The following is a 72,089-nucleotide window of genomic DNA, read 5'->3' as shown; positions in this document are numbered from 1 at the left end:
GCTTTGTGTTTTAACTGAGGTTTAGTGATGATTGGATTCGTGTAATTATGAGGGACCCAAAAAGAAAAAAAATTGGATTTTGAATTAGTGGATAAATGCATCTTCTCCATTGCATTTACAACATAGTAAATGTGTCAAATGACTTATTAGTCCTTTATGTGTGTGACTAAGCATTGACATGAATGGAGAAATATCAACATAAAATACTCCATTATTCTACTTGAGCAATTTGCATGCAAATAAACTCAAATGAAGGGAGAATTCAAGAATAGAAGATCAAGATAAGGAAGATGTGAGGGACTAGACTGAATGCACTTGGAAGAGCTTCTTTGTGCCCAACCCTGCTCAAAACCACAAACAGCTATTATTCCGAAGGTGACTTGAATGGACAACATTATTCATTATACTTGCCTTAACTCAGTATCACTCTGATTTCCTCTGAAAGCTGCTTGATTAATTTGCTGAGAACCACATGCTGACATGATCTGCAAACTAAGAAGCATGGACACGGAAACGGTGACACGATACGACACGACACGGACACGGTGACATAGTAATTTCTAAAAATTAAGGACACGGGTACGGCAGAACACGGTTATAAAAAATATTATTTATTATATAAAATATTTATTATAAATATAAATCTATATAGTTTTCATGTAATGTATGTTATATATTTACTTATAGATTAATTTGGTGATCTTGTGTATTGGGAAGTAATTAGGAAATATACATGAGTAATTTAGAAAAACCATTTACAAAGTATATGAGTGTCTGGAGGTGTTCACGGTGTGTCCGACATGGATACGACACAGGTACGTCAAGCTCCCTGGAGTGTCCTTGCTTCATAGTCTGCAAACCTCAATGGTGTTTACCTAAGATTATACTTTAAAAAAGGGGGCCTTGTGTTTTTTTGTGTATTTTGCACTAAACTCTAATATCCCATATTCAACTTTTGGATTACCTTGCTATTAAGTCATCATTGAAACTAATGGAGAATTCTCATGTTATTACGCTGGTGTTTAGTCCTTGCTATATGACACCTTATATTTTTTGAACAAGTTTATGTTGTTGCTGTATGAGCACATGGTGTATAGCTTTGTTTAAGCTTTCTTTTGAGTGACTCAACTCTTATTTCATCATGATAATGTATATGTTTTTGTGTGTGTGTGTGTGTTTAAAACAGGGATATCATCAAGTAACATGGCCACAGTTGGTGTGGGAGTTATTCAGGTAATAATCTTGCGTAACTGTTTGGCAGGAAAGCCTTCTTTTGTTGCGTTTCCATCTCTATAGTGACCAAAAATGAGAAAGTGTTTAAATTCCTATGTATAAATCTTGGCAAATGTTTCATAGATATGATAAGAACATCCCCTTTGCTTAAGGTACATTATCCCTCTTCTCGTTCTGTTGTTGCATAACATTATGTAAAACTTATCATTGACAGGAGCCACCTTACCATCCCTTTATGAAGTCATGTGTCTGAGCCTCTTCACTGATGAACACAAATATTGTCATAGTTACATTGTAAACAAGGTTGTCACCATCTTACAAACCTTTGTGCATGCTATGTTTCATCAGCATTAGCTGAGTGACCTTGACAACTGTTTACCTTTCTGGATCGCTTATGGATCATCTGTTTAAAGTGAAGATGTTGCATCAGCTGCCTAATCTTTCAAGACCATTGTCTTTCTGTTCTTGTATCATTGCTTTTGCTTAATAGCGTTGGCATACCACTTAATCCTCCTTTTTTGCATATCATGATTTTACATGTAATGATACCACAATTGCAAGTTGAATGTATATGACACTGTTGTACAGATCATAGCCACTGGCGTAACAACTTGGTTGCTTGATCGAGCTGGACGTCGACTTCTCCTTATAGTGGGTTTTTAGCATAATTGCCTCCCTATAGTGTATGTGTCCAGTTTGTTACATCAGATGATATATGGTTTCATTATTTCAGATTTCATCGGCTGGAATGACAGGGAGCCTTCTTCTTGTCTCAGTCTCATTTTTTCTGAAGGTTAGTCTTAAAGGATGCAAATTCTATATCATTTCTTTTCCTCAGAAATTCCCATGTTAGATTTCCTTGAAGGCTACCTGAATGGTTTCATGTTGCTTTTACTCATTACACCTTTACAAATAGAGATAGTACCCTTTATCATCCATGCTTCTCAAAAGTACCCAGCACCCCTCTTTTAATTTAGATTTACATGCTGTCCTAATATCTTTTTTAGTGCATAAATTCATTGAATGCTTGAACAAACTGTGCTCTTAATGCATGAAAATTTTACATAAGATATCTTTTCAATTTTTAAAAAGGTAAATATGCATAGTTGGCCCTTGAACTATACCTCTGTATTCACTTTGGTAAGTGAACCCAAAACAAGTTCATTTTGCTTCTTGAACTAAGAAGGGAAGTGTGGGAATAGTCTGTAAATATGAAAAAAAATGAGCAGTTTTGTTATTTGAGAATCTTTTTTGACTTTTGTTCCAAATCATATTTTTTTTCCAGTATTGTACAAATCTTTCTGCTTTATACAGCATCAGTGTTTGTGATATATATATATTTTTTTCTAAAAGTCTAAATGCATAGTAATTAAAAATACATTAGCACATGAAGATACTGTTGAGGTTATAATCAAAGATGTTGGGCATAAATTGTAATATCCTACACATAGAAGGCATTGACCATGAGTACTAAATTGAATTTATACATTAAAATGTGCTACAGGTTGGCAATTAAATCAAAAATTTAGGGGCTGCAGAAGGTAATATCACTATTTTATTTTTCAGGGGATAATAGAAAAAAGTCCTTCGAAATAATGATAGATCTTTAAAATGTTGTGTATGTGTGAGTGTGTGTGTATTTTTAGCTTTACTTTATATTATATATATATGCTCCTCACTTCTTAGGCTTTCTTCTTTTTGTTGTATGTAGGGTATTATTTCTGAAGATTCCAAATTCTATGGTACTCTAAGCATTGTTCCAGCTGTTGGTCTTGTGGTATGGTTTTGATGAACCCATAGGTTTAGAGATGCTTAAATGTATAATTCATTCATTTGTGGCTTTATTTTAATAATAATAATAATAATAATATTATTATTATTATTATTATCATTATTATTTTCTTTTATGCTCTTCTAGGCTTTTGTCATTGCCTTCTCTCTCGGATTAGGAGCGATTCCATGGCTTATAATGTCTGAGGTAATAAAAGATGCGCCCTGTCATTGTTATGTTTGAATTTAAAAATTGCTTATTCATCTAGTTCATTGGCATACTAATCTGCTTCTTCCACAGAGATTCATTTTTATCAACTCATTTACTTCAAACTCTCAAGTGATAGCTCTAGAAGTGATAATATGAAAATACATTATGACAGGAGCTTTTATGGAAGTTAAGCATATGAATTAGATCCTGATATGTGTTATTTTCTTGTGGTATTTGGATCTATTCAAGTATCTCCGGTATCACCATGGTTCTTGCGGCTATTACTAATTGTGACTAACTTTTGAGATGGGAAAACGAGTTTAGGTTAGGTGAGTGGTGGTGTTCTTATATTCTTTGGACTAAGCTATATGTTGTGACTAGCCATCTCTTTGAATGGCAGATCATGTAACAATAGCATAATTTATTGTTTCTCATTTTTGTAGAGATGCTTTAGGCTTGGTGATATTTAGCTCTAACCTTGTAAGAGTAAAGGTTGGGCTTGTGTTGAACCTGGACACAATTTGGCATAGAGCAACTTTAGGCCAGCTTTCAGGCTAATTATGTGAATAGATCTTTTGTCATGTTGGCCACTGATCATATTGTCATAATTTTATCTGTGTAACCTCCTATATGTTCTTTCCCACAATCTGGTTGGGTCCACCTTCTGAGTTTTAGAACATCAAGTTTGCATTAAATTGAACATAAGCTTGTTGCATGAGTTAAAGCTTTTCAAACTTGAATCAATATACTTGCCTCTATAGTTTCTCAAGATAAATAGGTAGTTCTCCAACTCCATTGATAAATTAGGACATAGCCATACCATTACTTAAGAATTCTGATGAAAACCCTTATTTTTTCTGTTAAAAATTTCCAAAATGCAAAAGCATCCAAACAATTATCTGATATAATTCAGGTACCATCATCTCAAGGTTTTTTTAATATGTCACTAATTAGATGCAAGGTTGGGAGAAAATAACGTCTTGCATTGCTTGAGACCTTGAGATGAGGACTGCTTATTTTTGCATTATATTTCTGCTTGAACTTGTAACTGCTATCATACTCAATGCTGCTTTTATTGCAATGCTCACTCCATCAACAAATATTTTGAGTTTTTCTTTCTTTCTTTCTTTCTTTCTTTCTTTTTTTAAAAAATTAAAATTGCACTCTGCTGTACTGAACTAGAACTTTGAAGCCATGCATACTGATTTCTTGTTTTATCTTTCAGATACTTCCTCCAAACATTAAGGGCCTTGCTGGTAGTGTGGCAACTCTAGCCAATTGGTTTACATCATGGGGAATCACAATGACTGCAAACCTGCTTTTGAGCTGGAGCAGTGGAGGTACCCCTCTATTATGCTCTCATTCTTCACCCTGCCATACATTCTCTATATCATCTGAAAATACAAAACATCTTGTACAGGAACTTTCGCCATTTATACAGTTGTGAGTGCTTTCACTCTAGTATTTGTGATCATATGGGTGCCTGAGACCAAGGGAAGAACCCTAGAGGAAATCCAATGGTCCTTCAGATGAGTTGTCTTTGAAATCAATCTTTTTCAACTTAAACGCACGACCACGATGATCAGGCTGACTGATATGAGATCATATCATCAATTGGGAGTGTGATTTAAGCAGATAACTTATGAAGCTTCATGGTTTCTTGTTGTGTCATTTCACCTGTTATTATAATTGTATGTATTCTTTTTGTATTCATAAATGCTATTTGACCATTCTCTATTGCTATAAGTAATTATCAAAACTATTGTAAAATTTGTTTGAACAGGATCCTGAGGAGTCTTGGTAATAATTTTTTTTATTCAATTTCAATTACAAGCAAGGAAGCAACAATAGTGAATTCGATCATTTAGATCACTTATTAATTGTATTGTCTATGACAAATTGTTCAAGGAATTCCTTGAGATGGCGATTGTAGGCGCAAGGTCTTTCAAGGTGAACAAGGTGGCCTGCTTTCTTGATAACTTGAAGTGTTGCCTTATCACCCAATTGCCTGCATCAAAAGGTCAGTGTTTCAATTAAATTAAAATCTTGAGGTTCAGATATTTTGAGAATATAATTTGCTTACTCTTTCAAGTTATTAGCCATTTCTATGTTGCATATGTTGTCATTCTCACCCCACAGCAAGAGTATCCTCTGTTAGCAAAAGAATGAGTAATTGAGCTTATTTTTGTTTTGATGATGCATGACATCTAATGTCTGATTCCACTGCCAATTATTTGTATCAGTAAATTATGCAAGCAGACACCATGATTAGATTGGATATCTAGTCTTATGAACCTGCTCACAATGAACCATAATATGATTGGACACTTGAAATTCAATGAAAAGTTTTAGTTTGGTAATCATAAATTTATTACAAGGATAGTACTAACCTAGTCGTTGGCACAGTTAAAAACACTAATCTGGTGGTTGGCTGGGTTTATTCTAAATTGTGCTTGAATAACTGATACTACCATGTAAGTTAATTTAAAAAATAAGGACTAAATATTTAAGTTTGGCATCTTAATTATCAGCTTAAATTTTGCTTAAATTTTTGGATGAATCCCTGGATAATTGGATGAATCTGAAATAAATAAATAATATATGTTTGGTTTTCTCTTTGGTTTGTTTATATATATATATATATATATATATTTTAAGTTCCAATATTTTTTATTGAATGAATTTTTTTAATATTAAAAAAATTATTTTATTGTTTCGTTTTTTTATCTAAACCAAGAGAGTACAAGTGATCATACATTTTCTAGCACACTTGAATGCAGACACACAATTTCAGTAAAATAATTAATTAGGTTTTAATAGCATACCATTGGCAATACTGCAGGAACTGCTGCATCCTTGTTCCTCATCACCAATCCCTCCAACAACTCTGCTCTCTCCTTCCTATTTCCAAACATAATCTGAAAAGGAAATAATAATCATAGCAAATTATATTACTATATATATATATATATATGAATGTATAATTTTTATTAGGAGTGGTAATAGGACGGAGACGGGAAGTGGCCTCTCCATCTCTGAACCCACACACGGGTAAAAACATTCTCTCATCTATGTCCCCGTGGACAAACGATCCCCTCGGGATCCCCCATGCTAATATACCTATGTATTTTAATTTTTTTTAAAATTATTTAATACCAAACACAAAAAGAAAAACAAAAAAAAATATTCAATATAAAACTTCACAAAATAATATATTAAAAATTTTAAAAAAAATAATCTTCAAATATTTATCAATATAGAGCAAACTGTAAATAAAAATAAATTAATCAAGGACGCCCAGTCCCCCATTTTTTTAAATGGAAATAGGTTGCTTCTCACTCTCACGAAAGGTAAAATAATCAAGAAATCTCCAATCTTCATCTTGGTTTGGTGACAGCAGGGATCCCATCACCACCCTTAATTTTTATCATATATAATATTTATTAATTAATATACCTGAAGATAATGACGATAAAGACAGCGAGGAAGCCAAAGCTTTTTATAAGTAGCAACAGTGAAAAGATCTTTAACCCCTTCAACGGACTCAGGCAACAAGAACTCAGCCAACGAAGCGAAGCCAAGCCGTCCGAGCATGGCTTCATTAATTGAATCAGTGAAGGCAATTGTTGCCCCAGACACAACAAGATGGCTAACCAGCTCCGGCCACATCTCAGCCAACTTAAACGCCACCATCCCACCATAACTGAACCCAACTACGGCGCAGCCCGCCACGCCGAGCCGAGCCAGAGCCGAAGCCAAACACCGAGCCTGGAATTCCGGCGACCACTCACTGCTGGAGCTTTTGGAGCCGCGGAAGTACAACAAGTCCGGCACGAAAATGTCGTACTTTTTCGTCAGTGCTGCGACTTGGAATTGCCACGTAACTATTGTTGTAAAATGTAGGGATCGAATGAAAGCGATCTGACAATGAAAAATAAATAAAAGGAATCTTTGAAAAAAATAAAAACACAAAGATGTTACGTGAAAACCCCTTAACAATTAGGGGTAAAAACCACTGGGCGAAAGATAGAAGAATTTACTTATGTGGGAAAAATTGTAGGAGTTATAAACTCTACTAATAACGTGGAAAAAGCCGTAACTCTCTTATACTTGGGAGATTGGACTAACTCTCAAAAATATTTTTTTCCACACTTTTCTTCTCTCTAATTTTTTTCTCACTCTCACTTCTTCACTTGATTCTTCACTCGAGGTTGTTTCTAAGAATGAGAATAGGCTCACATATATATAGGCCAACTAAAACCACCATTTTCCTTAAACACATGGGCACTAATCCATGGATTAAATTCATGGTTTAGGTTAATGGTTTAAGCCAGCCATTGTTTGGGTGATCCATGGATTAAGAGGAGTTGGATTTGGGCTAATGGATTATAATCCATTGGTTTGTTCCATTGGTTTTGGGCCAATGGGTTTATGCCAACAACTATTCCATCGGCTGCGAAGCCATGCACGAGAACAACTGCAGGCTTATTTTTCTTCTTCTTTTTGTTCTTGGTTTTCTTGTTGTTGTTGACGTTTTGATAAGCTTTGGGTGCCCAAATGCTCATAATGGTGCGGTGGTCGGCGTCTATTTCGATGGTGGTTCGCCGGAGTTCGGCAAGTTTTACTAAGCCTTGGACTATTGATTTCTCAGCTTCAACCAAGTTCACCATTTTGTTGTTTGGAATGATGAGAAGGAGGAGAGGCTAGGTGTGCTCAAACTCAGCGGCAATGCCTTTTAAAGCCATTTCTATTTATTTATTTATTTATAATAATAATAATTAGTGGAAATTGCTAAAAACACTCCCAAAGTTTGCAATATGCACATATTCTCCCTCTAAATTTGAATATTCATAAAAACCCATTTCTTTTAAATACAATGATTTTTTAAACCCCCAAGCATCTAACAGTGATTGATAGAGTTAATTTTTGATTTTTTTGACTGAAATTGTCCCTTGCAGTAGGGAAGTTGTGGCAAGTGTGATGAGGGTTTTGACTATAATGCCCTTTGGAGTGCAATGAGTTTCTATTTAAAAACATGAGAGCTACTGTTTAAAATATGAGGTTTCTATTTAAAATATGAGGTTCCGTTTAAAAAATAAGTTTTCTGTTTAAAAAATGAGTACATGCATTACTCTTCATGCTAACCTAAATTCTTTTGTTTGTAGTTATAATGTAATCATGCTAACCTAAATTTTTTTCCCACAAACTTATTAAATTTTTAATGTAAATATCGTTATCTCCATATAATAAAGAACGGCCATCTTTATGCTTGTTTGTTTTTGTTTAACTATCGATGTTTCTATTTAATATATTGCGTTTATGTTTAAAAAAGTGCTTAAATATCGTTGTTTCTATTTAAATATGTACGAGTGACCAAGATTAATTGGTTTTTATACCCAGGATTAATTTGTCACGTAAATATTGGTTTTTCTGTTTAAATATCAATGTTTCTGTTTAAAAAATGAGTTTGTTGTTTAAAAAAAAAAATGAGGTTTCTGTTAAAGAAATGAGTTTTCTGTTTAAGAAATGAAGTTTCTGTTTAAAGAAATGAACTCTATTTAAAAAATGAGTTCTTTGTTTAAGAAATGAGTACATGCATTACTCTTCATGCTAACCTAAATTCTTTTGTTTGCAGTTATAATGTAATCATGCTAACCTAATTTTTCCCCTCAAACTTATTAAATTTTTAATGTAAATATCGTTATCTCCATATAATAAAGAACGGTCATCTTTATGCTTGTTTGTCTTTGTTTAACTATCGATATTTCTGTTTAATATATTGCGTTTACGTTTAAAAAAGTGCTTAAATATTGTTGTTTCTATTTAAATATATACGAGTGACCAAGATTAATTAGTTTTTATACCCAGGATTAATTTTTCATGTAAATATTAGTTTTTCTGTTTAAATATCAATGTTTCCGTTTAAAAAAATGAGTTTTCTGTTTAAAAAAAATGAGGTTTCTGTTTAATAAATGAGATTTCTGTTAGGTTTCTGTTTAAAAAATGAGTTTTCTGTTTAAGAAATGAGGTTTCTATTTAAAAAATGAGCTCTCTGTTTAAAAAATGAACTCTCTGTTTAAGAAATGAGTTCTCTGTTTAAGAAATGAATAAATGTATTACTCTTCATGCTAACCTAAATTCTTTTGTTTGTAGTTATAATGTAATCATGCTAACCTAAATCTTTTCCACAAACTTATTAATTTTTTAATGTAAATATCGTTATCTTCGTATAATAAAGAACGACCGTCTTTATGCTAAGTTGTCTTTGTTTAACTATTGATGTTTCTGTTTAATATATTGCGTTTACGTTTAAAAAAGTGCTTAAATATCGTTGTTTCTATTTAAATTTGTACGAGTGACCAAGATTAATTGGTTTTTATATCCAGGATTAATTTGTCACGTAAATATTGGTTTTTTAGTTTAAATAACAATGTTTCAGTTTAAAAAATGAGTTTTCTGTTTAACAAAATGAGGTTTCTGTTTAAGAAATGAGGTTTCTGTTTAAAAAAATGAGCTCTCTGTTTAAGAAATGAACTCTCTGTTTAAGAAATGAGTACATGCAAAAAGACATGCAAAAAGAATGAAAAAATGTATACAAAAAGGTTTAAGGGTAATGATGGAATTTCATAATGCAGGGGCAAAAAAGAAGTGAAACAATAAAGGAAGGACTGTCTGATGTATTCACAACTCACAGGGGCTGTTGGGGAAGTTTTGAAATTCTTAAAGGGTAAACAGTAATTTTCCCTATCTAATAATAATAATAATAATAATAATTATAATTATAATTATTATTATTCTTATAAATGTAGACAAACACAATCCTTAAACATTGATGTGAGAGAATTGAATCCTTAGCCTCCTTTGTATCACTCTTGTTAAAACTTATCAATTATGAAAATTACATCATTGAATTTAAAATTTTAAAACTTTTAATAATAATTTTAAAGTCTTAAAATTTTGAAAAGTCTTCCAATAACAGTAAAATAAATTAATATTTTATTTTTTTTTAATTTAATATGTAGTTAATTTTTTATAATTCAACTAACTTTTGATTTGTTCACATTTAAAAAGATAATAATTTAATGATTAATAAATTATTATATCTCCCAACCAACTTATTAAAATACTTTGTTTTATCCTTCTATCATTTTCAATAGTCCATTTTTCCCAAGACTGATCTGAAGTTGATTTTTTTTTTGTTTTTTAATTTTTTAATTTAGCTATATCATTCTTTTTTTTTTTTTCGTTGTTGGCTTTTTGCTTGTAAATTTAAAACATATGTATTTATTATAAATGATGACTGAATCTTAATAGTCTTTAAAAGAGTAACAAACATCTTTAATAATTTTTTTATTAAATAAATTAAAATTAATTTTTATAAAATAAACTGGAGGCTTAATTTTAAAATTTAACTTTATCCTTTTTAGTTACCTTTGAGCCACGCCTAAACGACACAGAATTGAATATGAGCATGGTGGAGGGCAACGGTGGGTGTCCAACATATTAAAAGAATTTATTTTTATGATTAATAGATTCAATATATCTCTTAACCAACTTATTAAAACCGTTCTTTTCTTCTCTCTCTATTTCCAATAGTTTATATTAATGTTTGGATATACAACGGTGAGAATGGGAATGAAATGTGTAAAGAATGAATAATAGTACTGTAGCCCCACTTCTATTTAATCCTAGCCGTTGATCAAAGATTTAAAAATCGGACCGAATCGGCCAGTTCAACCAGGAACTGGTCATCAGTCCGGTTCAGCCATATAAATTGAACCGGCTCTTGATCGAACCGGTTATGAACCGGATTTAGACTGGGAACTGACGAACCGGTTCGACCGGACCGGGTTTAAAAAAATTAAAAATTTCAATGTGGCACAAACTATCTCTCACGGACCTCGATCTCAAGGTTCTCACTTCTGACTTCTCATCCCCTTTTTCAGTTTTGACCATTTCTAACTTTCTTGGTGGAGAATATAGTAGCTTGAGGGCCTCAAAACAGAGAAGAAGAAGAAGAATGACGGTGAGAACGGAGAATCCACGGGCTCTACAATATCTCTCTTTCCCTTTATGTTTTCTGGTCTTGATGTTTGTTTTTTGTTATTTTATTTTCGGGTGAATTTTAATTTAGATTTCTGACTTGAGATCCATGATTTATTTGGTTCTCAGGATGAAAGTTGCTATCTTTTTTCTTCAAAGTATATGATCTAATATATGCTTGGAGGTAATCAAGTTTTTGTCTTTATGGATCTGATTGTTGTTGATTTGATCTATTAACGCCAAAGCTTGTAAATTGTTTTGATGTTCTTGTTTCAACTCAAAAGCAAGTTGTTGTCCATGTTGTTCTGTTTTGAGATCATGATGATGATGTTCTGCTTTGATTTTTTTTATAGTTATATTTATTAAATTTCTATTTTCCCCCATTTTTTGATTTTTCTAGATTTTTTTTTATAAATTTATGATTTTTTTTTAAATTTATATATTTAAAAAAATTTAAAAAGTAGAAAACTGTTGAATCGGTTGGACCGGTTGAACGTGAACCGGTTGGCCAACCGGTTTGCCGACAGGTCCAGTTTTTAAATCCTTGCCGTTGATGTTATTTAATCTTAGCCATTGATTTTTATGTTTTAAGTTTTTTGAAACCTGCCTACTTCTGATTTAGTCTGGCCGTTTAAGAAAAATTGAGATCTACTCTCTGTCACAACATGGTTCCGGCAACAGAAATGAGGAACTCACCTCTATGGGTGCTGATTTGAGTGTTTGAGGTAAGATCTGGATTTATTTTTGTTTCTTCTCTTTCTTATGCTTGTTGGGTTTGGTGAGAATGTTGAATTGTTTTCTTTGAGGATAAGATTCAGAAATTTCATATTAGCATAGTAGAGATCCCTCTTTAATTTTGGGAGACCTAGAATCAGAATTTGGAAAAGATCAAAATAGAAAAATTGTAGATTGAGGTCTTATTTAGCTTACTGACAAATTTTAGAATTTTTTCACAAGTATTTTATTAAATATAAGCTTTAAACACGGGTGATGCGGTCAAGATTTCTATAAAGCCTTGATTTGTTTTTGATTTATTTCATGATTGTAAGTTTTTATTTGAATTTAGATTTACATAAGAAAGTTGTAGAAGATGACTTTATCTTTGTTTCTGCCAAATTTCAGAATTTTTAACCCTGTAATTTGTGAGATATGATCAGATTTATGTAAATGCGCTCAATGGCATTTCTAAAGGAAGCATGAAGTTTGATCAGAGAATTTGAGAATCTTATAAGAGACCTGAAAATTTTCAGATTTTATACTCCTGTAGTTTATGAGATATGATTTTATTAGTAAATTATCTTGGATGGGATGCCTGTGCAGAACATCAAGATTGATGAGTATTTTTTACAATCATAAGATTGAATTGGATAAGGTGAAAAATAGAAAAGTTATTTATTAGTAAGTTATCTGATTTTCAGTAAAATATCTCTAATTTTGGAGTTATAGATTGAGATATATGCCTTGCTTGGGGGACATATATGCTTGGTTTTTGACATCTGTGTTTATTTGAAATAAATTTGATTTTTGATTTTTGATTTTGATAAATTATGATTATCACTATATTTTTAGTCAAGTTCATAAATGTTGTTGATATCTCTTTTCAGATTAGGAGTAGAGTTGAATGGTGAATTGCTTAGCGAGGATCGTTGGGCAATCGCCAATTAATTAGCTTGTAATAGGTCTCGTTTATCGTGGGCATTTGAATAAATTTGTATTGTTTTTGCAAACCACTTAGCCTGTTTCTTTGTTCTGTTTTGGATCAGGTTTTGAGGCCTTGTATGTCTACTTGGTTTCGGCTTTGTAGGTGTACGGCCGTTTGTCGGCGTCCCGAGTCCATTTAGTCGGGTTCGGGGTGTGATAGGAGGAATAAATAGTATTACCATTGAAATGCCACTTTTACCTCATTGAATATTTAATGAAATAAAATTTATAATACTTAATAATTAAAATAAAAATTATTTTATATATAATTGTAATAATACAAGTAAAAAGGACATTTTTGCCCCTAAAATAGATTTAATTAAATTAAAATTATTAAAATTACACTTTTGAGTCTATGCATATTTAGGTAAATAAAAATATTGATTAAAATTATTAATTATAATAATTAAAGTGTGGTAACACTTTCTCTTGTTGAGATTTACTTATATAAAAATCAATTATTTAAATAAATAATTAAAATAATTAAATCTAATAATAATTAAAATGAGATATTTAATTTTAATATTTAATTATAATTATTATTTTAATAATAATATTCAAAATATTTTTTAAATAAAAAGTTATTTATTATAAATTATATGTAATTGGATTTATACGTATCAAAGGTATAAAAGTAATTTTGTTACGCTCCTCTCTTATTTTGTTTTTAATTCTCAATGAAATATTCTTCCAATCAAATACAATTTTTATTTCCATTTCTATCCCAACAGTCACATTCCCATTCCCTATTCTATTCCCATTCCGTGAACCAAACGCCTAACACTAATTTGATGTTCGTTTTTTAAGTATAAATAAAGTGTTTTTAATTTATTTATATTATTATTTTAAAATACATCTATTTATTATAAATGACGACTAGGTCTCAGTGGTCTTAGAAAAAATAACAAACATCTCTAAGAAACATCTATTAAAATTGATTTAAATTAAAACTAATTTTTATTAAAAAAATGTTATGGAACTTTCAATCAATATAAGAAAAATCAAGATCCAAAGACTCCTCAAACTCAGATCTAGATGAGAATTTCATAAAATGCAACAGAATTAAGAAAGAAAGAGTTCATCTCAACAAGATCATTAAACCACCAGATCCATCCTCTAGACTCTTACAAGCCAAATCAAGCAACAAATTCAATTAGAGTTCACACCAATGTACTAAGAAAACATAGAAAGATAACTAAGAAGTTAACTTCCCTCCCGATCTTATTGCCGGTGACTACTCATTAGAGTTCTGCCTTAGCTCACCACTATTCAGAAGGCCACTTCTTTTTAGAATTTCGCAACCCCTTCTTTCGTTTCTCCCCTCTTTATATGCCTTTACACATAGGCATAACTAACCTACTCTCAACTTGTGACTCCTTCCCCCCATTGGTCCATGTTGTCATCTGTAACTAACCCCTCAAGATGAGATCTCCTCCATTTAATTCTCTTGCTTCTATAAACAATTGATGCCTCTCCAACCACGTCACACGCTTCATTTGCATTATAACACTCAGCTGATGTGGACAACATCCTCCCGCTCACGTGTTGCTCCTTTGAATCTTTAATGCTTGGTGCCATCTTGCAACCAGCCATAACATCACCCCTTCCATTAAACACGACCTTATCCCCAAGGCCCAAGGAAATTGAGATCTAATAAGTTCCAGGTCCTCCCAAGAATTGTCTTTTGTCCGTGTATTTTCCCATTGAACCAATGCCTATGAAACTATCTTCCCATTATGAATAATTTGTCTAAATTGAAGCACTACAACAGGTTGTAGAGGTGGATCCTGCTCTGTTGATACTGATGGAAGTGGTAAGGTGCTCCCATGTGATAGAGGATCTTCTTCATATTTCTTTAATAAGGATACATGGAATACTGAGTGAATGCAAGTCTCCTCAGCTAGTTGTAATTAGTAAGCAACATTCCCAATTCTCTGTATAACTTGAAAAGGCCCAAAAAAACACATACTCAACTTTTGATTCTTGCCCAATGCAAAGGAGTGTTGTCGATAAGGTTGCAGCTTTAACAAATTCCCAACCACCCTCAGTAAATGAAATCTTTGAACGCTATTTATCAGCAAGATTCTTCATATGCGCATGTCCTTTGGTGGGTACTATTGGTGCTCTTTAGTTCATCTTACCTCTTTATCCCAGGTAGATCAGCTCTTTTCCATATTAAAGACCAGTTTAAGTTTTTTTTAAGACTATGGATCAAGGAAAGTCATATAATCAAGCTAAAACTTATCGTCTAAATGTTGGGGGCCTTGTTAAGGGTTTACCCCTGAATGATGATGATTACTTTGTTTTTGAGGATTGAACTCTAGCTCTGATACCACTATGGGGTTGTTGTGCCTTTGAACTTATTTCGAACTTCGGATGAGAGATTTACAATCTAGAGAACAAAGTGAAGTAAAGGTTAGGGTTGGAACGGTGTGGATGAAAGAGTTATAAAACTGGGTGATTTATTAATGGTAAAGGTATGGATCTCACTTGGTATTCGTGAGTCCTTACAAACACACTAATGCCTCTTATATAGATAAGGAGGGGGCCTGGATAACTTTGAAGGTTGCTTCAAAGAAGCAATAAAGTGGCTGACACGGACTTGATTGACACGATAGGGAGAACATGTAATCTCCACTATCTACAATACTGCTACATTGGGAAAAGAGATTTACAATCTAGAGAACAAAATGAAGTAAAGGTTAGGGCTGGAAGCATATAGACGGAAGAGTTATAAAACTAGATGATTTATTAATGGAAAAAATTTGGATCTTCCTTGGTATTCGTGAGTCCTTACAAACACACAAAGGCCCCTTATATAAACAAAGAGGGGGCCTGGATAAGGCTTAAGGTTGCTCCGGGAAGAAGCAACTAAGTGGCCGACACGAACTTGATTGACGTGATAGAGAGGACATATATTCTCCACTATCTTGCAGTATCCATAAGGGGACTCACATGTTTACAAGCCTATTTTACATATTCTTTTAAAGTTTTTTAATGTCTTGTTAGGGTCTTGTCAGAGCCCTATAGACCCTTGGTTTTAGGGAAAACCATGGATAGGTTTGTACTGTAGTAAAATCATGGGAATGAAACCATTGTTTAGGGTTTGTAAAACCTTGGGCTTGAGTGGTTTAGAGGCCATGGTTTTGTATCTCTAGAAGTCTATATAAGGCTCTTTTGTGTTTATATTCCAGTAACGATTGAGAGGTTTGATCGGCTGATCACTAGCAATGGTTAGCTTATAAATAAAGATTTAGATTTTGTATCTTTATTCTTTATGTTGTGTGCTTCTTCCTCTGTCCCACCTCCTTTTAACACTCTTCACCGATGGTGATTAATACATCTTTTCTCTCAACACTCCCATTCTCCTGCTCTTCCGCCTTCCTTCACTTAAGACTATTCACCGATGGTGATTAGCGCATCTTTTCTCTTAATACTCCCTCCTTCGGATGTTGAGTTCAGTGTCTTGTCAGGATCTTGTGATAGCTTGGTAGACCCTTGATTTTGTGGAAAACCATGGGTTGGTTTGTATTGTTGTAAAACCAAGGGAATGAAACCATGGTTTAGGGGTTTGCAAAACCTTAGGCTTGAGTGGTTTTGAGCCCATGATTTTGTATCTCTTGGAGTATATATAAGGTTCCTTAGTGTTTGTATTTCGGTATCGGTTGAGAGGTTCGATTGGTTGGTCATTGGCACTGGTTAGCTTATAAATAAAGATTTATATTTTGTATCTTTCTTCTTTATGTTTCTTTCTCTCTCTTCCATCTTCCTTTACTTAACACTCTTCACCGATGGTAATTAGTGCATCTTTTCTCTTAACATTCCCATCTCTGGGGATTGAAAGCATGTAGACGGAAGAGTTATAAAACTAGATGATGCATTAATGGCAAAGTTTTGGATTTCACTTGGTATTTGTGAGTCCTTACAAACACACTAAGGCCTCTTATATGGACAAGGAGGGGGCCTGGATAAGGCTTAAGGTTGCTTCGGTAAGAAGCAACCAAGTGGTTGATACGGACTTGATTAACATGATAGGGAGGGCATATATTCTCCTTTATCTACAGTACTGCTACAATGGTCTATAGGGGGACTCACATGTTTACAAGACTATTTTACACATAAAAAAACAAACATAGCTTCTTTACATACTAAAAAAAGATCTCTTTAGTCTTTTAGGAGATTAGCAATGTTTAATTTTTCAGACTGAGTGAACGGTGAGTGCTCTGAGTCATAAGAATAGCGCTACTATAATAATGAGCTACTCCTAATCCTTCCATCGTATTGTCTAGATTTTGTTTGGCAACATCTAAACCTTCTAGAGATCCTTCCGGGCTTAGTAGCAGTAATTCCTCAGAGGGTATGCTTACCCTAAATAGTATTCAAATCTGTATTCTCTTATCCATGCATAGATCCTCTTCATGTGATATTTAGTAGCTGACATTTATGAAATTAAGTTTGGAAATGGACAATTCATGGGGAACATATACTTTTCTATGTATACCTTCATTACTTTTGTTTCTAGCACCATTTGCCATCGCTGATTATCAACAATATTAGGACCTAACCTTTTCCAATCAGTAGAGATTGTACATGCTCTCCATAGTTTCATCTGTTGTTTGACATCTCCTAGGATAATCACATCTTTTAATCTAATATGATTATCTTTTCTTGGTCAGGCTTATGATGGTGAAGAAGAGTTATTTTGATATAATGTCCTGCTTCATCAGGATTTCATCGTAACAGGAAGGAATAGAATTTAATTCTAAATTAACATTCCCATCCAAATGTGGCCCAAGAGCTTTAAAGAATTTGTGGAGAAGATGGATTAATTGCCAATAATCATTTAAAAAATTTACTTGTTCAGGACTGGTTAAAATAATTCTGGCCATATATCCATGTCTAATAAGAAGATTTATAGCTTTCATCTGGACACCTTTGATTTCTTGATATCTCCATTGAGACATGTCTAATGAGCATTTTAACTCTGTGAATCCTTTTTCACAATGGCACTCTGCATCTTTATGTGATAGTTCTCTGTATACATGTCCTACTATTGCAAATCCTATAGGAAATGTTTCTTCTATTACAAATTGTCGCAGTATATCTTGTTCAGAGATGAATTGCTGGCATTGGGATGACATCACTTTTTTGTATATAATTTGTTTGACTTCTACAATAGGTTTTGGAAATAATTTCAATTTTTTTTTATCTTTTGTCTCCTTTCTTTTATAAATACTTGCTTCATTTCTTCTGCTTCTTCAGTAATTTCTTTAAGCTGAGCTTTTATCTTCATTACTTCTTCCATTTTTAGAGCAATTTTAGTTTCCAGGGTTTTGATTCTTTTTTCTTGATCAACCATGTAGTCTAGGGTTTGGGATTTTAAGGAAAAGTTAATACTGGGTTTTTCCAACAATGGTAGAAGTGGGGAATGCTAGAATTTTCCATTGGTCTGGTGGAATAATTTAGCTAAAGTGTGTAGTAAAGGGATGAGATTTTTTAGTTCATGTCGATTAGCCCAAAGGTTGTCTATTATGACATGTAATTGTAGATTTAAATTTGCTTGGGTTCTAAATCTTATGGTTGAGTTTAGTAGAAATATGGGGAGATTTAGTTGTGGCTTAAAAGGATGTTGGTTGTTGTAAAAATTTTTCTAGGCATTTCTACATAAGAGAATAAATTTTTAGTTATAATTATGAAATCATCTAGTTTGCATACTTTTGGTTATAGAGATAGCCAGGTTTTCACTAGGGATGGCAACGGGTCAGGTCGGGTACGGGTTTTGCCATACCCGCACCTGCACCTGCTACCCCACCCCCATATTCGAACTAGAACCCAAACCCGACGGGTTTTCAAAACCCCAACCCACACTCGCACCCGACTGGTAATCGGGTACCCGTGAGGACACCCGCCCTGCTGTGACCCTATTTAAAAATATTTAAAATAAAATTAAAATACCAAGTAAAAATTAAAAATGTCAATCCAAAATCATAATTTTTTTTATTGAATTGACACCATAGAGTAGAAATTGAAAATAGACAAATTCAACACCATAGAGTAGGAATTTAAAAACCCCTAACAAAAAAATTGAATATATATAATTGGGTATATTTGTTAATTGAACTTCTGGTCGGGTTTAGGTCAAGTATCAAGATTCCTATACCCTCACCCGCACTTGCACCCGCTTTACATTAGTCGAGTTTTACCCAAATCCGACCCGAAACCCAATCAAACTGGGTTTTCCATGTCAAACTTGGGTCGGGTCGGGTCGGGTTGGGTTTGGGGATTATTGCCATCCCTAGTTTTCATCATAACAAGAGACACATATGGTCATACTAGTTTTGTAGCCACAACTCTTATTATTTGGATGAACAAACCTTTATCTTTTATTACTACTAGAGATTTGTTTACATAGTTTTCACAATTAAAGAAAATGCAAATGAACATGCTAGTTTTGCAGTCACAGTTTTCTATAATGCATATGGACAAACTATGGGGTAAGGTTCATGTTACATGACTCACAGAGTGATAAGAATACTGAAGATTCTGCTAGCTGTGTAATTTCCACTCTTATCATCGCAGATGGACAAGTCATGGGTTCTTGTTGCTTTAAATAAATATCTACTTCTAATTGTCTCAAAGTGGCTTGTATTTGTTCTATATCATTTTCTATTTTCGTTATTTTTTGGGAAATTGTTAATTTCTTTTCCTTATTTTCACTAGCTTCTCCATTCATCTTTGTTTTTTCTTTTTGTAATAAGATCTATTGTTCTTTGTATGGAATCAACTATTCTATTTGTAGAATATGAGAGAGAATATTTTAATATTATGTTATCTTTGAATTCTTTTAAATCTTTAATCATTTTTCCTAATTCTACTGGATTTTCTTCATCTGTTTCTCTTTTTCTTTTTCTAGTAATTGGGAATGTTGGTATTTATCTAAAAATATTAGTTCTTTTTGCATGTGGACTGGATCTAAATTTTAATACTACATCCCCATCCTTCTATTTTATCATCTAGTATATTTCTGGGGATGGTAATTTAAGGAATTTTATTCTTCTTCCTGTATCCTTAAAGTCTTACCTTTATCTCTTATATCTTTTACATAGTTTAGTTCTTCATGTAGCTTATTAACTTCATCTTCTAAAGTTTTTATTCTTTTTAATAGTTGTTCTATTATTTCTTTATCTTTATTTGGTATGCTATTTGGTCTTTCTATCTTTTCTTCTTCAAAATAAAAATTATAAAGATCTAAAATACATTTCCTACATAAAGATAATTCATTATTCTTACAAGTTACTCTATGCCGTGTTATATGAAATCTGTAATGTTTATCACATTTTGATTTAAAATTTATTTTAAAGGGTTCAAACTCATGTGTACATTTTTCAAAATCTTCTACTTGATGATACTGTTCGAATAAATATTTAGGATTTATGTCTAGATTATATGTTTGCTTGGTCATCTTATATCATTAAAGTCTATTAAGTCGTTAGAGAAAAAGTTTGGTTCTTCATTACAATCAAATATGCTACACACATCACTATCATTACTATCAAGGCTTACAATATCTATTTTATCATTAATTTCTAGATTTTGGTACATATTTAATCTTTATTTTTTAACTTGTAGATTCTTACATTCTCTAGCATAGTATTATTCAACACCACATAAATAACATTTGCATTTTCTTGGGGGTTTATGTGTTTTAAATTTTTTTTTAACATGGTTTGGTTCAGGTCTTTCTTTTTAAAAATACTAACTTCTTTTAAGTTCTTCATGTTTTTGTGTTCTTTACTAAGAGCAGGTACATAGATTTTATTGCAATGACTATAATTTGATATTTGCCTATTAGCTTCAGCTTCTAAACATTTATCTTTTAAATAATCAAAAGTGAACATTATTGCTTGCCTATTCCAGTTAAATTTTCATGTCCTTTATCTATCCAATGTTTAAAAATAATATCTCCTAATGGTTTAGGATGTTTATTAAACCATCTCTTAGTTAATTAATTATTAGTAAATGCCCTATCTGTTTTGGCTGTTAAGGTGATATAAGCTTGACTAAATTGTACTATTTCACCAAAATCATTTATTTGGAATCTTTCTAAATCTCTATCCGCCATATTTTGTAATAACATATCTCCTCAAGATGGATTAATTCCTAATATAATTTGTCAAATTTGTCCTGTTACATTATAAGGATTATTAGCCATTTGTACAATGTACTGATATTCTTCAACATAATTAATATTCCAGCTATTTAATAAATCTCTAGAAGTGGTTCCTAAAAGGTTTTCTATAAAATTTGTTGTTCGTATTGAGTTTAATGTGTGAGATATTCTTTCTAATGCATTTATAGTATCTGATTCCCATCTATCTATTAATTTAGGCCATTTCTGTGGTTGAACTGTAGTTAATATTAACATCCTTCCCTCACTGTTTTGTTTTGACATTGTTTTAATGACTTCTAAAGGGTCTGATTTTCCTTTAGGGGTTCTATAATTTTGTTCATAATAGCTGTTAAAAGTAAAGCTATGTTGGCATGGAAATTGTAAAGGCTGTGTCATTCTATTGGTTCTTTCAATAGTTGTAGGTGTCACTACTGTTCTGGTATTAAAACTTTCTACTCTTTGATTATCTTGATTATTATTACTACCTCTTGATTCTACATTCATCATTATTGTTTCTAAATCAATTTCTTCTAATTTTTTAATAATTTTTTTGATATTCTTTATCTTCTACATTATTGATTTCTTCCATTATATATGTTTCTTCAAACAATTTTGTGGGATAATTGTTATGACCATACCTACATTCTATTAAGAAATTTGCATTATCTATATCTTCAGATAATTCTTCAAAATTTGTTTTCCAGTTATACCCTAGATATTTTTTTTTCTATTATTTCTTCTATTTTAGCCATGACAACTTTCTAGTGAATTATATTCATTTTCAAGACGCATTTTATATTCCCATAACCTTCTTTGATTTTTCAGATACTCATCTTGATGAAAATCCTTATTTTGATTTGTGTTAGTTTCCAAATAGATTTACCCTCTTCATCTTTTTCTTTAGTTTTAGTGCTAACTTCTTTGATTAATTTTGCTTGATAATGAATTTGATCTCTTAGTATTATACATCTTTTGGGTGCTCTTAAACATTTACAAACATAATTTTTATTATCCTTATGTTTGTAAATGTTTTTGTTATTAAAAGATTTGCTACATTTGGAATTATATTATATCCTTTAGCTAGAATTTATTACTAGCTTTATGTATCTATAAAATGTTTCTAATGATACTAAGAAATTTGGTGTCATATAAATAATTTTTTGATGATTATAATTCATATCAACTTCTAGGTATTCAATTGTGGCTTTAGTCATATTTTCTATTCGTCTTATATCTAGTAAGCTTATTGACACACACCTTGTGTGTGTGTACCGCAAGTGCATGGGTTATCGAAGTAATAAAGTACCCTGGTGAGTTGGTAGTTGTATCCACAAGGAATAGTGCTCGGAAACACAAGTATTGCTATTTAACTTTTGTGAAAACGATTGATGAGTGGTGTGAACAATATCAATGCAATTAAAAAATAAAGAAAAGAAAGGAGAGCACAATAGGAATAAGGAGAGGTAATCGATAGAAAGATGGGGCACCCGGACATTGCTCACCCTAGGACTATTGTTTCAAGTGAAAGACTAATCATTATGCCTCCTAATTGATGTTTAATGAGTCCTGGAAATCCAAAGATATACGGTCCCAAACCTAAGGTCAACAATGACTAACCCTATACTATGCCCAGCGGAAAGGGATACTCTCGACGTCTCACACTGTGTGGGGTTGCATGAAGCTCTAGGGACTCCAAGTGGTAAACCCTATTCCCTAATATAGATCTAACCCTTTGGTCTAGGCGAAAGATCTCTAGTCACGTTTAAGCCCCATCACTAAGGATTACTTCAACACTTCACTTTGTTGCTCCACATCTAAGCCCCAGTGGAGTTTGTCTCTTAACACTTCACTCTATCATGACTGCAAAGAACTCTTAAAACGTGGAGGTAGGATAAACCACATCGGAAGGGAAAGGGGACATTCCGCTACCTCTCGACTCACCCTCTCGACCCTCTCCAAACTTGCTTTGTCTAATCCTAATGGAGTGTCACTCATCCACAAGGATCACCAAGATGGATTCTCAACCCTAGTGTTACTCTAAGGGAAAATCAATACTACAAGCATTCAATGATGGAACCCAATTAAAACATCAATTAAAGAAGCATAATAAAGGTCAATAAAATAAAATCATCCTAGGTTTTACAAGTCCAAGCACCCACTAGGGGTTTAGCTCTTCATGGAGCAATACACAATCAACAATGAAATCAATAGTGAAAATATACAATCCATAGATGATAAAACCCCCTTGTAGTCCATATCGATGGTCTTGCGGAGCCGCCTCATCTTCTCCAAGGGTTCCCTTGTTATGCCTAGGGCACACCTCGTCGAATCGATGCCCATGAAAGCTCCCCCAATAACTATCTTCCAAAGGAACACGATGTCAAAAGCCGTAGAAACTCTCCAAAGACCTAACTAAAGCCTCTCCAAACCCTAGCCGCGAGCACCTTCAAAGGTGGGTAAAAGATGGGGAAAAGATCTTTCAAAACGTCTCAAATCACGGTATTTATAGGGGCTAGAATCACACATCCATACAGGCGTGTGGAATTTCCACACGGCCGTGTGGATTTCCATAATTCGATTTCCTGCGAGCTATGAACAGTAACTGCTACATAGATTTTCTACAGTAAACTGCTACAGTACTTCGCCAAAAAAATGCTCATGAATCCACTCTTTTAATCGAGGTCACATGGATGGGCACACATCCATATGGTAGACCGCATCGCACCTTCAAAAAAATCACATTGATGAAGATCTTGCTAATATTGCACGAGTCGGAACAAGTTAGTGTGACTGCCTTTGTGCCCTTCCAATTTGTATATTATCTTGGGCACAATGGAGGTTGGCACACACCCACATGTCTTTGAGCATAACTTGCGTCTTCACGTTTGTTCAATCCAAGAACTTCATCAAAAATTACATCCACTATCTACTTTTGCTTCCTTTCTTCCACAATTGTCTCCACAACCCTAAATGCACAAAAGAACACATATACACACGAACAAGCGATAATATCTGAGAAAAGTAATGCTCAATGTAAGAAAATAATGCTTTGTATTACTTATACGCAAGCACTTATCACCTACTAAAACTTTTGTTCCTAATTCTTTTCTATGCAATCATATTACTCCTATTATTAATAAACCTATGTGAGCTAATGTATAGTCAGAGGCTATCATTTTATGATAAGATTCTTCTGTAAATATCTAATACTATTTGTTTATCATCACTTGTACGTGCAAAATATTTCTATCTCATCATAATGTTCATAAAATTTTGTTTTTAATTCAAATATTTCATATTCATATAATTCTTCTATGGGAATTAATTTTACATTTATATTTCTAGCCTTATCTTGTTGTTCTTCAATTGTATATACTATTTCTTTTCTTTTATTATGCTTACTAAGTTGATTAATATATCTAATATGATTTTAAAAAGAAAATCTTCTAATATTATCTATCTTTTTTTCCTATAGTCTTAGGTTCAATATATTCTATATTTTCTCTAGACATATCAAGTCCATATTTTGTTGTCAAATTGTTGCAATAATTTTATTTTCCAATTTTCTAAAAGCTCTCTATCTTCTTTTGATCCATTTTCTATGGTTCTTATTTTTTCTGTTAAATATTCTTCTACTTCATTAAGCCATAAAAACTTATAATATTTTATCTTATCTTTTAAATTTTGTGGATTTAAATATCTTTCTATAGGGAAATATCTTATTCTTACCAATTCTATTTTATAATATTCAGTGGCTTCAAGTAAGTGCTTCATTTCTAGGAAACTTTAATTTATATTTTGGTGGTTTTGCTAATTCTTCTTTGGTCCATATTTTGAATGGAGTTACTGGTTTTCTAATTTTTTGACCATATCCTATTTGTATATCTTTTACTTTGGTACATAAATTATTATTATTATTATTATTTGAAAAGGTGGATGAACCACAATTCATTAAAAAAAACACAAGGAACAAGTACAGAAGGGAAAAACAACCCGAGCAGGGGCTCAACAAAATTACCACAAGAAGTTGAGGAAAGGGGCTAAAACATCATAAGCACAAAACAGGGGAGAAAAGATGATAAAACCCTAGAGGAAAGGACAATCCAATAGGGGTACATCAAAAAATAACAGACTAGATCTATAGAGCTCGCCAGGCGGGGAGGGGCGCTCCACAGGGGCATCTGGCTCCGGATCCCTGGATGAAAGAAACCCCAAACTTCGCTTGACCTTCGCCAAGAGTTCCTCAATTTTCACCCTCTTAGCATCTGGAGCTGTAGAAAACCACAAAAGAACCATACGCTCAATCTTTAAAATCAAAGCAGTAGTTGGAAGACAATTAGCATTGAAAATGCGAGCATTTCTTTCAAGCCAAATGTTCCAAGTGATAGCCCTCACAAGCAAATCCCAAAAGTAAAGCAAGGATTTTGGAAAAGACCAACGCTAATCACCCCATAGATAAATAAGAGACCTCGGTGTACGATGGGCCCCTAACAATTGACCAAAGAAGGTCCAAATATGGGTAGCCAAAGGGCAGTGCATCAGGAGATGCTCAGCAGTCTCGACATCCGTATGGCACATCACACAAGTAGACGTAGGTAATACATTACATCTACACAAGGCTAGGTTGTCTAAAGTCAAGATTTTGTTATCCCATGCTAGCTAGTTGAAGAGGTTGATCTTTTTTGGGCAATCGTCTTTAAGGATGGCATTGGTCTTAAGCCAACGGGTATCCCCATCGATCAAAAAGTTATAGAAGGTTTAACAGAGAACCTTCCATTTGGAGATATTTTCCAGCGCCTCTCATCAATCTGAGTAGAGGATTGAGAGTGAAATGAGTTTAGTAAGTTGCTCGCCGTAGGAAAATCATCAATTGTTTCTTCCTTGGACTAAGTTAAGAGGAAAAGATGGGGCCAAATGTCAGCAGGTGCACACCCCTCTACCCAGTTGTCTAACCAAAAAAGAGTGGAGGATCCGTTTTTGAAAATTGATAAAGAATTTTTTCTGAATGCTGGTAGTGAATGTAGGATACCATTCCAGAAGAAGGATCTATGTCTACATTGCTTGTGATGTAAATTCCATGTAGGGATCCTTTTGAAATAATTTTCCCGCATGATATTCTCCCCACACCAATGGCTCCCAGAGTTGATCTTCCACCACCATTTTCCCAGGAGAGCACTGTTAAAAGTTTGGAGGTTCAAAATTCCCCACCCACCTTGCTCAGAAGGTCTACTTAATCTTGCCCAATTGACTAGTCTAATTTTGCTATGTTGGAAATCCGGTCCAGACCATAAGAAATCTCTTCTAATTCTATCAATGTTCTTAATCACCCAAACAGAAAGTTTGAAGATTGATATCCAGTAGGTGGAGATAGCAGTTAGGACCGAATTGACTAAAATGAGTCGACCACCCAAGGACAGTAACCTGGATTTCCAAGAAGAAAAACGCGAATGGATCTTGCTTAAAAGCATGTCCCAATCTTGTTTGCGTGGTTGACCCCCTGAGATAGGTATCCCAAGATAAGTTATCAGAAGGGAACTCAATCTGCAATGAATCGTTCTAGCAAGTGAAATGTGGGGCTCCAGGTTTCTTTGGGCGGCAAATAGGCAAGTTTTTTCAGAGTTAACTTTAAGGCCCAAAAATCCTTCAAAAATATAGAGAATGAGTTTGATGATACGAAGGTTTCCTCCTCCACCAGTTGTAAGAATGACTAGGTCATCAGCATATTGTAAGTGACACATTTTAACTCCAGTATCTCTAAGTGGCACGCCATGCAGGATTCCAGAGTTAAGAGCATTGTTAAACATGGTGCTGAGTACATCTATAGCGAGGACAAATAGAAGTGGGGAAAGCGGGTCTCCTTGTCTAAGTTATCTGCGATATTGGACATAACCCCTTTGAACACCATTTATTAGAAATTTGGCCTTGGAGGTGGTAAAAATAAAGCTAATCCACACAACCCATTTATCACTGAAGCCTCTAGCTTTTAAGAGCTCAATCATGAAACTCCAGTCCGCAGTATCAAAGGCTTTGGCAAAGTCAACTTTAAGAATCAAACAAGGGAGGTGATTTTTTTGCATATAGTAGATGAGCTCTTGAGCTGAAACAATGTTATCAATGATACATTGATGTTTGATAAACGCTGATTGAGTAGAATCAATCAACGATTCAATTTTGAGTCTAAACCTGTTAGCTAAAAGCTTGGAGACAATCTTTAAAGATGAATTGATGAAACTAATCGGGCGATAATGCGAGGGATCTTCAAGGTCATGGCTCTTTGGAATAAGGGTAATGTTAGCCCAATTGATACGTTCAAGATTTGCTTTTCCTTAGTAAAATTCATCACAAAGCTTAAATATGTCAAATTTAACGATGTCCCAGTATTTTTGGAAAAAAAAGATGGGAATGCCATCAGGTCTAGGCACTTTTTCAGCTTTCATGTCAAAAACCGCCTTACGAATTTCTTCATGGGAGAAGGGGGCATCAAGGGATGAAAGATCATGAAAAGCCTTAGATCCGAGGAGAGTAGACCAATTAATCCCAAATCGATGGCTTTGAGTAGTACCACAGAGGTTATGATAAAAAGATGTGAACGCATCACCAATCTGTGTAGAGTCATCCACCCTATTGTTTCCATTGAGGATCCAAGGGATAAAATTTCTGTTTTTTCATCCATTAGCAATGGAATGGAAGTAACTAGTATTCTCATCCCCCTTCTTGAGCCAATTCACTCTAGCCCTTTGCTTCCAATAGATCTCTTCCAGATGAAGGATTTGGGACAGCTCAGTTCTCAAGGAGACATCTTTGGTTAGCTCACTCTCAGTGAGGGCACGGGATTCTCTGGTAGAATCAAGAGCTTCAAGGTTATACAATAGTGCCAATTTCTTGAGTTTAATCGAACCGAACTCAAATTTTGCCCAGTGCTTAAGTTGCTTGCGGATTCTGGCTAATTTTTTAGCTAAGATAAAAGCCTCACAACTCTAAAATGAAGTAAGATTCCACCAATCCTTAATAAGGTCATTGAAGTGATCAACAGTGCACCAAGCCCATTCAATGCGAAAGGTACAAGGAAGAATGGGGTGACTGCTCGATTCAAATCTAATGGGCACATGATCAGAGCCTAAACGGGGAAGGCAATTTTGTAAAGTTTTTGGGAACAGAGATAACCAGTCTTGGTTGATGAGGAAATGATCAAGCTTAACCCAAATTGGATTAGCTTGACCATTAGTCCAAGTAAAGCGCTTGCCAAAAGAGGGTGGGTTCAATTAAATGAAGATCAGTAACGAGCAGTTAGGCAAGTCTAATATCTTCAAGGTTGGGGGAACCACTTAATTTGTCAAAGGGGGAGAAGATGGAGTTAAAATCTTCATAAATAATCCAGGGCACACCTATTCCAGGTTAGCAGGTTCTGATCTCATCCCAGAAAGCAGATTTTAAATGTCTTGCGTTGGGTCCATAGACCGCGGTACAAACCCAACGCACACAATTAGATCTAGAAGTGAATTCCATCGAGAGGCAAAAAGTGCCCTGATAAATCGTGTGACCTTCCAATAAACTTGCGTTCCAACCAATAATCATACCTCCAGTAGTCCCTAAAGCAGGGGTGAAGGTGAAGTGATCTAGTCAGGATCCACCAATTGAGCGCCAAATGGTGGGATCAACCGAGTTAAGTTTGGATTCTTGAATGCAACAAATGTCAGCATGGTGTAATTGAAGGAAATCTTTGACTAGGAATCGTTTAGAGGGCATTCCTAGGCCCTGAACATTCCAAGAAATTATGTTTATGGCCAAACTAATTTGATCCTGAAGAGGAACCTAACCTAGAGGTCCCCACTTCTGTTTTCGAAGGAACAGTTCTGGTTGATTCAAGCATGCGAATATGCATAAAACAATCATCTCTATGATGCGATGAATCAAAAGTTATACCAGAAGTATTGTAATAATTGCTTAATTGTAAATCATTCCATGCATTAATAAGAAGGGTAGAGGTATCTTCTGGCATTGTGCTTGCATTCCCCTTCTTCTTGACTGATCTGGGGGGTTGAGGAACAAAGCATGCCTCCTCGTTCCATCTGGATGATGGTTTTTTGTGCCGTTCACTTCTTCTGGTTCCCTATACAGGGTCTTCCGAAAGTCCAGTGTGAAGTAAGCTCTTGATTTTCTCCTCAAATTCTGATTCAGAATCATCAATTTCTTGGCTGCCCAAACTGACTCCTTCATGGTCTGAATCATCATATGCCTGGGTACTAGAATCAGGAATGATGTCATCAGTGTGCTTTTCCTCACTCCAAATTTCCAGGTTTTCCTTTGGTATCTCCTGTTCATCAAGTACAGAGTGGGAGGTGATGGCCTTGGAAAAATGTGTCGGGACGAGAGTCCAGATACCATGAAGGGAAACCCAATTAAAATTAGGCGGGAGATTGAGGCTTGCAGGTTGTTTAGAGGGGTTGCAATAATCCTCCAGTCCTACAACACAAACACTAGTCCGGTGAGATTGCACATGGGCCTCCAAACCAATGGGCTTAGGTGAAATACATGAATCAAAACCCAAGCTATTAATCTAAAATGCTCGGGTCTTAACAGGATTTGCAAGGTCCAGAGAAGTCGGCCCAATAGTATCCACATGATCCACAACAACCAGTCTTTCAACCGTTAAGCCTTTGATGAGTGGTTTTGGATTACTAGGTTCAGGAATCACAGTGGTCCCACCTGAAATAATCTCAACTGGTAGAATAGAGTCACTTGTCAAGATCTGATTGCTTTTGTCATCATGCACCGAATCCCTGTCTCCCTGTCGCGAGGCAACATCGTCCAATGCAGGCGCGAAAGCGAGGGCTTTACCTCGGGATTCGGCCGAAGGTTTCTCCATCGAATGACCAGCAAATATCTCACAGAGGGGGACAGACCGGCTCAGGATTGAAGGACCATCGGTGCGAGGGGAGCCCAGACCTTAAGGGTCTCGGTCCTCGTACCAATCGTCGGGAGCCCCGGGAGCATCTCTCACCAGCCGGGCTGCACCAGAAATCATTTTAGAAGAGGCCCCAGGAGCTAAGCTCACCGGTCGGGCCTTGCTTGAGGAGATCTTCATGACCCCGGGAGCATCGCTCACCGGACGGGTCATCGGAGCCTGCGGACGGGGTCTCCATTCCGGAAAGCATCGATCACCAGTGTCTCGTCTTCTTAGATGATTGCGAACAGAAGTTCCGGACGTGCCAGAGCCTTATGTGTGAACTCCCACTGCTTTTTTCCCCTTGTGATCACGATTAATCTCGATTGGAGCTTGAGCAGGAGGAAACACAGAATGCGAAAGATTGTCCGATCGCCGCTCAGATTGGTAGATGTATTTCTCCAGGTCACATCGGAAAATAGGACATGGGATATGGTTGTCAGTAATGAGGACGATGACCTTACACATCCCGAAACTCAGGATCAGTTTGTGAGGGAGGATCATATGATGCTGGCAACGTACTAAAACTGAAAGGAAAGCTTTATAAGGTTTGATGGGTTTTGGAATCGCCACCAACTCGCCGATAGGTCGTAAGATGTCAACCAGCACCGACCATGTCCAAGCATGGAGGGGGAGGTTCCAGATGAGTAAAGACTGGGCACGACTCGATGCCGATCCCACCGATCCTATATCTGCCGACCAGGGTGAGATTGAGAGAACACAAGGACCCATCATGGAAGGAAGGCTCAGGTCTCCGATTTTGCTAGCCTTAACTGCTTCTTCTTCATTGTTTAGGGTGGCCAAGAACGAATTATCTATGAATTCGTAAACATCATCTACCCGGGGGATGTTCAAGGCTCCCGGAAGAAAATCAATGAGGATGTCATCAGAGGTCTGGCCAGAGATGACGTCCAACACAATGATCTTGGAAAGGTCCTTGCGAAGTTTTTAAGTTTCTTGCGTCAGAGAAACAGAGAGATGTGATCGCTGCCATGAGGGACGAGAAGCAAGACTTCCATCACCACTAGGGCTATTGTCCTGTAGAGAGTTGAAGGTGCTCTCTTTGGCCTTTGGACGAGGCTGACAATGCTGCAGCGGAGATGGAAGTTTCATACGATAGTTAGAGGCCATATGACTCGCACCACCACAATGTTTGAACGTAAGGAGGTGTCTATATTCCACTATTTTATGAGTTGATCGGAGACAATGCAAATAGCTATAGGGGATCACGGGCGCTTGTTTCCAGTTACCGGGAGGAAACCTTGTGGTGGGGAAGTTGATGATCTCGGATGATTCGGGTTTTCTTTATGGGGAGATCGACGAGATCTGGCAATTTCCCAACCATCAGTGTTATCCATAGCAGCATTAACCAAGGTGCCAAGGGCTTGTTGCTCCTCCAACTGTGGTTTTGGAGGGCTCACCGCTTAAGCAAAGGAGGTGCCAGTCCTGATGAGGTTGCTCAGAGGAGGTTGTCGCGCATACCTGTGGGGACGGTAGGGTCTGGAGGAGGGATTTATGGTTTTTCTTCCATAAATTATCTATATCAATTTTATTATTCTCTTTTTCTTTTATACTTTTACATAATCTAAATTGAAAAGTATTGTTTCTAATTTTAATAACTGAGTTTCAAAATTATTTAATTTTTTAAAGATTTAATCTATTTTTTTATCCATTATGCAATTATTCTGCTAAGATTAGATCTATAATTTGCATAGTTAATTCTATTAAAAATTTTATCTTATAAGTTATTTTTTCTTTTTTCTTAATATTTTTCATTTTAAAGTAACACAAAATTTTCTCATAATAATTAAACTAATAACTAAAATAGCAATATTAACAAGGATACATACTACTTGCATTGTAAATATGATTTCTGCTACTTTACTAAAAACTGGAAAATTAAGCATTAATTTATTAAATACTAAATTAACTATTGCTTTTATTTCTTTGTTTACTTCAATCATAAGTAGGAATTATTATTCAAATTGTAAATAAAATTTGTTAAATACTAAATTACTATTTCTAAATACTAAATACTAAATTTACTAGAATAAAACTTTACTATATACTACTTATGCTGAAATCTTAAATTGCTTGAAATAAATTTTAACAAGTAAAGTAAGTAGAAAGTTCTTATAAGCCGACAAGATCCTCAACATGCAATATGACAGAAGTTTTAACTTAATTAATAACTTGAATTGATCAATTCCATTAAGCTTTTCTTTCTTAGGTTTCATTATCTTGATATAAGAACAGTCCTAGCTATCTTACGGACCAAGCATCATGAATACCCATAATATGGAAACTGTCGAGGGACGATCGTTCTAGTTCTGAGAGTTCAAACTTACCTCAACACTCTTTTCCCTAAACAGACCTCCTATCCTCTGGCAGGTATTGGTGCTCTCCAGTTCATCTTACCTCTTCAAACCAGGTAAATCAGCTCTTTTCCATATTAAAGACCAGTTTAAGTTTTTTTTTTTAAAGACTATGGATCAATAAAAGTCACATAACCAAGTTAAAAACTTACCTTCAACATGTTGGGAACCATGTTAAGGGTTTACCCCTACATGATGATGATTATCTTATTCTTGAGGATTGAAACTCTGGCTTTGATACCACTATGGTGTTGTTGTGCCTTCGAACTCTGGATGAGAGATTTACAATCTAGAGAATAAAGTGAAGTAAAGATTAGGGTTGGAAGCGTGTAGACGAAAGAGTTATAAAACTGGATGATTTATTAATGGTAAAGTTTTGGATCTCACTTGGTATTTGTGAGTCCTTACAAACACACTAAAGCCCCTTATATATAGGAGGGGGTCTGGATAAGGCTTAAGGTTGCTTCGAAAGAAGCAACTAAGTAGTTGACACGGACTTGATTGACATGATAGAGAGGACATATATTCTCCACTAGCTACAGTACTGCTACAGTGATATGTATAGATGATGTAGCTGATAAAACTATGATGAAAGATAGAGATTAAATAGAGATAAAGGAATGTTAAAGCTGGTGTTTTGGATTTGTTTTTTGAATCTTGTAAGAAACAAGGTATAATCATTCCATTGTACATAGTTATTTTGATTATAATGGATTTCTTTCATTCTTTTTCTTTAAACGTAGATTATCTATATTTGAACATGTAAATCTTGGTGTTCTCTTTGTAATTGTCTACATTATTATAGGTATTATGTACATTGCTTATTTAGAACTTGCAAACCATGATTCGTTGGCTATCTTCGAATCTATCCACATTTTCATATGTGCCAACAACTTGTGCTGCAACATTTAAGGAGAACCCCCCACCAAACCCTCCTCATGGGCAGACATTGCCAGTGCGGTTCATAAACGTCTGCCTGTCTCAGCTCCTTTGGATGAGACCACCCTAGCAAGGCTCAAAGCTATCATATTTGACACAATGCATGTAGATGCAGAGATGAAATAGAGGGCTCATATGCGATTCCAACTTGCCCTTTATGGCAAGATTTTCCGCAAGTCTACTCTTTTTGAGACAATGAAGACTATCCTACTGGGTCTCTAGAAATCATATGGGATTATTCATATCTCGGATATACCGAATGGCTACCTTCTTATCCGTTGTGAGAGTGAATCCACCAAACAACAGCTGCTCATTAGTGGTCTTTGGACTGTCAGTGGTCTCACTCTACAGCTAGTCCCCTAGCAACCATATTTTGAGCCAGCTCATACCAAGTTAACAAGGGCAATGGTTTGGATTCAACTTCACAACCTCCAGATCAAATTGTGGGACAACAAATCCTTGGAAATTGTTATTGAACCCATTGGTAAACTTTTAAAGGTTAATGAGTTCACTTTGTCTCTGTTAAGAGCTCGATATGCTAGAGTTTGCTTAGAAATTAATTTAACTTGCCCGTTGAAAAGGGGCTTCTAGTTGAAAGATGGAGATACCAAGGTGTTTGTAGTGATCCTATATGAAAGATTACCAAATTTTTGTTACATGTGTGGTATGGTTAGACATGGAGCTACCAGTTGCAACCGCCGACCTGGAAGCTCACTAGAGAACCAGATGATGAAGGAAGCCATTGTTGGCGGCAACCTGCCAAATATTTCTAGGTCAAATCCCGAGGGATCACATGTCAGGCTGGTAGCAGCTCGGTCAACTAAGGCTTTGGCTCAAAGTAAGATAGATGAAGCTAACCTTGCAGCAGAATTTGGTTCCTGGATGCTCGCCACCCGCCGGAGAAACAAGGGGAGGAGCCGTGGTGGTGCCGACTTCTCTTCTACACGTGGCTCTCACTTGCATCAAGCAGGTAGGGATGATGCATTCCAGGCCGTTCGATCGAATTGTGATGAGGCTAATCCCACCGTCGAGACAGATGTGCAACACTCAGAGGGCAGAAGAAGAGTGGGTGGAACACTTGGAGGCTATCGCTCACGCGGTAGAGGCTGTGGTGGCCTGTCACACCACTCTTCTGACCATTTGAGCCCTTCTATTCCTCCCAATAAAGACGTGCCAAACCTTGGTACTGGCGGTCCTCCTTTTTCGCAAGCTCTTGAGGAGACACAGCTGATGGAATCTCGCGATATCCAAGGCCCATCAAAACAAGACAAAAAAAGGGAAGAAAGTTTTAATTAAGGCATCGGGCTTTGTTGCTGGTTAGATGCTCACTACTGTTTCGTCTTGGAGAAAGGAGGTTGTTAGAGGTTCGGTTTATTCCCCCGCAGAGCCTGATCTTCTCCTACACTCCTTATGGGTATTGATGATCCACCGGAGAATACCACCAGTGACATTGACAAGCACCAATGGGTTGTTAAAAAATTGGAAACCATTCTTTCGGATGAAGAAGAGGACTCAATGGAAGAATCTGAGGAATCTGAAGAAGATATTAAAATAAATGATGAAATCGAAGATTCCACCACCCTCGGCAAATTTTAGGAAAGAATTAGGAAGGAATCTTTGACCCGGATTAGAAGCACGTTATAGTTGATTTCTCAAAAGAAATGAAGACATAGGGACAGTGATGATGGGGATCCTCTTCGGATTTCTCGTCCTCATCTTCCCTTTGTTTAATTTCTTTGAAGTTTTTATGTGGACTGATTTTTTGATAATTTTGATGTTGATCCCAGGAAAGCTTAATATTATTGGATGGAATTGCAGGGAATCAATAGGCAAAGATATGCTCAATAGGCTACAGAGAATTATGAAAGATAATTTTATTGATATAATTGCTCTAGTGGAGACTAGAGCAGATGATGAGAGGGTTTACCATCTTTGCAGTAAATTTGCTAAGTCTTGGAACTGGGTTGCTCTTCTAACAGAAGGCTGCTAGCAGGATTATCATTTTTTGGCTCAAACATTTAGGCAAGATATCCCAAGTGACCCATTCTCGCCGTGCCCCTCATCTAATTTTTTCTTCTTCTACAGATCACCCTTGGATAATTTCTGTGGTTTATAATGCCCAACACATCCAGCTGCAGCAAAAACTTTGGAAAGAATTATCACAGATTTCAAAACTTGAGTTACCTTGGATTGTGCTGGGTGATTTTAACGTAATTACATCATTTGCTGATCACAAGGGAAGTAATTTTAATTACTATGACAGAAAGGCTTTTCATTTTTCAAATTTTATTTCTAACAACTTTCTCCTTGATGTCAGTTTTTCGGGAGCAACTTTCTCTTGGGGTAATGGTCAGTGTGGACTTGCGAGACGTTGGGCGTGTCTTGATAGATGCTTGGTAAATGATAATTGGTTAGCTTGTTCTAACACTATCCATATCAAGTATTTACCTAAGATCTTTTTTGATCATTCTCCTATGCTTATCAGTATTGCTAAAGAAATTCTACCTCTCATAGTATTTTCTATTTCGAAAACTATTGGTTGGAGCATGCTAGCTACATTTTTGAAATCCGTAAAGCCCTTTCTTACAATGCTCATTCTAATCCAATGCATTCATTTTATCATATTTTGGCTCGGGTTAGGAAAGGAGTATGTTCTATTAGACAATATGGTTTGGGTGCTCTTGATCGGGAAATAAAAAACATTGAAGTTCAACTCTAGGCTTTAGAGGTCGATGATAGGTTAACCTCTATTTTAGATCTGGATTCTTTCAGATGCTTACAGAACAAATATAGAGCTTTGTTGAGACAGAATCACAGTAGATGGGCTCAAAGATCAAGATTAATTAGATTATGGGTGGGGATATGAATTCTTCCTTCTTTCATAAAAGTGTAAGGATTCGTAGACATCATAATTCCATTACAAATATTTGTGATAATAATGGTAGATGCTTTAGTAAATTGAAACTGTTCTTTCAAATCATTTATCTAATCTTTGGAAAAACTCTTATTCTAGGTCTCTTGACTTGGTTTTGGAGGCTCTACCAACAGATCTACCTACTCTCTCTACTGCTCTATAGATTTCTTGAACCAGAATAGTTTCTAGAGATAAGATTTACACTATTCTTCTTTCTTTACCTGAGGGGAAGTCTCAGAGTCCCGACGGTATGAATGTAGAGTTTTATAAATTTATTTGGAAAGATATTGAGAATCATTTAGTGTCGGCTATTAATTATTTCTTTGACAATGCTGTGATGCTTGGGGGCTGGGGCAGAACTTATATTACCTTAATTCCTAATAAAGAGCACCCTAAATATGCTTCTGATTTTTTCCCGATTTCTCTTTGTAATGTGGCTTATAAGTTGTACTAAGATTCTTGCCAATTATATTAAGGAAGTGATTTCTAACTTGGTTGGTAAGGAGCAGTGTGGGTTTGTGCCTGGTCGCTCTCCTGTTGATAATATTATTGCGGTTCAAGAAATGATTCATTCTATCAATCAGGAAAGGACCACCCCCTAGGATGTTAGTCAAAGTGGATATTAAAAAGGCCTATGACACTCTTAATTGGAATATTATTATGGACACTTTAATCAAAATGAATTTTCCTAACATCTAGGTTTCCTATGTTAGATCGTGTCTTAAAGCTACTTCTTTTTGACTCCTTATCAATGGGAACCCTTCTGGTTGGTTTCGGCCATCTCGGGGCGTTAGACAAGGAAATCTGCTTTCTCCTTACATCTTCATTTTAGTGGCCCAGAACCTTACTGCTATTTTGAATCATGCTAGAACTCTTGGGCTCATTCCTGGTTTCTCAAACAACTTGAATCATAACTTTAATCACCTTATGTATACCGATGATCTTATTCTTGTCACAACAGCCTCCAGAAAGTCTGCCAGAAACATATCTTTCTATTTAAACCTTTATGCTCAAATCTCTGGTTAGTTTCCCAATCAGAATTAATCAGAGGTCTATTTCCCAAATTGGTTTAAACAGGGCAACACTCCTTTCACCTATTTAGGGGTTCTCATCTCTCCCAAGCGGCTTGCCATTTCTCATTTTGATTTCATGATAAACCGCTTTAATGCGGCTGTTGCAGATTGGGGTAAGGCTAAGTTGTCTAAAGCTGGTAAATCTATCATTATTAATAGTATCCTAATGGCCACTCCTACTTATTATCTTTCTGTCTACCCCATACCTGATACTGTTCTTTCTAGGATATTCAGATTTCTAGAAAATTCTTGTAGGCAAACTATGTTCATGGTAATGGTATGCCTTTGGTAAATTGGGATACCATCACCTCTAGCAAATTTGAGGCCCGTTTGGGCATTAGGAATCTGCTCAAGGTTAAGCATTCTTTAATGGTTAAAAATTTTATTAACTTTCTTAATAAGCAAAACATTTTCTAGGTAGATATCCTCTACATGAAATATGGTGATCATAATTTTTGGTCTAAGAGAACTTCTTCAAATTGCTCGAATTTCTTCAAAGGTTTGTGCATTAATGCTGATGTTTTAAATCCTTTCTTGTAGATCAAATGCCTCAATCCTACAGTCACTTCCTTCCTTTACCACCCTTGGTTGTTTGATATCCCCATTACTTACAAACCTGTCTATATTAATATGGATTTCAATGTTGACAATTTTTAAATTGATGACCTGTTAGACAATTCTTCTTGGAATTTGGATGGTCTCAACATGATGTTTGGCAATAATTGGAACTCTCTTGTTACCATCCATGGGAAGATTATTAATGATGAAGTCAATCACTGGGTCTTGCTCCCAGATTCTAAAGGTAACAAGCTTTCATCCAATATTTATAGGTTTTGAAATAACAAGCATATGGAGGATCAGGATTGGTGTGGTTGGTCAAATATTTGGAAACTAAATGTTGCACCTAGAACCAAATCTTTCATCTAGCTTTTGATTCAAGGTAAGATTAAGACCTATGATTATCTATATCATTTAAATCTTGGTCCTGCAGATTTCTGTGTGTTTTGTGGTCTTGTTTTGGAAACTACTAATCATCTATTCAGACAGTGTTCTATAAGTACCAGAATCTGGAAGATGGTGGAGGTCCTTGTTGATATTAAGATTATCTAAGTGGATCATATTACCATGGGTGAGTGGTTAAATTATCATCTTCAAGGAAATTCAAAATTTTTGGCCTCTATCATTGCAGCAACTATTTGGCAGATTTGGAAAGGCAGGTGTGATTGTGTCTTTAGACAAGAAAGTGATGATGTGTTTAAAATCGCCAATTTGCCTATGCATCATGTCAAAGAGTTTTCTATATGTTATGGCAACCATAAAATGCAGAATTACCTCATGTAAAATAGACCAAAACCAGGTTATATGGGTATCTTCTCGGCAGTTGCTTGGAATGTTGCAATAGGTAAAGGTGGTCTGGGATTTATCTTTATTGATTCTAAAGCTAATGTTTGTTGTGCAGGATCTCGTCCAAGTAGTATCGAAGGAAAAAATGGAAATGGAAATGAGGGCTTTAAACCTGGCTTTACTTCACTTCAAAGACTCAAGGGAGAAATGTTCTAACATTTACATCAGCTCAGATGAACTTTGGAAGGTGCTGCATCATTCGGAGGAGCTTGTTCATTGGTGACAAAATGATTTCTTGGATGATACTCGGCAGCTTCTGCATCAATTGAATCAACCTCAAATAGAGCTCATTCCTCATAATTGGAACAGAATCGCTGCAGCTTTGGCTGGTCATGGGTTTCAAATGACTCATCTTTCTTTTTTTTCATATGGGCATGGAGAAACCGAAGTGGCTAATGAAGTTGATTATTCAAGCTGGGTTTTTATTTAAAGTTTCTGTTTTTTATTTTCCAACTTTAGTTGTTTTGTAGCTTCTTGAGTTGTTCTTTTACTTTGTTTTAATAATAATTAGCTACTCTGGTATAGTAGCTCTAGAGGTGGGCACGGGCCGTCCGGAAAACCGGCCCGGCCCGTGCCCGGCCCGGAACCGGCCCGCCGGTTCAATGACCCGGCGGGCGGTTCATTGACCTGTAACCGGCCCGTACTGTAGACGGGTCGGTAACGGGTTGGGGTTTTCCCAACCCGTGACCCGGCGGGTTGACCCGCGGGGTCAAAACTCGGTTGGGCCCGGCGGGCCGGGTCAAACCCGGTCAATGTTATTTTTGTTTTTTTAATACTAAGTACTTTGTTGGTCATGGATTTGAACCCACGATCTCGAACTTGGATAGAAAAAAATCCAACCACTGAGCTACAATTTGTTTCTAATATTTATTGGAAAGAATTATATATAGATAGATGTAGGATATGGATCAAAAATATTTTATATATTTAATTTATAAAAAAATTAAGAAACCATATAATAAATTAAAAAAATTATACAAATCAATTAGTAAAAATATCAAACAATAAATTTTTCATAAATATTTTTTTTAAAAAAATTAATTATTTTTGTTAATTATCTTTTTAGCTCATAAAGACTAAATCTCTACATATCTGTACACTTTTAAATTCTCTTAAATAACAAGACTCTTATTTATTACATATATATTAGATTATTTTGTTTCAATTTATAAAAATAAAAAAATAAAAATTACAAAAAAATTGTTTTTTTAAATTATGTAAATCAATTTATAAAAAAATATATTAGTAAAAAAAGAATATCTTTTGAATAATGGTTCACACCATATTATTTTGATTTGTAACTTTTTTTTTCAATGATCATATGATAAAGCACAATAATAACCCTATTGTTAAAGACCAAAGTAAAAATCTAGAGCCAACCCTAATTATAATAAATAAATAAGTTGATGATAACTTCAATTTAAAATAAGAATACTACTTGATATATACATTTTGTTGCACTTAAAAAGATGTGCTAATAATTTAATTTGATAGATAAATAAATTAAAAATGTAGCTTTTTTTATCCTTTTTAAAATTATTTTGATATGTCTTAAAATTTTTAAGTTATTATAAATTATTTTAAATTTTTTGTTGTTTGGGATTAAATTTAAAAATTTTTTGTAAGTTCTTTATATTTATTTATGTTTTAAACTATAACAAGAAAAATTTATAGGCCAATTGGTTAATGCTATTTTCCCATGTGAGAGGTCCTAGGTTCAAACCCCATCTAGAACACATTTTTTGGTTATTTACAAAAACCCGCCGGGTTAAACGGGCCTGGCCCGGACCCGGCGGGTTCTGTGATAAGCCGGGCCGGGTCCGGTTTATTCACAGAATGAACCGGGCCTGCCGGGTCAACCCGGCCCGGCGGGTCTCCCCTGTAGCACGGGCCGGTTCCGGGTCCTGTTTCCGGTGAACCGGACCCGGCGGGCCCGGTTAACCGGCCCGTGCCTACCTCTAAGTAGCTCCCCAAAGTAGCTCCCCAAAAAAAAACATTTAAATGGAAAGAATGGCATTTTATTTTATGCAAGTTTACAATGTTTTAAACTCATCACTTTGTTTTTTACCCTTACTTTATGTTTAATTAAGGTTTAGTGATGATTGAATTTATGTAATTATCAGGACTAGAAATATAATTTTATATTAAATTAATCGAATTGCGGTTAAATTAAACATAGCAAAAGTGCCAAATAGCTTATTAATCCTTTATGCCTGGACATAATTGAAGAAATAGGAACATGAAATACTTGATTATACTACTTGAATAATTTACATGTAGTTAAATTACCCCACCTAAAAAAATTAATAAAAATGAAAGAAAATAATGAAAGATGAAGACAAGGAAGGTGTGGAGGAGTAGAAAACTCAAGGCATTGCGAAGGGTTGTGCTCAAAGCCACAAATGGCTATATATAATATGTGATATCGTAGAATATTATTTTTAGGATATTTGATTATATATTTTTAGAGTATAATTATTTTAAATAGTTTTTTTATTATAGTTTTATCATATAACTAGCATATCTTTAATTATCCTCTCCCTGTAAATAGACTTATGTTCTTGTCTTACAAATACAATAATCAATAAATACTTCTTCAGTACCATTCTCTTCAAGTTGATTTTAACAAAATAAATTTGGGTGATAATGGTTTGAAGAATAAAATTACAATAATATCTAACATAACAAAATATTAGCTTTATCATTGCTGTTTTTATGTGCACACAAACATATAATATATGTTATATAATATATAATATAAACAAACTATTAGATTTATATTTGATATATAAAAACATATTGATTTGAAATAGAAAATAATAAGAAATACTATGCTAATAGACCGAGAGGCTGTTGGCTTCAATATATTTATGCCTCCACTTTGCATGAACTGAAGTTTGAATTGTTTTCTCAACAAAATATGAACACTCTACGGAGGGAATCTTATCTTCAATAGATCAAGATCTGTCTGGGCTTCACTATATATTCTCCTTTTTAAAAAATACTGTAAGCTAATATAAAAACAGAAACTCAATTTAAAAAACAAAAACAAAACAAACTCAAAAGCACAATCCGGAGGAGACAGCTGCATCAATGAATAATGATCCAGTTTGGAAGGTTCATCCCTTGTGAAATGGCTATAGTGTTGCATTAATGCAAGCTTAATTAGCCAAAGTATCTGTAACTGTAAACTTATTTAGGTGTCTGGGAAATGGCTTCAATAATCACTGCTGGTGCACAATTAAGCAGAACTTTAATGTTTCCAATTAAATATCCACTGCACATATATTCTCTTTGAACTGAATCACAATCTTTAGCACATATATTTATATCAGTCCTCCACTCATGCAGTACTATTGCATTTATATGTTTGTACCTGTTAATACAGGGATCCACCACCCTAACTTCTCCATAACTGCAGTTAAAGGGAAAGATTGGCTTAGGATATATTAGGCTAGGGAGATTGGCTCTCACAGACGATGTGGGACTATGGACCAGGTTAACCACTGCGTCTCAACACCTCCCTGGGCCCACAGCGGATGTGGGACCTAAGATCCTAGTCACGGCCGATCGGAATAGTAGCTCTGATACCATGTTAATACAGTGACCCACCACCCTAACTTCTCCATAACTGTAGTTAGAGGGAAGGATTGACTTAGGATATATAAGGCTAGGGAGATTGGTTCTCACAGGCGATGTGGGACTATGGACCAGGTTAACCACTGCGTCCCAACAGTACCTACATGTGCAACTTGAACGTTTACATTTAAAATACTGTTGTATCGTTTTGTACAAACAAGCCAAACACTTCACATATCTTTTGCAATCTTTTGGTCCATATCACATATTGACACAAATTTACATGTGGATATATATATATATATATATATAATAAGTCATCTACAAACTTTGTGTCGAAAAAAAACCGTTAGATAGTGACCTAACAGTTGACAGGACATTATATATATATTCATTTGTTTTATAAAAATTAAATCTCCGAATAAGCTCTTATTTTAATGTATAACCTAATGTAAAAAAATTATCTGGCTAATCAACTGAGAAAGACAATGACTATACGCTTCTCCAATTTGGGCTTTGCTCAAATCTCAAATAAATTTAAGAGCTTATTCAAAGAAATACTGATCATCTATGTCAACAAACAATTCGAAATAGTTTGATCTTTTGAGAGCAGGTTTGAGTCAAATAGCAATGATTCAAAGCACTTCTTGCACTATTATATGAAATAAATTTCTAGAGCAAGTGCTCTTATATAATTTGCTCTTATATAATGGTTGGAGGTTGAGCTAACTACTATTCCTATGAGTTGGATACTCAATTGTAAAACTAAAGTCCAAGTATTCAAAAATCATCTCAGTTTATGGTCTTAAGTAACCCAAACTCTTTATCTTTTGCAACTCTTAATGCATTACTCTGAATTGGAAAGCTTCCTATTCATAAAATCCTGATGCACCTCTTATTTGAGAACTTAATGAAAAGAAACTTTTTTTGCTGATATTTACTCCATCAGGCCCCATTTTACCCATGTGCATGCATTCATTGTATGTATTTTTTTTAAAAAAAAATTCTTAAATGCTGTTGATTGTTGACCATATCATGTCTTGCTATTAATATGAAAAGTCCTGATAATAAATTTTCTTCTCAAGAATTTATTCAGTTTCAATTACAAGTAAAGGTAGCAACAACAATAATTTATGAAACTGAAACACAAGTTAATTTGATCAATTTAGATCACTTATTATTAATTGGATCATCAATGACAATTTGTGCAAGAAATTCCTTGAGATGGCGATTGTAAGCACAGGGTCTTTCAAGGTGAACAAGGTGGCCTGCTTTACTGATACTCTGCAGTGTTGCCTTCTCACCCAATTGTCTGCATTGAAAAGATCAGTGTTACAATTAATTAAATTAAAAATTTTGATGTTTAGAGATGTTTTGGGAATGTAATATTGTGCTTACTCTTTCATGTTCTTGGCCAATTCTATGTTGAATATGTTGTCATTCTCACCCCACAGCAACATTATCCTCTGTTATCAAAACAATGAGTAAATTTAGCACATCTTTTTTTATAAGCTTATTTTTTATTTTGGTTTTGCATGACATCTAATGTCTAATTGCATTGCACTACTAATTGGAGTATTTTTTAGCAGAAAACTAATTACAGAAGCAGACAATATGATAAGGTTAAATACTTTGAAATCAATGAACAATGTTGGCTTACTAATCATAAATTTAAAGGTAAATTTACTGATTATAACTCCCTACAACATTTTCAATCAGTTTCCCTAACTTTTTTTTCTAAAAAAAAAAAATATTTTTCAGTTTCTTATTTTTGAATTTTTTTTAAAAATAACAAAACTATCCATTGTCTACTCTTTAGGCTCAACACCTGTTTGCAGCTGCCGAAGGGTGCTCTTGAACTTGGGTGCCTACCCTGACACACCCATGGCCGAGCGCCCTTATTTTTTTTAAAAAATAAGTAATTTAAAAATTAGAGATTTACATAAATATAAGATAATTGAGTGATATTATATAGAATTGGAAAAAAAAAAAAATGAAATGAAAGGATTTTCTAGTAATTTCCTCTAAAAGCATACCTGTGGTAATACAGGGACTACAGCATCCTTGTTACTCATCACCAATCCCTCCAACAACTCTGCTCTCTCCTTCCTATTTCCAAACATAACCTACAAAAATAAAACAACAAATTATATAAACACATAATTTCATCATATAATATATATATATATTAAAATTAAATAATAAACCTGAAGATAATCACGGTGAATGCAATCAGGAAACCAAAGCTTTTTATAAGTAGCAACAGTGAGAAGAGCTTTGAGGCCTTTAACCGAGTCAGGCAACAAGAGCTCAGCCGAAGAAGCGAAGCCGAGCCGTTGTAATGTGGCGTCACTCATCGAATCAGTCATGGCAATCACCGAGCCAGACACAACAAGATGGCTAACCAGCTCTGGCCACATCTCGGCCAACTTAAACGCCACCATCCCACCATAACTAAACCCAACCACGGCGCAGCGCGCCACGCCGAGCCGAGCTAGAGCCGAACCCAAACACTGAGCCTGGAACTCCGGCGACCGTTCACTGCCGGAGCTTTTGGAGCCGCCGAAGTAAAGCAAGTCCGGCACGTAAACGTCGTACTTGTTAGTCAATGCTCCGAGTTGGAATTGCCACGTCACTATGCCTTCAGCTGCGAAGCCATGCACGAGAACAACTGAGGGCTTATCTTTCTTCTTCTTCTTCTTCTTGGTTTTCTTGATTTCATTGATGTATTGATTGGTTTTGGGTACCCAAAAGCTCATGACTGTGCCGGGATCTATCTCAACGGTGGTTGGCCGGAGTCCGGCGAGCTTTAATAAGAAGTGGAGTAATGGCTTTTGAGCTTCAACTAAGTTCACCATTTTTGCTTTGTGTGTGTGTGTGTGGTTTGGGTTGATGAATTTTTGGAGGTTTTATATAAATATTTGGAATGATGATGATGAGGAGGAGGAGGAGGAAGAGAGACAAAGGAGTGAATGAGGTTGCTGGTGGTTAATGGTTATTGTCTGGGATATTAAAGGCTGGCTGGTTGGCAATGTGAGCTAGTTTTTGGCTGGATTGAACTTAGATTGGTGAGGGGGTTTTGGTGAATATATATATATATAGGTTTATGTATTTATATATTGGAGTTGGATGGAGAAGAGAGTTATGATGAGGGATTAATTGAAGGTTGAATAATAAAGTGAATTGGGAATTAATTGGGAGGGAAATTTATGTTGGTTTGTTAGTTGCTTTTGCTTTTATTTTTTATTGAATGTGTATTAAGGTTGGTTTGTTAGTTGTTTTCTTTTTTTAATAAATAAATGAATAAATAATTTTATTAATAGATAACTTTAGTTAGTTGTTGTGAAATTGGATGAATTATACCGCTCGACTCTATAAGGTTGGTCTAAGCGGTAAAAATTTAGTTCACTTAAGCATATGATTTTATATTCGAATATTTATTTCTACAAAAACAAAAACCATTTGCTAAAATAATTTATTTTTTTTATAGAGTAAAATGAATTATTAAATAGATAAATAATGTTATATTAATCATGTTTCATATTTAGAATATATTTCTCCAAATAATTAAATAAATTATAGAAATTTTATTTAATTACTTAATATAATTTTCCAGTGTGTTTAATTCTTTACCGACTAAAAGGAAGTTTACAGTAATGAAATAAATATAGAAACACAACTATATATTAAATGGATAAAATTAATGGCTTTTAAGTTATGTTTGGCCTCTAATTGCTATCTACTTTCAATTGCTTGTTAAGACTTCCATTGATTGAATTTCAAAAGCAATTCTTGCAGTTCAAAACAAATTGCAGAATTGGGCCAACTATTTCTGCCAACTTTTGATGTGATCTGAATTCAAAAAGTTCAATAATACTGCACTAAAATTTTCAATTGAAGTTCTTATCAAAAAAGTTTGGTAAACTAATTAGATTGGGTAGTTGTTGTCTAACATAGCAAGTCACAGACAACATTTCAATAATATATAGTTTGTGTTGATTCACATATCTTGATAAATTTATTTACGTTAATAATTTATTTAGGTTGTTGTGTGATCAGGAGTTGATAGTTTTTTTTTCTTTAAAAAAATAATAATTTATGGAAAAGATAATGGGGTGGTTTAAAGGTTCTTGGATTGGGCTTTCAAATTTAGGTTTTGAGCTAACAAAAAAAGGCTTAGTCAACGACCTTTGAGTCTATTAGTACACGGGTCACCGATAGGGCTCTCACCGAGTGGTGAGAGTTCGATTCTCGGCTGAGGGCACATTTCTGGGAGTTGTGAATAGTGGTTGTGTATGGGTGGTTCCAGCGCCCACGTGAGCTCGCCTCCATCCCCATTTATTCCACCAAAGCTTGTGCACGTCCCTGGGTCTTTAGAGGGTTCACCCCGCTCCTCTTTCCCAAAAAAAAAAACAAAAAAAGGCTTAGTATGCTAAAATGTCTCTTTAATTTTCGATACAAAAATATTTTTATTATTACTTTTTTCATATAATAACTGCTTATTCTATTAATGAAATCACTCATTTGTTATTTAGCTTTATTTATAATAATAAATGTTTGAATTATATTTATTTATTTATGTTTGACAAATGTAGCAAACTATTTGAGAGATGTGCACAAATGTGGAATTAATATCTCACACTTATGCATTCATCCTTTATGAGCTAAAACTCTATCTATGAAATCTAGTGTTAATAGACTTTTAAGTGATCGCTGGTTTAGATTATATTTTTCAATTACCAACTTCTACAAGAATTAGCATATTAATTTTGCTTAAAAAATAAAATAAGTATTTTTAGAAAAAAAAATTATATATTCAGGTGTTTTTCCAGGAATATTTTATTTACTGAATTAAGCAAATGTATTTTTGAAGAAAAATATGACGTCATAAACAGCTTAAGTTATTAATAAAGACATTTAGTTAGGAGATAATTGAAATGCCAATAAATACTGTCTTTATCTAATTAACGCAAATGAAGGGCTATCTGTTACCAGAATTAGATTGCGATTGAACATAATAAATAAACAAAGAAAAACAATCCGTTCATTTCTTCCATGGTATATACCATAATATATATATATATATATATATATATATATATAAACAATAAAGGTTAAATACACATTCATTACAATGTTATTGTATATGTGCTGAAATGAAGGGCTTGATAATTGATTGTGTACATGAATACTACTAACTGAAAGGCATTTCACAACAAACAATTAAATCAAAGAATGGAGAGGATGGTAAATGAAATGTTATACTAGTCTATGATCTTTTGCTGTCAACAAACAACAAATTGCTGAACTTTTCCAGCTTAAAGCAGTTACTGTCTGAAGTTGCAAAGCCGCCTCAGCAGCCGGCAGCTTTCAGAAAATTGTCGTAAGGGCTCGTTGCCGGCAGCCTAAAATGCTCAGAGTGGTGATTCTGAGCCGAGGAGCTGAACATTGGTGGCGCATTATGGAATGCATTTGTATAGGCATTCTGATTATGATTGAGAAAAGGATTGCCGGACTGCGTCTGCGTTTGCATGGACGGTTAGTTTTGTGTACGTAAACAATCAAATGCACCCTCAAATGACAATGAAATTCAATTAAAGTCCATGTACAAATCAGAGGATATGTGCAATCAAGAAACTTGGTAAAACAGTGACAATATGATTTGGTGAGGTGATACTCATATACAAAAGAGGATTTTGAATTGAGATACCAAGTCTTATTTCTGCAAGCATTGCACTTTTTCAATATAGGCAAATTAAACAAGTGAGCTAGTCAAATATGAAGGTCAACAAACATGACTGAAATTTTTTTCATGAAGTGGAAAATCACAACTTAACAGTTGAAGAATTTGATCTTAGGACCAACGCAAACGTTTTGTGTTTTCAAGGAGCTAAATGAATATTCAGTTATAGTTTACGAACCAAAAGCAAGTTAGTAATATGGCCTCTAAGTAGCAATGCATATTTACCAATGTAAATAAGCGCATGAATAGGCATGATAAGATGATAAAGAACTCATGCTTACCATGTTGAATTGGTGTGCTTGCAAATAAAACGACTGCTTGTCTTCAGCTGGATCTTGTGGAAGGCCAGCCAGAAACCATTCCTGCTTTTGCTGCGCACTCAAAAAAGCAGACATTTTCTGTTGTTTACCCATCAGAAGAGCCTCACAATGACTGGCCATTTCTTTGAATGGTACATCAGGCGTCATTGACACTGAAAATCTCCCGGTGTGGTAGGTAGTCTCCACAACCTGCATCAGTTTCTTGCTATAATAAACACATGTATGATGTACAGTTGTCCACAGTTTTCGGAGTTCACAGGGGTAGAATATAAGTATTGACCACAATTGAATTCTGGGATATTATGAAAGAGAGCAGAAGTGATCTTTGATATTAGTAATACGAAGTACCAAGGAAGAGTAACTGATCAGAACTTGGTTCAATGACAAAATTTATCTATTCAATGCCTATGAATCAGACATACAACTTCTTCAAATTCTTATCTTCCTGTATATATATATATATATATATTCTGCTTTCCAGACATAAACCACTGATCTACAAATTCTCCACTTTCCACAAGTTTTAGCTTCACCTAGATTGATAAGTGGAAAAGCGGAAAAAGTGACGTCTCCATATGTGAATCAATTTGTTAGCAGGGAGTAATTGTCGGCTAGAATTACAGCATGAAATTTCTCAAGTTCAGAGAGATAGATTAACATCCACCAAACTCTATAATAGTTATGGCTGAACAAACTTGCACAGTAGCAATGTGATACGACAAATTCTCACAAACCAATTAAGCATCATTTATACCATTTCATATGAAGCTATTAGTTTCTATTTTAAGGTCAAACAAAGTAAAATAGACATTAGGTAATGCAAGCTTACAGATTCTAGAAGTTGATTGACACTCAACAGATTGGATGTGCCTATGAGTGGTTGAGATTCGGGATCCGCAACACTTTCAAATACTTCAAGCAGGAGATCATCATCCACCAATGGGGTTCCAGATGCCACCTATATATAAGGACAAAACAATCCTGTATTTAGTTCATGAAATTCCAAATATGCTAAACAAATGCTTAAGCATAAATACCCCTAGTTGAGATTTATGGTCATTTTGATAAGCAAGTGAGATCTGCCTGGATGATTCAACAAACTCATCTTCAGGGACAAAGTCATCGAGTAATTGCCTTCTCATGACAGATAAATCTGACTGCAGGGATGTGCCAAGCTGATAAGGCCAATTAGACAGAATAAAACAAATAGAAATGCTGGTCATTGAGACGATGCATATATCACAAGATAAACAGAGATGAATTACATCTAGTAAATCTCCTACGCAGTTCAAAATCACATTCACCATGGCTTCTCTTGCTTGATTATCTGTCATTTCAACTGCTGCTGAAAGGGATTCTAGAGCATCAGTGTCATCAGCTTTTGATCCATAAACTCTTTCAATTTTCATAGCTTGTAGCCTGTTATCATCAGCTAGATGAAGAAATGGATCAACCTAACACAAGGATCAACATCGTAAGCCCAGTGTTTGCTCCATGGCAAAATGTCCAACAATTTAATACTTGCCAAAATTAAAAATCAATCTATTGTACGTGATAGAAGTGGAACAAAAAAATATGCTAGTCAAAGTGATTGAAGTCTTTAGACAATTGATATTTGTTGAGAACTACTGTGTCATATAACTACCATACTAAAAGGACACTCAGGATCATTTGTTGATTACATATTGGTCTCCCAAAAGCAAACAAAACTCACAAAGTATCCACATATATCCAATAAAAATATCTTAGCTAGCAAAAGATATTCAACACATAAAAAAATGAAAGTAACTTGCAAAAGCTTGTGAAGTGGGGTTTTATACTGTCTTTTCATTGAGTGATAACTTCGCAATTGGAATAAGAGGTGCAACATTGAAAGCTTTGGAACAAAATATGATCATAGATGTTGCCAGCATAAAGAGAGATCGGCGGCGTGATGGCGGCAATGGACCTACAAGGTATTAGATGCAGGGCCGGATCAGATAATCAAGTTGCATTATACCAGAATAAAGAAAACCAAATGTTTATCCAGCCATATTACAGAGATTTAATTAGTATCTCCGAAAGCCAGGAATATGTGCACTGTTATAGGAATGAAAGATGAAAGGAAAAAAAATTAAATTGGAAGTTCAAGTGAAATCTAAAACTTACCACTTCCAAGTGAAATACTCCTCAAGGAAAATGCAAGCTGAAAACTTCGAGCAAGAGCATCACTAACTGAGGTCTGAAATCAGCAAGTTTAGCATCAATATAGTTATCATATGTTAAAACCAAGTTTGAGGTATGCAATCTTGATAAATTAGTGATTTTCACTGAAGTAAAAACCAAGGCAACACCATAAACAATGAGTGATCATTTCAAGTAAGAGACAAATTTCAATCCTTTTCTAATAACCAAAAAAAAGTGAATATAGGCATGCACAGGACAAGTGAGATCACATCATGATGCAATCCTTTTTAACAAAAAATTGTGTGGGGACCAAAACTCAAAGACTGGAAATTAAAATTTTGAGATGAAAGAGTAATAATGTAATTTACTTTTAGAAGCACACAATACTTTGGAAAAGGAGAAATACCTAAAGCTGAAACCTATATAGGCCAAACTTATAAACCGGCATAATAAGTAAGGTGATTTACACATCAGAAATAATAGTTTCTAGAAAAAATCAAATATGATCAGGAAGATGAGACAAACTAGATTTCAAATCACAAGGATAAATAGACAAGATTACTAATGATGAAGAGTGCCAACTTGAGTATGGACAGACATCTAAATAAATAGATGTGGCACGTGCAACATACACAATAAATCTAAGTGCCCTGAAATTTGACAAATCTTTTATGTGCCAAGAAGCTCATTACAAATTTAGATCACCAATGATGAAGAGCATTAAGTTGAGTACTGACAGACAGCTAGATATAATTGTAGATGTGGGCGCATGCAACATGAGCAATAAATCTAAGTGGACAGAAATTTGACAAATCTCTTAAGTTCATGTGAACTCAAGAGTTTATGATGATAGGAATATGGGTTTGGCTGAGTAATGAGTAACTTCTCATAATGGTGGTAGGAAGTGAAAATCCCAGGACTGGAGACATTCATCACTCACCGAGGATTTTTTTTAACAAAAAAAAACAAAAGAAAACGTAAAGAGAACTTCATGCAACAAAGTGCAATTGACAGTGGAATTAGAAAAAATTCAATTCATCAATCTCACGAAGAACTTAGTGAATGCAGAACCATTGGAGAAATTTACGCTACCTTTGCTCGAGAAAACAACAACAGAAGGCTGAACGTGTGAGCAATAGCCTCATAGTTTTCAGGAGTATTTTCGGGAAAGATTGCCTGAGCAAATATTGATGAAAGTAAAAGCATAATCTGACGATTGCTCAGCCTTAGGGGAATCGGTTCCTAAAAGTTTGTATATGAGTAAAGTGTCAGAATGTATTCCATATATTTTGCATTATTTTATCACCTCAAGAAACTGGAATAAATAGCATATATGATGATGCAAAATACCATAATTTTGGGTGAACTGTCTGAAGAGCATTTGTCCACAGCTGAAGGTAGAGAAGAGCTTTTCATGCTATACATTCTACTTTTAGAAGACTGGAATCGATAAAGTTTTGCATCATTAGTGCAGCTTTGTTGCCCGTCAATATTGTGAGTAATGTTATCCAGACCATCCTGAAAACCATTTTCCCTGAATGAAAACTTGTCCCTTTTTAACTTTTCGAAAAGGGCAGCTGAAGATGAAAAGACAGATACAGTCCTCGAGAGAGTCCTTTGAAGATCAGATATCTTTACTGATTCTGGAGCAGTTGAGCAAGGACAAGGACACACAGAAGATGGTACAAGAACCACAGAAAAGATGCGGTGTGCTCCCACACGTGTTTCACGATCTGGGTGAACCATTGCTTTGAGCAATTGATGAAACAATGCTTCTGGAAATGCCTGCAATACCCAATGGAAGCTGATCAGTAACTTAAAAAAAGAAAAGTTCAGCAATGGCAACAAACATGGCAAGTTTATCATATTGATTCACCTTATTCTGGTATGATAGATTTGGTACAGACGCAATTATCTGAGCTGTACGATAAACTGCAGAAACTGTTGACCTAGCAACAGAAATTGTAGATGTGATGTTTTCTAACATCACAGCCATCATGTCAAGAACAGGACCTGCATCACCAACCTGATTGTAAAGAAATGTTAACACTAAACATTAACCCTGATAACATTCCCACATTGAAAGAAAAAAAAAAAAGGAGAAATCAATCCCAACTTTTTTGCTAATAGAGATGTATAACACATTCATCTTGTCTGGAAAGGAAACAACTACAAAAAACTATGCAACCATATTTCTTCAGAAATGTTTCCTCTGGGTGTGATGAGTTCAAGAAATTCCTATAAGAAGGATGGAACGTAAGGATCAAGGAAAAACACAGACCTTCTTACATAACAGAACTAGACAATCATCTAATGCTGCACGAAATTCATTGTTCCGCTTAATGATGTCATCCCCCAAGTCTACGTTGCAAAGAGCACATTGCATGGTTCTCCTCAAATGTCTCACAAGATCGCTTATTGAGGTCACTAGTGCAACAGATGTCTGAGATCTGGAGTGTTTAACAAGGCTAGTGGTAACTTCAACAATGTTTAGCTGCATATCAGGTTGTTTCAACACAGCCTTCTGATCGAGATGCTTGATCAAAGTGGATATCAGCAAATGATTGTTTTGCCCTGCAAAGTAATAACAAGAAACAATTGATCAATTGACATTCAGAACTGCCATAGCATCTGGTTGTTAGGGATTATAATCTAGATGATCTGACTAACAGTAAGTGATGGAAGAGTGCAGGCAAAAAGTAAAAAGAAACGAATTGCTCTTCAGAAAATGTTATCACCAGATTTTTCCATTAACAATTCCAGATCAAGTAAAACTTGTAAAGCAAGCCCATGCTGAGGTGACCACCAGTTGTTACTATCAAAATACCGAAATAAAGACTCCAAAACACGCCGTACAGTAGTTGCCTCTTTTGCAAGGTCAGCCATATTACGCATACAAACTTTTGACCAAAAATTAGGATTCCAGGCTTCTTCACTGTTAAAAAGATAAAAGCAGTAAGAACAATAACAAACAACTAGAAAAGAAAATTATGCCTTAATACAGGATTAGAGATGATGGCCATTACAAAGTGAGATTTACTTCATCTTTTAAAATGTGTTTCCAGGATGGAATTCTTGTTATGCAAATTGGTGAGGGTGATACATGACCCTCAGCTTTACAGACTTCATGCACCCAACTGTTCTGGGTAGGTGGGTTGTCGAGATATTCTGGCTTCTTTTGAAGGTTTTCGTAGTTCTCCATAACAACTGAAACAATCTACAGAAATAAATAAATAAAGGATGATTAACAAACAAAGCAATTGCCAGATTCTTTTCACAATACTGTCATCTTCACAAAAACTTTCATATTAGGAAAAAGCACAATCAAAGGAAGAGGTTCATCATTGACTGTGAAAATAACAATGATAATCTTGAATAGAGGGTTCACTATTTTTGGAACTTGAAGTTTTTAGCATTCTAATATTGTGGAAACTCGAACTACTTGTGAAACTCCCAAATTTTTTAGCACCAGAAGCCTTGCACTTTCTCCACTTCATCTGTAATATTTTATTTTGCTTGAGAACAAGCAAAAGCTAAAGTGTGGGGGAATTTGATGAGTGTACAACATGCATGTATTTTATACCAATTTGTCCACTCATTCGCCATGTATTAGAATCATATTGTGGAATTTGATGCTAAATCTAGTGTGTTTTGCATTAACAGACTTAGGGCAGCACTTCAAGATGAGAGAAAGCCAAAAGAAGCATTTCATACCTCAAACAATGAAGTTGGAGCTCTCTCAGCATCATTTGAACAAGGACAAGGTAAACTGTGTGGCTTATAGGCATTTTACGGTCAAACTTATATCTGTAAGTCAATTTCAGAAAACTTTGCGGGTATGCTTATACTTGTAAGGGGGATTCAGAGCCAAGTTTGAGGGTTTTACAGGCAAGGCCTACGCCATAAGGATGCCCGTAAGGACCATCCAGAGAAGCTTATGACCGAAGCATACACCCGTAAGGGCAGTCGCAAGAAGCAACACAGTGAAGTTTACGGTCCAGTGCTTACAGCCGTAAACTTGACTGTAACACAAACAGAATATCTTACAAACGTGACTTATGACCATAAGTGATCCCGTAAAGCTCACGACTATCTTCTCCAGCTCCCTTATGGCTACATCCTTACGCCCGTACGCATCCTGTAAGCAATCGGTATAAATAGAATTGATGAGGATTATTACGGCATTCTTTGCTTTTCTTTTGGGTGATTCTTGGAGGCGGAGTTAGGAAAGGAAGGAGACGAATCTCCAGCACTTAAAGGGCAATTTGAAGGGAGATTTGGATCCACATTCAAGGGGATTGGAGGTCGTAGCCGTCAAACCAAAAAATTGTTATCTTCTTTTATTCTTAACTTATTTTAAATATTAACTTTGGTTGTGATAAGAACTAAGTGTATCGAGCATTTAAATTGTGAATGCAAATTCCTACTATAGTTTGGAATTTTAAGAAGACATGTTTTGTCCCCGATCATAATTTCGGAGGTTCAAGCTTCACATCAAATATCTGTCCCATCACTTTTTTAAAAAAGAAAAATAAAAGAAAGAACCATGCAGCCAGGTGGCCTGACATGAGCTAAAGGACAGTAGCCCCAACATAATCTCGCAATTGACAGAGCCTGGGGCAAGCAACCCAAGTGCATGTGTTTGTCCTGCAGTTCAGCAAACCACCACAAGGAGAAGGGATTCGACTCAATTTGATATAGGAGTATTTCTGTAAATTTTCAAAAGTCAATCAAAGTGAGTCAATTGGTTTAATGGCTATAGTAGTGCAACTAACCAAAACGTGGTCCGACTATATCCCTAGTCCAGTTAATCATGTTTGTCATTCCAGAATAAATGGATATAACCTTATCTGTTCTAGAATTAACAAAAACATTGCTTAGAGTAGAAAATCGGGCTAAAAACATCAACATTGCCATTTACGAAGTTCTATTTAAGCAAATTTTTAGTGTCATGGATAATGCATATTCTATCTCTTCTTACTTCATTTTAACTTCACCTTCTGACTAATCTACCTTCTTTTTCAACTCCCCATATTGGTTCAAATTATTGTTAGTTACGAAGAATTCCCCAATCCATTGTTGCACTAGCAACCTCAACCTTCAGCCACAAAAACAAACTTTCAGGGTCAAGATATTCTCAATTATAAGCACAAAAGTAAATCAAAAGGCCACAAAAGGAGAACGGTAACTTTATGGAGATTCATAGGTTTCAGAAACAGGAATCAGAGCAACATTAACCACTAAAATTAATAATTTACATAAGATACAAGCAAATGTAAGCAAGCAAACTTACATTGTCAAGCTCTGTCGAAATATGGGAGTATTCACCCATAAACCAAATCTGCAGATAGTCAAGGTAAAAAAAAAAAAATCGATCACAACATACAGAAAAAATTAGTTACATTGAAAGCAAATGCTCAACAGAAACCCAGGAGCAAAGATTTAGTATTTCACCTAATGGTAGAACATTAAAAGCTAATCATGTTCAAGGTCAAATGAACAGTTTAGCAGTTACTCTCAAAAAGGTAAATTATGATAGAAAAATTGTTTCCACATTTTCATTCTAGCTTTTGTCTTCTTATTTAACCATTTCGGCCCTACCATCATCAGGTGAGGACCCACGAGGATCTACACATCAACTTCATTCTTGTCATTAAAAGCTACAGTCTTTTCATTGAAAGAGGGATTCTACAACATACATAACGAGAGAAGAAAAAAAAAACAGCAGGTAACAAAAGTGTATTCTCTTAAGTGTCTTTTGCACATTTTTCCCTGGAATGTTTCATACCAGAAAACTTATGGCAGGACATATGAAATCTCCTCGTATGGCAGCTAACCTAACAATGGGGGAAATTCTGGATAATGTTTTTGAGATTTTCTTTCTTCAGCTACCAGAAAATACAACAAATGCCATCACAATCTTAAAAGAAAATAAAAATCATACCCTACATGATTAGATCTGAATTGAAATTAGATATAGCAGATGTCTATGTGAGAGATCTAAATACAACAAATGCAAATTTCTCAAGGAGCTAAGCATTATGGAATTAGAGCAAAAAAGTGATAATATCAGTGCGGTGTACAAGCCATTTCTAATAATATATATGGTGACTTTTACCATCAAGATCTAACCTCCAAAGAGTAACAAAAAGAAGAAAGCACCATACATATTATCAAACATTGGTATATGGAACACTACCATAGAAGAAAGAGCCTGTAACCCAGCTGCACGCATTTTATTCATCTTTTCATCCTTTCCAATTTCTTGAGCAAGTTGACAGAGTCTAGGAATCAGGCTTTCCAGATTGAACATGTATGTACCATCCATCTAGCAATATTAAAAAGCAAAAATTAATCTCAAAGGAATACACAACCTTGATCAAACACACCAATCAAAACGAGCATGACTACTCACCAGAAAAAAAAGGCCTACCTGACAATTTACAAAGTCAAAAAGAGTATGGCATCCTACTATACGTAGCTCATCATGTCTTGTTTGATCCAAGAGTGTGTGTATGATGCTCAGCAAGCTACTTGCAAACAATGGCCTGAAGCATATCCAGTTTAAGTCACAACTTATACACTGAAAAGAGTGAAGTTGAAGCTATGAAAGAGTACATAAATATTGGATAGAGAATTCTTGTTTAAATGACTCCATAAAGAAAATTACACGCGACAAGTGGAATTTTAGCTTTTTATTGGTCAACACCTAAAAGCTTTGCCAAAGGCAAGCTTGCCATAGTTATATGAGACTATGAAGCAAGATATTAGCCAAAAGATGGATGAATCAGAGCTTAAGGGTCCATTTGATTTGTTAATGAGGACAGCACAAGCAGTACAGCACAAGCAGTACAGTATAGTACAAACAGTTAAAGTACAACACAAGTGTTTGTGTTGTTCTATATTTGATTTTCATTGAACAGTACAATTTTTTTTATGTTGTTTAATGTTTGATTTGCATAAGTATGGAACACAAAATAGTAAATTACAATAATACATTTTTACTATTCTATATTTGTTTTATAATAAAAAAAATTACAATAATATTTTATGAAAATCTTATCAAATTCTACAACGCCCAACAACATAGCAACAAGTTAAAAAATCAACATAATTTTAAAAGCATTTAATCAACAACAAACAAACTCTCATTAAAATCTTAATCCTAAAAAACAAATACATAGATAACTAAATAAATAAATTTATAAATGAAATAAATAAATAAATCATGTTAACAATTTTGTAATGCAGTAATGTAATTTTTAATTTTAAATAGGGACAATTTTGTCATTAAATTGTTCTGTACTTCGCTAAAATTTTTGTACTGTGGTTTGGCGGTACAAAAAAATTTAGAAGTTGTGTTGTACAGATTCGGTGGTTTGTGCTATACTCCCACCCCAATTGTAAATCAAATACATAACAGTAGAAGTTGTCATGTGATGTCCCTTGGAATCTTGTGTATCAAACGGACCCTAAGTATAAAGCAGGCCACAATATTTCTTTTTAAACCTACAGCTGATCAATGAAAAAGAAATCTAACAAGAGATTAGCAGCAATAGAAACTTCTATTAAATTGTTTAACTTAGTGTATATCCCAATGGTGAAATATTTATTGTTTCCTATTGATTGGAATAAGCCAAAGGCAGAGTAACATTGACCAAACCATTAGCTTGGTGGACAACGCAATGGGCTGTAATCGGAGAACTGGAAAAGAGGAAAGCAATGAAAAAGTGAGGCAATAAAGGCACCTTTAAAGTGGAGCGGAGATCAGGCATTGAACATGGTGCATAATAATAGTTGTACAGGCAGTGCAAGTACTTCAGAAGACTGATGTCTATTAACCTTGAAACACTCCTTGAAATAAATATATTGTGTAATACATAACATACAATCATGTTAATCATAAATATTAGTTTTCATTAAATCAATATATAATGTTGCCATGCAATAAGCAAATGAAAACCAATAAAATAATTGACTTGACTAGATTTACATGGCTCAGAAAATGTGGTAATGCAGAGAAGTAAGAAAGTATATATAATATCTTACATTTGCTCTCTGCATGAAATTAACAATTTCCGATAAATACGCATGACTATTTTTGCAAAGCCAAAGCGCTCAGTTCTCAGTTCCTTGTAGCATCTTTGCTCCAGATAATCTGTAATCTGGTGGAAAACATGAGTTAGCAAAGGTTTAGCTAAGTAGTTAAATTTATATATAACAAGCAGTTTAGAAGAGAAGCTGAATGATAGATAGTGTAAACAAAACAAAACAAAAAAAATAACTGAGACTATCCAATTAATTTATGTAATATTTCATAATCCATACCATTTTTCACTCTCAAACAAATGACAAATAACAAATTGCTTTTTCATCTCCATTCTATCAAGTGAATCTTCTTCAACTTTTTTTAATAGAAGATATCTAATTGGAAAAACAATTATCATGGTAATGAGAAAAAAACCTATGCATGAAATGGAAAAATATATTCAGATCATCTTCTACACAATGCAATGTCTGGCCATTAAAATGGCAAATTCATTTCCAACTCCATTGCCTTAAAGGAGATTTAAGAGAGAAATTCATTCAATATGCACAAGACTGTCAATTGATTTTACTTAACCATCAGGCACCACAGAATCAGCAAATCCATATATGCATACCTAGAAACTTAAAACAAATTTACTAAGAATGTGTTTCTTCAAATAATTTTATGCCCCCTATGTTTCAGTATGAAAAATATATTTGCAGAATTTTTAGTCAAAGTTAGAGTAATTACTTGTTTTTTGGCCAGATTTTATGGTAAGACAGCTGCCTGATTTTATGTTAGACTTTAAGGCTTAATATCAGCCACTAAGTCTGATTATATGGCTGAAATATGTCAGGTTTGTCAGCCACTAAGGTCTGACTTTATGGCTGAGAATATCAGTTGTTATGTATATATATTACCTTGTATTCATCATTCTAATTAAGGGAAAAAGAGAGAAACCTTGCTCTCTGAACCCTATTAAAGCTATCATTTCAAATACTAATATCCTTCCATGACTAAATACGGCATAGTTGTAGGAAAAGAAACCTCATCATTTGAAGAAACCTTCAAGCTAAAAACTACATCTGGTGGCAACAATCATGGTGAAGTGGAGAACCCTTCTATTCTCGTCACAAGTCACAACCTTAATGGGCACAACTATCTTCAATGGTCACAATCAGTAATGATGTTCATCTGTGGCAGAGGCAAGGATGAATATCTTACTGAGGAGATTCCTATTCCAGAGAAGAATGATCCAAAATTCTAAACCTGGAAAACTGAGAATCGCATGGTGATGTCTTAGTTAATTAACTCAATGAACAATGGTGTTTGTGAAAATTTTCTATTATATGGAACTGCTAAGGAGATTTGAAATGCAGCTAGAACAACCTACTGAAGTTCAGATAATACATCTGAACTATTTCAGATTGAAGCAATACTACATGATCCGCATCAAGGAGATCTCACTGTGGCTGAATACTCCAACATCCTCACTCGACATTGGCAGCAACTAGATATGTTTGAAACTTATTCGTGGAAATGCTCTTATGATTTTGCTTTATATCAAAAGGCTGCGGAGCAGAAGAGAACATTCAAATTTCTTCTTGGTCTTTGTTAGAATAAGGCTATATGGAATATAGAGAGAGTGAAGAGAGGAAGAATGATATGAAGAGTGGAAGAATGATATGAAGAGTGATATTCATGTAGTGATGTATACAAGTATATATAGACACAAGAAGTAAAAGGCTAAAAAGGGCTATATAGTAATGGGCTCTTTAACAGTCTTAACAAAAATCTAGATGAAATTAGAGGAAGGATGATGGGAATTAAACCATTACCAAGTGTTCGAGAAGCTTTTTTTGAAGTGAGATGTGAAGAAACTAGAAGAAAGGTGATGATGGGATCTCAAAATTCAACTCCAACCCTTGAAGATCCTGTTCTTGCTACTTACATACCCTTCACAATCAACAACAATGAAAGTCAACTTAGAAAACGAAGACAGTGGTGTGACCATTGTAGCAAACCTGGACATGTGAAAGAAAATTGCTAGAAGCTTCATGGAAAACCTGCAGACTGGAAGCCTCCAGGCCCATGGAATGATAGCGAAGGACATGCTAATGTTGTCATAAAGGAAGAAAGCTCAACTTCAACAGAGATAAGTCCCTTCACTAATGAACAACTTGAAGCCCTTCAAAAACTCTTGAGCCAGAATCTTCCTTCTCAGCCAAACACTATTGTGTAACATGATAGCACATAAAGGTATATTCTCTAAGGCCTTTAAAGTCAACCGAGGTCTCTCGAGTCCTTGGAGACTCTAGAGCCTCAGATCATATGAGAGGTGATGCTTCTATTTTTCATGAAACATATGTAATGAGAATTACACAATCAAAATAGTTGATGGTTCATTATCAAAAGTTGAGGGAATTGGCACAATCATAATCACAGAGGAATTAATTCTACATTCTGTACTTCATGTTCGTAAGTTGGATTGCAACTTAATCTCAATTAGTAAGTTAACTCAAGATTTGAAATGTGAGTCTAAGTTTTTCTAAAAACTGTGTGAATTTCAAAAATTGGATTTGGAGAAGAAGATTGGCAGTGCTGAGATGTGTTCTGAACTTTATCTCCTCAATCAAACTTCTCTAAATAGACAAGCTCAAAGTACTCAAAGGTCAGTTAGTTTCAAATCCTAGTGTCAACAAGGATAGTGAAATAATATCATGGCATTATCGTCTTGGTCATCCAAATTTTATGTATCTTGAAAAGATGTTTCCCTTTTTATTCAGTAATAAAAGTCCAAAGTCATGTGATTGTGAAATTTGTCAACTTGCAAAACACACTCGTACTAACTACCCAAGTTTTTCTTATACCCCTTCCAAACCATTTACTTGATTCACAGTGATGTGTGGGGACCTTCAAGGGTGAAGAATATTACTAGAACTAGGTGGTTTGTTTCCTTCGTTGATGATCACACTAGATTATCTTGGATATTTCTCATAAGAGAAAAATTTGAAGTTGGTCAAATCTTTCAAAACTTCAATCTCATGATACAGACTCAATTTTAGTCCAAAATCCAAGTCTTAAAAACTGAAAATGCCAAAGAATACTTCAAAAATTACCTAGGTAGTTATCTCTTAAGTCAAGGCATTGTCCATTTGAGTTCTTGTGTTAATACACCTCAGCAAAATGGAATTGCAGAAAGAAAAAATCAGCATCTCTTAGAAGTGGCAAGATCACTCATGTTTACCTCTCATGTTCCAAAACATTTTTGGGGAGAAGCGGTTCTTACAGCATCTTATATTATAAATAGAATGCCTTCAAGAAGTCTCAAGTTTCAAACCCTTTGTCAAGTTCTTCTCCAAAGTTTTCCATGCACAAAAATTCTCTCCTCTGTAGCACCTAAACTTTTTGGATGCACTGCCTTTGTTCACATTCATCAACAACATCACATAAATTAGATCCTAAGTCTATTAAATGTATCTTTCTTGGTTCCTCACCTAACGAGAAAGGTTATAAATGCTACTCTCCTCTCACCAAAAATGATGTATACCTCCATGGATGAGACATTTTTTTAACACCAGCCTTATTATCCCAAACCTGACATTCAAATAGAAAACTTGAGAGAATATCAGTTTTGGAATTTTTCCAGTGATTCATCACTTGAGATATCCGCGTCCTCTATTCAGTCATCATTTCATCTACCTATGAATCCAGCTCAACCTGAAACATCTTAATCTCATCAAAATTCAACTATGCCTAGTCAAATTCCAAAACTTTTCAGCCTCATCAAATTCCACTAGTAACTCATTAAATTCCAGAAATTTCCTTTCATGATCAGTCCAAATTACCACAAATAGCAAGCCCTGAGCTTCGTGTTTATACAAAGAGGAAGAAACCAAAAAAGGAAGCAGAGTTTTTAACACATTCATCACACGACCATGAATCTGAACCGAGAAGTGCACCAACTCCAATTCACTCAGGTGAGGAAACTTATGACATTAAGAATGTGACTCTAGTAATTAATGATTTGGACATTCCAATTGCTCTAAGAAAGGGTGTTAGAGCTTGCACTAATCATCCTATTAATAATTTTGTTTCATATGAAAGATTGTCACCGCAGTATCAAGCTTCTGTTTCTGTTCTTGATAGCATACAAGTGCCTAATCAATTCATGAGGCTCTCCAAAGTCTAGGTTGGAAAAATGCAGTAATTGAAGAAATCAAAGCTCTAGAGAAGAATGATACTTGGGTGATTTCAGACCTATCTCCAGGATAGAAACCAGTTGGTTGTAAATGGTTGTTTACAATTAAACATAAAGCTGATGGAAGTGTTGAAAGATTAAAAGCACGCCTTGTGGCAAAGGGTTTTACTCAGTCTTATGGAATAGATTATCAAAAAAAAATTGGCTCCAGTAGCTAACCTTAACACCATTAGAATTCTATTTTCTTTGGTAGCAAATCAAGATTGGCTATTGCATTAATTGAATGTGAAGAATGCATTCCTTAATGGTGATCTAGAAGAAGAAGAAGTTTACATGGATATCGCACCAGGAATGGAAACTTCTTTTAGTAAAAAAGGTATGCAAGCTAAGAAGATCCCTTTATGGCCATAAACAATCTCCTTGTGCATGGTTTGACAGGTTCACTAAGGCAGTGATTAGATGGGGCTATTCACAATGTCAAGCAAATCATACATTGTTTGTGAATCCTCAAGTAACAGAAAGATAGCTCTTTTAATTGTATATGTTGATGATATCATTCTAATAAGTGATTATGAGGAAGAGCTACTAAGATTAAAAAAACTCTTAGCCAAAGAGTTTGAAATCAAAGATCTTGGAGGCCTCAAATATTTCCTTGGGATGGAGGTAGCTAGATCAAAGGAAGGTATATTTATCTCTCAACACAAATATGCCTTAAATTTACTAAAAGAGGCAGGTATGGTTGGAGGTAAGCCAGCAGATACTCCAATGGATCCAACCAAGAGGATAGGGTCTGAAGAAGAAAGTGTAACAGTGGAAAAAGCAAGATATCAGAGACTTGTAGGTAGACTTCTCTATCTCTCACACACTCGGCTTGATATTGCATTTGCAATTAGTGTTATAAGTTAATACATGAACAATCCAACAGAGAAACACATAAAAGTTGTGAATAGAATCTTGAGATATCTTAAGATAACTCTAGGGAAAGGTCTACCATACAAGAAGAATGATGCAAGAAATGTGGAAATCTTCTCAGATGCAGATTGGGCAGGAGATATTTCAAATAGGAGATCAACATCAGGTTATTGTTCCAATGTTTGGGGAAATCTTGTAACATGGAGAAGCAGTGCTGAAGTTGAATTTAAAGCTCTAGCTCTTAGTATTTGTTTAGGAATGTAAATTCAAAGATTACTGGGAGAATTAGGTATAGCTACAGAAAGACCTATCAAGGTATACTATGGCAATCAAGCTACAATAAGTATTGCTAAAAACCCCATACAACATGATAGAACAAAACATATCGAAATAGATCGACATTTCATTTCAGAGAAGGTTCAAAAGAAGATTGTACAGATGATCTATGTGCCCACAAGATCCCAAACTGCAGATATTCTCACTAATGCTCTTCCAAAGGCTAACTTTGAAGAATTGAATTATAAGCTGGGTTTGAACAACACCCACAGCCCAGCTTAAGGAGGAGTGTAGAATTTATAGTCAAACTTAAAGTAATTACTTATTTTTTGGCCCAAATTTTTTGGTGAGACAACTGCCTAATTTTATAGAATGCTTTAAGGCTGAATATTAGCCACTAAGTCTGATTTTATGGCTGAATGTGAGCCACTAAGGTCTGACTTTATTGCTAAGAATATCAGTTGTTCTGTATATATATATTACCTTGTATTCTTCATTCTAATTAAGGGAAAAAGAGAGAAACCTTGCTCTCTGAAACCTTTAATACTATATAATAAAAGAAACTTCAATTAGTGAGGCGAAACAATTGGCAAGATGCAATGTAAATTTGAACTCACAAATGAAACATAAAATCATCATGCAAAAAATAAAAATAAAAGAAATACATAAAATACTTTTTCATTTAGATAAGAATAGTTAACACAATTACCTTTGGAATGCGCAATGGGTTTTTTGAGGCATATTCACAAAGTTTGGCAATCTTTCTATCATTAGGCTCCTCATCCTTCAAGAAAACAGTTTGCTAATTGAATTAGACTTGTAGTAAAAACCTAAATGAGGAAGCACTAATGGATGAATTTTCTAAAAAACAAAGATTCTGCTAGTGAATAAACATTTAAAAGACAAGAATAACTATTGACTAAAAATGTAATCGCAGCTACAATATTTTAGCAATTTTTTTCACAATATCAAGATCATGAGAAGCTTCGAGAAAGTCATGATTAACAAATTCCATCATTTAGCAGTGAAATATTGTTAACTTTGAGAACCTAAGTTCAAGCAGAATATGTCACAAAAACTATCTTGACCATGATCAACCCAGTACTAATACTAAGATTAGTTTCAAACAAGCAAAGAGGAAGTGACCTCAGTACCTTCTGGGAATAAAGAACAGATAGAACATAAAACTTGTTATTTTACGCATTTGGGATTGGGAACATAATGACAAAGTTAATACATTTGAAAAGCTCCAATTCAACATTTCATGATCTTATGATTTGGTGCCAAAATCTAAAGCAACATGCCTAATTACACTATAATTCATATCTTACAGACTCCATATCCTAAATTTATTGTCGTAAAAATTAGAGGTAAACAATGGCACCCCTACAATATCATACATCATAACTAACAGCCAAATTAACCATAACGATGCAAATGACTTGTCAAATAATGAGAGCCTGCACTTGCTTAAGCAACAATGTACATAATTAGGACAGGACAAGACCTGTGACCGGGGGAAAATTTCATATAAAATTTTCTTGTAGCGTTTCACTGGCTGCCTAGACCTCGATCGCAATGAAGGGCATAGGAATAACACCCTCCCACATACAGGCAGAATTTTTCTTGAAATAAGCCCCATCCTTAACTGAAACAAAAACACACTGATGAGAAAAAAAAAATTATCCAATTGAAACAATACGTTTCCATAATATCACTCTTTCCTTCCTTTAAACTAGTTCACAAATTGATAGCATGAAATCCGTGAAAATGCGTACAATTAACATCCAAGTTCCAAAATTTAGAGAAAATTTTGCTTAGTTATGCTGAGGAACAAAGCTAACAAATTCAATTTGCAGAAAACTAAGCAAAAAAAAATCATCTCAAAACCTAACAAACAATGCAGGAAAATCCACAGAAACGTTGACAATGCACAGGGAACAGATTCAAAACTACAAAGTAATAGAATGCAAATAAAAATAAAAATAAAAATAAAAATAAAAAAGATACAAATGGAAAGACATCTCAATCCATACAACAATTCCACCAAAACAAAATTAAACAAAAATCAAGAATCAAACAATGCTCGCCCCGATTCAGGCGCAATCATACCTGCGATTGCAGTTGAGAAATTCGTGTAAAAGAATGGATAATCACAAAAAAGATAGCTGGATCTCCCACATCCTTCAGGGATTTAGAAAAGAAGAGAATTAAAATTTAAAAATTTAAAAAAAAAAAAATTTATCTGTGTGTTTGTCTGGCTCCGTCGCCGGTGGGGCCCGCCGCCCGCCTGCCGCCTGGTTGGATCGGAGAAGATCTTCACGTCCAACCTGCCGAAGTTTTATTATATGCTGATGAGTTTACCGGGTCGGATCTTTATGATTAATAGATCCGATCCGATTCTTATTACTAAAAGGATTTTTAGGTTGCCTAAATTAACCAAATTCATGTACCTTTTTATTTTTATTTTTTAGGGAAAAAAATTAAAAAATTAAAAAATTGTGCTCTCATGAATTTGTGAATAGGGCGAGCGTATTTGTTTTTTTTTTCCATTTTAAGTATACTTGGTTTCTTCGGTTATAAGAAGGAAAAATCAATGTTAACTTTTTTCCTACATAAAATCATTTAAAAATCAGTTTAGTATTAAAAAAAATGAGTTTTTGGAATTTTATGTTATGTTTATGCCATGGACCGGTTTTTTAATGAATTGTCGATTTTGACCTTGCTGAATAAGAAAAAAGTTAACATTGTTAAAAAAATTTAATTGGAGAAACCGCGTATCCTAAAAAAAAAAAAATTGTTGTCCCTATTTTTAAAATATGGGAAAGAAGAGTTTTTTTATATTCTCTTTATTTTATTTTATTATTTATGGTTTTTGACCCATCAATGTTTTTTTACTTATGCAAAAATTTAAATATCAATGGCCTTTGGATCAATTGGTACCAGGTCCGTTACGTAATCCGTTTGTTTTGTGGAGGACCCGAAATCGAATCTCATGTCTACCCAAGATGAGGGCACATAGGTTGGCGTTGAGCTCTGCTCCCACACTGCAGTGCCTGACTTTCACCCTTAAAATGGGAGGCGCATTGTCTATTTGTCGAACTCAAAAACTATGGTTAAGTGGCCTAATCCTTGTACCTATTTAACTAGTATTATTTGAATTTATTTTTGGAAATTAAAATAAAATACTACCTTAATGGATAGCAAGTTTATATAAGATTTTCTCTAAATTTTTTAAAATAAAATTAAACAATAAAATCTCAATATGTATTACGGGTAATGTATAAAAGATTAATCAAATTTTTTTCTTTTGTGCAAACAATCAAGCACTCATAATGAGCTATGCTTGTGTTGTCTGTGGATAGTTTCATCCGTTATTGTTTTATTTTAGTTTTCATTAACATTATTTTTTAAGGTAAATATAATAATTAAGGTGTTTATTTTATTTATAAAAAGTTAGGCTAGTTAGCGCCTTAAATACAATTTTCATTAGAACAGCATGGCAAAGCGGAACAATGCCTACCTCAATGAATAAAGACATGCATGCCACATTGCCACCAACAAGTATTATTATTATTATTATTATTATTATTATTATTATTATTATCTGGTTCTCCCCTCCTTTCACTGTTTTCCATTATCAAATGCATTTCATGAATTCGTTGTTTATATATAAAATTAATATATGTTTTCTAGATATATACTTTATTATTTAAAATTTAAGAGCTTTTGATGGCAGGCGTTAGATCATGATATAACAATTGCTATTTGTAGCTGTGATATGCAAGTTTTATTATAGTAACTATACTACTACATCATTGATTAATATTAGGCACTTTAGATATAAGAATGGATAGTGGTCGTATGCTCTAACAGTAACTATGGAATGTTTCTAAAAAAAAAAAAGAAATGTTCCTAATCACATGTAATATAACTCTATAAATATTTTTTTATGTTTAAATAATGCCATTATCTTATAACTAATTTGTTGACTTGAAAATGTTTTTTTTTTCTTCGGAAATCGGGATAAATACTAATGAGTGGGATCAGTGGCGGAACTAGAACCAAAATTAAAAAGGTGTTGAATTTAAATTTAAAAATTTATTAATATTGAACAATTTTATTAATTCAAACTTGAAATCAATTATTCAATAATATAGAATATACATCGATCCAAAAAATTTTATTTACACCTAAAAACCTATCATATGTACATAATTAACAATTAACTCAACTAGTAGTTAAGCACTAAATTAACAAATAATTTAACACAAATTCAAAATCTAGTCCAATTATTAAATATAATAATTGTTTAATTAATAATCTAATGAATAATCAAAATTTTATAACAATTAATCATAATATATCTAAGGATTTTCACAACAAATAATCAAACAATATTTGATAGATAATCACACAAAAAATTAAACAAATTAAGTTAGATATAAAACAAATAAGATAAATCTTGATGAAAAAATTAAACATAAGCTCTGAAGAGATTGCACAAAGAGAAAACTCACTAATCAACACGACCTATAATAATTTTTTCGAGAAATTTTGCGGAAGCAATTATATTTTTGTAAGGTTTTATTATTATTTTATTTATTATTACTATTTTTTACATTAATATCCTGAAAATTGATAATTATATATTGATAAGTTCAATAAAACATATTTAAATATAAAATTTAAAAGCAAAAATATTTGAAGATCTAGCTAGCCATATTAGTTGTTATTATCACTTTTCGATTTTATTGTTTTCATTTAATTTATTTTAAATAGTATCAATAGAATTTTAAAATAAATAAATAAAGAATATATATATATTCATTGTTATAAAGAATATCACTTTTCATATATAAATTATAATTATTAATATTTTAATAATATGATATATATATATATATATATATATATATATATATATATATATATATATATATATATATATATATATTCATTGTTATAGGATAGTTAAAATAATAAAAATGGCTAACACAATAATAACCTACTGGTTAAGAAATTCGACTTTCAGAAATTTGACTCTCTCCCAATACATGGTTGAGGCAAAATAATATAAATTGTACGATAATAACCTACTGGTTAAGAAATTCGACTTTCAGAAATTCGACTCTCTCCCAATACATGGTTGATGCAAAATAATATAAATTGTGTGTATTGGGAGTAGTTTGTCTGTATTATAGAAAAATAAAATAATAATGATGATGATGTTCTTTTATTTTGCTAGCTTTTTTTCTTTAATTTTTAATTTTTTTTATGAATACTCGCTCTTACATGAATGTCTACATTATAATTTTTTACCATGCAGTGCTGAGTTCTTCATAAAAATGTGTGTCAAAATGCTAAATATTAATTTTATTTGATGTTAACATTAATTAACAACTTCTAAGAATGTTAAGGGTGGATGCACAAATGGATCATGTTATTGACGGTTTTATATTTTACTCATAAAAAGTTGGCGTTATGTTAATTTATTCAAAAGCCTTAATCATGTCTTAACAGATTTTGGACTTTTACATAAGTTTTATATAAAAATGAAATGCCCATGTATTAATAATTATAAAATATTATATTTAATTATATTTAATTTTAATTCAAACTGTATATAAATAATTTATAATTATTAATTATAGTAACAAAATCAAGAATTTGTTTCCTGGTACTCTAGTACCCAAGTTTACTCATTGAAAAAAAATGAACAATAGTCCATTATGTTTTTGAATTCCCATACTTAACATGCTTTTGTACATACTTGGTAATTTTTTATTTTTCTTTTACTTGCATAGGCCTTTTTTCTTTAACGAAATGCAGACAATCCACATGTCTAGGATGTTTACGCTACCAGTTTTCTCAGCAAAAATATAAATATTTTAAATAGAAGACTTCATACCCATATATCAAGAGACTAGGTTGGTGGTGTCTCATAAAAATTGTTTAAATGTTATACATTTCTTATAAACATTAATTTTGAAAATGCGAAAACATAATTTCATTGATGTTTTTACAAAAAATTATTTGTTGATTTTTAGTTATAAAAATATATAAATAAAAAAATAAATAATATTTTCTACAAATATATAAGTAAATATGATTTTTTATGATGGTATATTAACACTAACCCATTTATGAATGTTCAATTGATACGACATTGATTAAGAGGGTATTTTAAGAATTTATATCATTTTGAGTCTTCCACCTATTGTTTCACTGGATAAGGTAGTCAGAGACGCAGTTTGGTTGGGTATAATATCATATTACTTAGAATGGGGAAGATAACTTGGTCAGTATTACTAGAAATATGTGGTAATCTTACATTCCTGGAGAATATGCTTTTTTCCTCTATTGTACCTCTCAAGTTCAATGTAATTTTCAAAAAACTATCTTTTAAAAAAAAAATTCAAATATTTTCTTGGAGATAAAAAAAATTGAGATTAATTTTTTTAAATATTAAACAATTAAATTGGAGGAAAAATTTATATTTACTTAAAATAATTAAATTTTAATTTATTTTTAAAATAAATTATTTAAAAATTATATAATAAAAATTAAAGATTTTAATATTATTTTTAATAATATTAAATACTTATTATTAAACAGTTTTCATATTTTCATTAGTAAATATCATAAACTTTACCTTGTTTGGCACCTCTTAAATGAAGATATTTTGATAAAATGATAATTAGTAATATAAGATTTCCATACAACCAAACAATATAATGTTACATCTAACCACATATCAAAGTAACTTAGAAATCATAACTCTATCCTTGAGAGTAATATAAGATTCCATAATACGACCCTTAGAAATGAAGATTCCATAAAATGAAGATTCCATAAAATGACCCCTTAGAAAGGGATAAACTATTTTAGTATTTTTTTTTTACTTGCATCAACCTCCCTCAACGAATATAAATTTTTTTGGCACACTAAAATACCTTTTGCTAGTGTGCTTCATATGCAGGGCCCATTGGAAAATAAATATTCATAAAAAAAAAATTAATTTGATCAATATTTTTTAAAAAACTATATGTTAATTTTTAATTATAAAAATATATAAAATATCTAAAATATAACTATATATTAAAGATATCTCCCTCTACTAGTAGTGCGTTCAAGCCTTCTCCACACGACATTTGGCACATTTGCATTCGTTTGAGATTTTCATAATAATGCTAATCTTGATTAGCCGATTGGTTTAATTAGATTAAAGATATCCCCCACTAATAGTAGTGCATTCAAGCCGGCGATTAGAGAATTGATGGAAAAATTAAATAAAAAAACATTATAATAATTGGTTTGCATTATTTTTTTCCCTCTTCATAGTCCCTCCTAGCTGTCCAAACAACATTTGTACTTGGTCATTGTTTATTTAAAAAAAAAGTAAGGTTGGCAACCAAATCCACCAATTAAATCACTAAAAATAAAACGACACACAAATCCCAAAATCGTTCCAGCTACAGTGACACACATCTCCAAAAACAACTCACAAGAACAAGAGAAAGAGAAAGAGATCCAAATATCAAGGCTGGAAATTTTCAAATGTAAAGATAGGAGAAACAATTGTGGTTTTGTCCAGCATGAATTTAGTGGGGAAAAAGGTAACCTTTCTCTTAGATATGTTTTGCCAGTGTTTTTTTTAGAATGATGATGTTTCTCAAAGTCATCTCCATGACCATGGTGATCTCTAATCTCCAACGGTTGTCCACTGTTTGTTAATGGCGATAGCTATGCATCTCTTAAACTTTAATGTTCTAGTTGCGGCCGACCGAAGTGTCACTTTCATGGGGGAAGTGAAGACGTTGCAGTTAAGGGTGCCCAGGCAAGCAAGGAAGAAGATCACATTTCTCTAGGTTTTTTTCACCACCAAAGTGCAAAAGGATGAAGATGGCTGAGACGATGGTTACCAAAAATAGGTGATTTATATATATATATATATATATATATATATATATATATATTAGGGCTCTAGATTTTTAGATGACGAGTTATATGAATTCAATCAAAAAGTCATCACTTTTATGTTAATTTTCATTCTCTACTTTCAGTTATTCCAATTTGATATATA

At 34.1% G+C, this 72,089-nt stretch overlaps 4 protein-coding genes across 7 annotated transcripts in view; 1 reads left to right on the top strand and 3 right to left on the bottom strand.

Annotated features, from left to right (window-relative positions):
* The window catches only part of LOC120251553 (sugar transporter ERD6-like 4), a 7,574-nt gene extending 2,539 nt beyond the window's left edge, over positions 1-5,035 (top strand). The window contains exons 11-17 of the mRNA XM_039260109.1: positions 1,187-1,233; positions 1,822-1,884; positions 1,967-2,026; positions 2,945-3,010; positions 3,152-3,211; positions 4,440-4,554; positions 4,635-5,035. Coding sequence (XP_039116043.1) covers positions 1,187-1,233; positions 1,822-1,884; positions 1,967-2,026; positions 2,945-3,010; positions 3,152-3,211; positions 4,440-4,554; positions 4,635-4,747 — 524 coding nt within the window. The 3' untranslated portion in view covers positions 4,748-5,035. The remainder of the gene's footprint in view (positions 1-1,186; positions 1,234-1,821; positions 1,885-1,966; positions 2,027-2,944; positions 3,011-3,151; positions 3,212-4,439; positions 4,555-4,634) is intronic.
* A 13-nt stretch (positions 5,036-5,048) lies between these two features.
* On the bottom strand, positions 5,049-7,909 carry LOC120251394 (putative 2-succinyl-6-hydroxy-2,4-cyclohexadiene-1-carboxylate synthase). Its single transcript, XM_039259923.1, has 5 exons — positions 7,656-7,909; positions 6,671-7,098; positions 6,040-6,132; positions 5,298-5,365; positions 5,049-5,222 (listed from the first exon to the last, which is right to left on the bottom strand). The coding sequence occupies exons 1-5, from the start codon at positions 7,882-7,884 to the stop codon at positions 5,084-5,086; spliced, it is 957 nt and encodes a 318-aa protein (XP_039115857.1). The 5' UTR covers positions 7,885-7,909; the 3' UTR covers positions 5,049-5,083.
* Positions 7,910-43,418: 35,509 nt separating this feature from the next.
* LOC120251125 (epoxide hydrolase 3-like) lies at positions 43,419-45,425 on the bottom strand. Of its 2 annotated transcripts, XM_039259664.1 has the most exons (4): positions 44,564-45,421; positions 44,393-44,482; positions 43,755-43,822; positions 43,419-43,668 (listed from the first exon to the last, which is right to left on the bottom strand). In XM_039259664.1, the coding sequence occupies exons 1-4, from the start codon at positions 45,212-45,214 to the stop codon at positions 43,527-43,529; spliced, it is 951 nt and encodes a 316-aa protein (XP_039115598.1). In that variant the 5' UTR covers positions 45,215-45,421; the 3' UTR covers positions 43,419-43,526. The 2 variants fall into 2 exon arrangements, with proteins under 2 accessions (XP_039115598.1, XP_039115599.1); XM_039259665.1 differs by lacking the exons at positions 43,419-43,668; positions 43,755-43,822 and adding an exon at positions 43,852-44,253 and having other exon boundaries at positions 44,564-45,425.
* Positions 45,426-47,481: 2,056 nt separating this feature from the next.
* LOC120251638 (protein SEMI-ROLLED LEAF 2-like) lies at positions 47,482-66,326 on the bottom strand. 3 transcript variants are annotated; one of them, XM_039260232.1, is made up of 20 exons: positions 66,116-66,326; positions 65,511-65,651; positions 64,713-64,787; positions 58,635-58,750; positions 57,001-57,133; positions 56,785-56,913; positions 55,879-55,926; positions 53,612-53,802; positions 53,324-53,520; positions 52,867-53,159; positions 52,462-52,611; positions 51,936-52,370; positions 51,678-51,827; positions 50,568-50,640; positions 50,240-50,367; positions 49,685-49,873; positions 49,457-49,594; positions 49,249-49,377; positions 48,381-48,608; positions 47,482-47,877 (listed from the first exon to the last, which is right to left on the bottom strand). In XM_039260232.1, the coding sequence occupies exons 2-20, from the start codon at positions 65,643-65,645 to the stop codon at positions 47,710-47,712; spliced, it is 3,105 nt and encodes a 1,034-aa protein (XP_039116166.1). In that variant the 5' UTR covers positions 65,646-65,651; positions 66,116-66,326; the 3' UTR covers positions 47,482-47,709. The 3 variants fall into 3 exon arrangements, with proteins under 3 accessions (XP_039116166.1, XP_039116167.1, XP_039116168.1); XM_039260233.1 differs by lacking the exon at positions 66,116-66,326 and having other exon boundaries at positions 57,019-57,133; positions 65,511-65,648; XM_039260234.1 differs by lacking the exon at positions 66,116-66,326 and having other exon boundaries at positions 49,457-49,576; positions 57,019-57,133; positions 65,511-65,648.
* Between the last annotated feature and the right edge of the window lie 5,763 nt (positions 66,327-72,089).

Source organism: Dioscorea cayenensis, chromosome 20 (assembly GCF_009730915.1).
Source record: "Dioscorea cayenensis subsp. rotundata cultivar TDr96_F1 chromosome 20, TDr96_F1_v2_PseudoChromosome.rev07_lg8_w22 25.fasta, whole genome shotgun sequence".
In the NCBI taxonomy this organism is placed as follows: Eukaryota; Viridiplantae; Streptophyta; class Magnoliopsida; order Dioscoreales; family Dioscoreaceae; genus Dioscorea; species Dioscorea cayenensis.
Note: the sequence above shows the minus strand (reverse complement) of the source record. Positions and strands in the feature narration are given on the sequence as shown.

Coding starts and splice junctions, on each gene's coding strand:
- LOC120251125 (XM_039259664.1), bottom strand. CDS start 45,214: ATGGTGAACTTAGTTGAAGCTCAAAAGCCATTACTCCACTTCTTATTA. Junction 44,483..44,563: donor TTCACCGTGATTATCTTCAG/GTTTATTATTTA, acceptor TTATTTTTGTAG/GTTATGTTTGGAAATAGGAA. Junction 43,669..43,754: donor TTGGCCAAGAACATGAAAGA/GTAAGCACAATA, acceptor TTTTCAATGCAG/ACAATTGGGTGAGAAGGCAA.
- LOC120251638 (XM_039260232.1), bottom strand. CDS start 65,645: ATGGGGCTTATTTCAAGAAAAATTCTGCCTGTATGTGGGAGGGTGTTA. Junction 57,134..58,634: donor ATTTCATGCAGAGAGCAAAT/GTAAGATATTAT, acceptor GATATGCTTCAG/GCCATTGTTTGCAAGTAGCT. Junction 52,371..52,461: donor ATCTATCATACCAGAATAAG/GTGAATCAATAT, acceptor TGGGTATTGCAG/GCATTTCCAGAAGCATTGTT.
- LOC120251394 (XM_039259923.1), bottom strand. CDS start 7,884: ATGGTGAACTTGGTTGAAGCTGAGAAATCAATAGTCCAAGGCTTAGTA. Junction 7,099..7,655: donor CTTCGCAGCCGATGGAATAG/TTGTTGGCATAA, acceptor TTACAACAATAG/TTACGTGGCAATTCCAAGTC. Junction 6,133..6,670: donor TTTATCGTCATTATCTTCAG/GTATATTAATTA, acceptor TTTCCTTTTCAG/ATTATGTTTGGAAATAGGAA.